The 72,089-nt window shown below is 42.6% G+C and overlaps 1 protein-coding gene across 1 annotated transcript; it reads right to left on the reverse strand.

The window, feature by feature from the left end:
• Nucleotides 1–8,190: 8,190 nt before the first annotated feature.
• LOC122571603 (zygotic gap protein knirps-like) lies at nucleotides 8,191–49,163 on the reverse strand. The gene is made up of 3 exons (XM_043735565.1): nucleotides 47,190–49,163; nucleotides 34,585–34,662; nucleotides 8,191–10,596 (listed from the first exon to the last, which is right to left on the reverse strand). Exons 2-3 carry the CDS (start codon nucleotides 34,660–34,662, stop codon nucleotides 9,349–9,351), a joined length of 1,326 nt encoding a protein of 441 aa, XP_043591500.1. The 5' UTR covers nucleotides 47,190–49,163; the 3' UTR covers nucleotides 8,191–9,348.
• Nucleotides 49,164–72,089: the final 22,926 nt, after the last annotated feature.

Raw genomic sequence — 72,089 nt, forward strand, 5'->3', positions numbered from 1 at the left:
TCTCCGCGCGAAGACGCGTTGCGTACCTAGCGATCTTTCGTGAGCGAAGCACGAGCGTGGCTGTCTTGAAACACAGGGAGGAAGACCGAGGATGAAGACGTCTAGCGAGTCATTAACGAATTCATAAGGAAACTCAATTAGGCGCGGGGAGAAAATCGAAAGTCGATCGATGAGATGAGCATTCCTTCCCTGGCGCGCCTGTCTTTCATTTCCTTCTGCTCGTCTGGCCCGATGATTCCGTCTGATTCTGCTTTTTTCTGCCTTGTATTCTTTTTTTTTTTTTGTAGAACGCAGGTTGTCTGCATTGTGCGTTCTTAATTAGGAAATCTTTTTTAATTACGAAAGAAGCCATTCTTTCGAAACGTTTTTCATTTATTAATTATTAGTCTTTATGAGTACCATTTTTGTCGTTCAATTCTACAAAAATATCTCGTACAGATTATGCATATTTTGTGTGAAAAGTAAGTGCATTTACTTGTTTGAACTGGCGAGTTAGAAATTCGTTACATATCCTGATGTCGTGTAGCTTTTCTGAAGCTTATTTCCTCTTACGATAAGCAAAGGCATCGTAGAAAAGAAATCCTTACACCGAACATCGTTCAAATCTCCAAAGACGCGCCATTGTAAGTGCAGTTTCGATGAAAATCCTCGGATCTATCGTTTCCACCACTTTAGTATCACTTTAGCTAAATTCTCCAGCCGAACCCAATAGGAAATAACCAATAAACTATGTAAAAGCAAGAAAACAAGCTTCACCTCGTGCCACATTTAACTACCAATTTCGATCCAACTTGGAGACTTTTCCACGGTTCCGTAACCTTGTTTCCATGTGAAAGATCGACGGAAAACGGCGGTACGTAGCTGGATCGTGGGTATCGATCGAGGCGCGAGAGATCGTCGAAGAAGGAAGGCCGGTGGCGCGCGGCGCAATCGCGAGATTTCCGTGAGAGCCGACGTGATCGAAAAGCCAATATCTGTTGCGCTCGATCCGCTCCGGCCGCACGGAGAAACGAGCCTGATCCGCCTAATGAACCGATCGCTGTATCGATTAGCGCCGGTTAAGAGCGATCGATTGCGTGTCTTGTCAAATTTGTCAACGGGCGCGAACCGGCCGCAGACATAACGATCCCGTCGGCCAGCCTGCCGAGCTTGCGAAACACGAACCGTGCTCGACAAGGAGAGCCAGAAGGTTCACAAGCGGAACAAGAACGATCGATACTTCTGGCACGCGTAACTCGATTGTTTGGACCAGCCGAAGATGCAACCGAATTTACAAAAATTTTCTCTTAATAATGCTTGTATATTTAGTAGATATTATGTTAATATATAAGAACGAATGGTTCTGTTTAACGTGTTAAAATTGAAAGTTTGACTTTTAGAACGTCGATGGGACGTTTGCGAAAGAGTTAATAAAAATTAATACATCATCAATATATAAAACGTTCTTAAGGAAGGCGTAGATTTGTTAAAATACGAGTAGAGCGAGTGGTATCGAGTTGTAAATTTATAAATCGGCGACGTTTTTTGAAATATAATTTAAATAAATATGTTGTAAATAAAGAAAACGATCGAAGAAACACGGGTATACATCAATATTTTTATGAACCTCGTAAATTTCCTAAAATGCTCATCCTCCGAAAAATAATTTTTGCTCGAATTTAAAATATCAACCGAATTCAAGATCCTCTACCTCGCTTCTGATCGCATGAAACTCATCCCAACCCACGAAGATCATTAAATCGAGTTCACTCGTGAACACGGCTAGTTTCTCGGTCTCGTGTTTAGCCTCAATAAACCACCAGTTGTATCTTTGTGTAGGCTACAATCTGGTAAAAAATTTGAGCAACGGGTTGCTGGTAATAAGACGTTTCGTTTTTCCACGTATAAGTGGCGGTTTGCTATCGACAGGAAGGAACCGCGCGTTCCGCCGCGTGCACGACCGACCACAGCACGCACCGCAGCATCTTCTTCCGGTTGTTCGAACGGCACGTCCGCGTGCACGTTCACGCCACTCGATCGCCAATTTACGATCATCGAGAGGCGCTAAAAGCGACCCGTCGAAGATCTCTTGATCGCGAAACCCGTCGTCTTATGTTTCACTTGCCTTCGGAGCATGCTCTTACGACGTGGCGGCAAACGACGTATCAGTCCTCGAATTTGATATTTTTGTTTAATTTTTTTATAATCACTTAAGGATATACAACGTTTGATCCATTCGGATGACGTTAACGCGATATTTGATTCGACGAATTTCAAACTTTCGGACTTTTTCAATTCTTTAATTTCGTTGCTAGGTTAATAAAATATATTTATGATCCGAATAATACGAAGTTGTTAGGAACGTGAGCTGCGCGTCACATATGCAATAATTCTGTTTAATACGCAGGGTGAAAATATATCTATCAGACGAAGAATACCGTAGATGCATTACAATAATGCATATCTTGTCGCCACTATTTCTCTCAGCTATTGCTTCATGGGTACCAAGGAGTAACCCGTTCAACCACACAGCGCCCATACAGATGCACGTTTATACTAAAAGGAAACACAGAGGGGAGAAAGAAGAGACCGCGAGGGTTACGAGATACCCCGTGAACGCGGCCCAATTACTATAAATTGAGTTATAACCGGATCAAATTGCCGATAATTGGCGATTGCATAGCTTAATCGAGTGGCATCCCCTAGCCCCACTCTCCTCCCACGTATTCTCTCGAACCACTCGATAGCTTGGCCTCGTCTCGCGTATGAAGTTATTCCAGCAAAGTGGTCTCCGCCATTGGAGAAACAGGGATTAGCTTGCGAGTCCCTCCTCGCAACGATACCATGTACGTATATCGTAATAGACGAAGGAAGAGCATGAAGAATAAGAAAGAGAAACCGATAGATATGTATAGAGAAGAACGTAGCCTTATCCCTCGACAATACAAATTGCTGATTATGCGCCCGGCTTTTACGTGCCTTCTAATTGGGCCGCCTTGCCTCTTGGGAAAGATCGAACGATCGCACGATCGGCCCTCGTTAACCCCTAACGCTCTCGGTGCACGCCACGGTTCCTTCTTTTCCGCTCCCTCTTCTTCCCCTTCGTCCCTCCGCCATGTCCTTCGTTCGTTTACTCTTCCTCCGGATCGTACGCGACTGGAGGACGCGTATATGGGCATGCAGGAAGTCGTACCACGCGTCGCTGGACCAGTTTCCAGCCTCGTCCCTTTTGACTATCGAAATCTGGATCAGGGGACGACCGACGCGTCTCCTCGTCGAGTCGATTCTTCGCTCGTCGATCGCTCCTTACGGGATGATCCCTGTGCCACGGATTGGAACTTGATCTTGCGTGGGTTTTGGACTTGTTGACGGTCAAGGGAAGATTTGCTAATGTTTGGGATGATCGCGTGTTTGGTTTTATAAGAAATTGTTGGTTGTTTGGAGAGATCGTGCGGAATGGGTAGCTTTCGAAAGAAATTGATTACGAAGATCTCAGAAGGAAAATATGATAAATAGCCTCTGGTTGATTTTCTGATTTTGACCGTCCTATTTTCGCGAGATATTTCTCACGATGTAGAAACCGACTGTGGTCTGTGACAGGTACAATGAAAGGTAGCAAGAAGATTAAAAAGTATGAGTTTCACTCAAACTAATAACAACACTGTTTTATTCACCGTACTCTACAATTCACACACTCCTACCTTCGTGCAGTGGTCTGACAACTGGTCAGTCCGCTGATAATACAAACCGGTGTACGTGATTCACATGCGGAGCAATTGACTACACCAGCGAAATATTAAGTCATTCGCGTGTTAGGCTGTCGGTAGACCGCGAATATTTGTGAAAAGTTTCAACACGCACGACATGTAAAAATATATAAAATATCTCTGCTTAGCTTCGTAAAAGTATGAATTTGCACAAACATTCGCAGCCTAGTTATCTTGAACGTATTGAGACTAGTACAACTTGGAAAATTTATTTGAGAATTCCTTGTTCTTTGATCTTCTGGTCTCAAACACTTCGATTCTAAAATACTCTCGCAAAAGAATATCTTCATATTTTTCCGTATGCAACGTATTGTCTCTGCCGACCGAACCTTATCAACCAACACACACGCGACAACGTATATTGCCTGTATAAAGCAATCCTCGCTCTAGGACACGGCTCATTACTCAGCGCCGTGGTGGCCAGTCGTTACGAGGGTATACGCATTCATCGTAATCGATTAAGGCTCATTACACTCGTCCTTTTCCTCTCCCGTTTCTCTCTTAAGACTCTCCGGTCGTTAATTCTCTTAACCGGGAAATGCTATATGGAGGAGAGAGGAGGGGGATAAAAGAAGGAAAAGGAAAAAATGAAGGAGACACGAGATAGCAGGCTGTGTATACACAAAGCGAACCACTTCTTATTCGACCCGCGTAGAAGAGTAAGTAATCGATCAATGGCTGGCTGCCCGTGTTCGTTGGACTTCCAGGTCCCTGGAGAGCTGTTGACATCGACCACTGGTGCGCTATGTTCACCGTTTTCTCGTATTTGAACCAGAGTTTCTCCTTTCGGAGAGAAGATCTTCCCTCGAAACGCAAAAGAGAAACGGCCACCGGAAAGGTATCGCGAGCGATCTCGCTCCGTCGCCTTTTGTGCATCTTAAAGGACTTCCGGTTACCGCTACCGGTTTAAGAATCCCGACTATGCGACGTTGTCTCCGCGTCTTCTGGTTTTTGTTTCGTGCAGATGAACCTATCAACGACCGCGTTCCTTCTCCTTAATCGATCCGGGTCGTTAAGATGTAACGCTGTACAGAATATCGATCTGGCTTAGAATTTCTATTCGGACAGGCAGCCGATCTTTAACATTTCGTTGTCGAAGAGTAACGTTAATCGAGCCTTAGCGAACTTCTACGCACTGGTCTCTAATTTCAGACCTATCACAGGATTCGTTACTGTCGAATCATGGTCGTAGTTGCTGTGGACTGGTTTCAATGATTACTGCGATTTGGGAAATTAATTTTTTATTTTAAAGATAATTAGATGTGACAAAATCTGAATTCGCAAATCAATTTTGTTAGTTACTGAATCTTATTTTTAATAGTAAGTAGCTTTAAATTTCCATTGATCACAATCTTCTTAAATAAGTAATTGAATTTTCCTTACGCTAAATTACAGTTAATTCTTTCGTTTCTAAATCTAAATCTATAATTATGGTACTCACCTCCAAGTTGAATCGCAAGAAGGCAAATAGAATGCAAATCTTCTTCGCCGTGAATTACGTGATCATTTCGATCGAGACTCGATCTTCGATCACAGCAGAAGGCTCGTCCTCATCTAGATCGCTCCAGTTTCTCCCGCAGCGCGAATCGAAGTGGGCAGTGTCGATCTCCTGATGGCTGACCGGTAACCGTTCGTCGATATTTCACTCGGTAAGAGGCCGCGGAATCGTCCCGCGTGCGCCAGTATTGGCCAACTCTCATGCATAGAGTCATGACGGGTCTAAGCGATTGCTTATTGCTGCTGCAACCAGTCGCCTGTGACTGACGCACTGCCTCGACTATCGGCCGTTTGTTATCCCAGATCCAGTGATCTACATGGTCCAATAGATGTTACGCTGACGTGACACATTATCCGTATGTTTGGAATGAATGTTGCTCCTCTCGATGCGCCCGATGATCTGGAGAAAGCTTGCAGAATTTTTACGAGCGAGATAGATGAATGTAGGTTGATTTAAGATAATTTAGATGTAATGGCAAGTTAGAGCGATGGGTTTTGAGTTCAATAAGATCTGATGACGAAGAAGGAAAGAGGAAGTAGTTTTAGAAACGAAGTTTGCGTTCTATTAATTTGAATCTATAGGATTTTTCGAAATCCTTACTATATAATCCTTACCAAAGTTCTTACTATAAAACGATATAACTATATCTATCTATAGATAATTATATAACTATATAATTACAAAACGACGAGGGCTTATGGCAGAGCCATAAGAAACATGCTCAAAAAGGAGCCCGAGGATTCGATTTTCGAAGTGATATATCTCGATAAAACCTTAATCATTCTCCTTCTTTTTACCAAATCTCTGGTAAATATATTTATTATACGATAAAACAAAACCGATCTCGAACACTTAGGTAATATTCCCCGGTGAGCTCACCAGAAAACAAACTAGATACCACTGCTGAATACATGTGCTGGAAGCTTACTGTTCGCTACTTGAACAAATCGACTTGGACGTAGCTACAATTTTTCAGGGTGTACCAGTTTTTTCGAACGATACCTACCGCGCGCGCGGAACGCGGCCCCTCGTGTCCCGTATACATTACAGCGTGAAACGAATGATTCCCTTCGTACGAGTCATGGCGCCGTGAATTATGGCCATTTCCGCGAAATACGATCCTAATGAATTTATTGCTAGGACCTGGGAATATAAAGACGTGAGATGTCGTCGCAGTAAGAAGTTATTATTGGTCACATACCGAGGTAAATTGTGCTGAATTTTCATCGCAATGCTATTGGAACATTAGGGGTGTTAATTAAATTTACCAGTGTCTACAGATTTAGCTATTAACACATATATACAGAGAAAGAAAGCATTGAAACGCAAGAAGCGATTCTCGCTTGAGTTGAAAATTTACTCCACTCGTCAAAGAGCATAAACCAAATGTACGCTTTATCCCTATATTTCTAAATCTACGATTCAGACGACGAAGAAACAAAAACAAAATTATTCTATCAACTTGAAGATTTTCGCATTTCACTAGAAAAATTCTACGAATTCTTGGTACGACGTATCGCGTCGTGTAGCTTTCGCGTGTTACGTAAAACGATTATCGAGCGGCTTGAACGTGTGTAAGAAGGCACGGTCGATTAGCATCGATGATCGAGGCTCGCGCGAAGACGATGTGTCACGTGGAGCGAAGCAAAGAACCGCGGAAGAGGGGCACGGACGCGAGAAGGTAGCAGCGAGGCGATCGCGTGCTATCCGGACGTGGAAGGAACATTCGACCTGGCAAGGTCAACCGCGTGGGCAGGTATCCGTAACTCGACGATTTTGCAACGCTCTCGCGCTTCCTGCTGCAATTGATTAATGGCGACTGCGGCTCACCGCGTTATATATACCCGATCGACCGTGTCCTCGCTGCTAGTCGATGCAATCGAACCACCGATGATCATCTTCAAGGTTGATACTGCTGGATTTCCAGAGTCTTTCGTGGTCCTCTCACGTTTTCGAGGATCAAATGATTCCTTATTTCTTCGGCTTTTATTTCGTACAATTATCGGAGCCGAGGGTTCTGTGAGTAGACTGCATTCTTTGAAGTATGCTTTTTTAAAATAAGTTTCAATTTTAGTCATTTTTTCATAGTGCGATACATATTCAGAACATATCGAACTTTTTATCGTTCTTCTCTTATAACGTCGAGTTCAATTTATTCAATTGTACTAACAATTAAATTTATTCTCGTTTAATCAATCGTCGAATTTTCCAATCGTCGATTGATTTCTGAAGATGTCAGGAGTATATGAAAAAGTCATTGGTGATATACGTCATTCCAAATAAGATTGACATCTTATGCGGAAGCTTTTCTTCAAATATTAAAAATTCTTTTGTTTGTCGAAGCACAGAGCAAGATCGGAAGAAAAATGTTGGGATATCGTAACAAGTTTGGCAGACACAGAGCGTATTTGCAACAAAGTTTGATTTCAGTTGTTTGAATTCAAACTTTAGTCTCCATTCTTGGAATAGGATGAGAAAGTTTTGAATAGGAATTATATATGGCGTTTCGATAATGCAGTATTACGATTGCAGATAAGTAATCTGGTAAATAAAGTCGTATGTAAGGTATCAAGAAGCCAGGAACCGGTATGTTGAACATAGATGAAAAAGAATCCGAGGTAAGTCGATTAACTTTAGGGAAACCGATCGCAAAATTGAATTTCGAAAAACATTGAGTTCTGAACGCGTTACTAGAAAGGAGAATACTAATTCCTACTTGGGTATATTGTCTCGTATATAGATCAGAATAGTGTACATGAATATAAAAACAGGAATTGATTAAATTGCATCATAATTGCTCATAATAAAAACACATCAGCTCACTGCTGTTATCTCAGAATCCTAGAATTACTTATATAACAACGTAAACGCCATATTCCTGTTGGAAACAAACACCAAAGGAAGAGAGGACACTGGAAGAGGAAAACCGCATAGTAAGACACCTTATAGGGATTAAACAAAAAAATATTTAATTTCGCGTTAAATTTAGGTACTGGCCGCTCGTGTTCACCATTTACATACTATTATGTACAAAATAAAAGAGATAAACAGATAAGGAGAATCAGGAGGAGAGAACATCAGAATATAAAAACGTTGTGGTCCGTTAAGCAAATCGAGAGGTTCGTACATCAAGCTGAAACATAGCAGAAGCGTACTCCCAATCGTAGCCGAGTCTCCCCTCTCTTAATTTAAACGCACGTGTAACTTTTTATTCCTTCCCCTACCTTCCTTTTGCTTATTTACAAGATGCTCGTTTGTCTTATGCACCGACGTGACGTCACTCCTCTCGTTTATTTTTATTAACTGGTTTTTCGTTGCGACAGGGATACGGATGCGATCGTTACCAATCGTCTTCTTCTCTGCCTCTTTCACTCTCTCTTTCTCTCCCTCTTTCTCGCACTCTTCCTCTCTCTTCCTCTTTCTCTCCGCGCCCACGTACTCTTAGCTAGGCGAACCATCCACAATCATGAAGAAGAATACAATTTACAAGGATGAATCGCGCGTAGAACGAAGATAAGATTCTAAGGCGGTCTGTTCCATGTGAACATTTACATATATAATATAGAGTATTTGAAATATAAATATATTATATTAAGGCACTTCACTACTGGCCGGTATATTCGCGATTCTCCGATCCATTTTATACAGTTAGTTATATATGTGATGCAACCTTCGCGCGTTAAAACAAAGAATTTAACAGCGATTCACAAATTAATGATAATGTTGTCGGTCATAATAAATTAATCTCTTGACGGGCCGTGATCTATGTACAAATTTGAACACATTTTCGTGGTGTGTTATCGGCATTTCGCTGCAGTTTCGCTAAAGAAACCTAGCTATCTCCTAACGATCAGTTATACAACTTCATTACCTTCTCCATTTTGTCTAATCAGAATCTTCCATTTTATCTAATTTTCTCAAATATCCATTTCTCCATTTCAAAATCCATCATCATCCTGTGACGTCGGTTTTTCTGTTTTCAGACAGACCAGCTGAGTGACTAGGCCGTTCGATTCTTCCAGCGAGAATTCAACAGAACTCAGGGCGCGTCAATAAGAAGTGAACAAGGCCAGGCGTCGTGGGTCTATCAAACCGCCAGAAGCTTCATAGCGATATAGGTAACTCTGGCCTCTTCACACCTAACGTTAGATCCAAGGGCTTGCTCTTCGTCGTGGCTTCCTCTTTCGCAGGGCTATCGGGATCGCTATTGTTATCGTTTAATCTACTAGCCTCTTCTGACGATTGACTGGGTCCCGGAGTGCTTCTGCTCGATCTGACACTAAGATCTATCGGTTCGTCTTGCTCCACAGCTAGACCACCTGGACTCGGACTGACCAGAAGCAGGTCGCCGCCTCTGGGCGAAAGTTGAGACGTTGATGGCGTGACTAAACCAGGTGGAGGATACACTAGGCCCAGACCTTGATGAGGATGGTATCCTGTCGTCAATGTGACTGTAGCATTGATCTTCCTAGGTGGAAAATCTCTCTCAGACAAGGTCGGCGATGCAGCGCTGGTTTTAAAGTAACTCAATGCTGAATTACTCCTTGATTCGGTGTCTTGACCATCGGCGCCATCCACCGAGGACGCTCCACTATCGCTTGGTGTGTCTGTCGTCCTTTTATAAGTTGGAACGTACGGTCTGAAGGCGTCCGATGGACTGCTAGGCACACAAACGCTATCTCTTTGAGCGAAGTTCATTAGGAACATCGGAGAACCTGGAAGTCGTTGCTGTTGTTGTTGCTGTTGTTGCTGTTGTTGTTGCTGCTGTTGTTGCTGTTGTTGTTGTTGGTGGTGTTGTTGTCTATAAAATGGCGGAGGTGTTGTACTAGGCGGCGTACCCGGAGGCTGTTGAGAACTTTCACCGACCCTTTCACGCTCCCTTTGCCAGGCTAATATACGAAGTTGATTTTGAAGAGCTACGTCATCCGGGTGGGGAGACTTGCTTCCCCTTTCTTGTTCCTGCTTCAGCATCGCCACTTGCAACAGATGCGATTGGAGGGCTAAATCTTCCTGACTGGGTGAAGCACGTTCCGTTCCATCTTTGAATACCCCGTTTTGAGGTCTTTGAGCCTGAGGAAGGAATCCTGGTAGAAAGCCCGGTCCAAACGGCGTAACTGCTCCTGGGGTCATATTTTGATTTCCGTTCGTTTGTTCTTGAAGGAGACAGTGGATCTTGAACCAGTTCGAACGACGGCCATACCGCGAGCCTGACTTTGACATCCCGACCACGAGACACTTTCGTAGGCGACACGCTTTGCACGATGTGCGATTCTTCTTGTTGATCACGCACACGCCCCCGTTCTTGCACTCGGAGATGCTGCCCAGGTTGTTATAGGTGCGCCCGAAGAACGACTGTGGACAGAAGGAAGGAAACAATGGTGAGATGTGGAAATGAAGAGCTTGAAGAACGGTGTCGAGCTCGCTCTTGGTTTCATTTTCATATCGTGAAAGATGAAATACTACGGCATATTGGCAAAATTTTTTTAGCAATATCAACTTTCTAATTGTCCGATTGTCTCACGTACTCTAGAAGCCAAGAATTTCGACTCACTTTTTCAATTGTATTTATATCGGAGATTTTACTCATTTTATTATTATAGAATCGATATTACTATTTACGATAATATCTTTCACCAATCACAAGATCTGTCTTCTTTTTAGTGATACCAATCCTTAATCCGATACATTCAGCAAATTGGCGCCACATAGCTTTTCCCTATACCCAAATTCTCCGTATTGGACTCACCTATTAACACGTTTGCCACACCGTGCGTCATATACGTGACGCATCAGTTTCGCGCTAGGTATCGTAAGTATGTGTGAACGAGACTTGGATTCAATGTTTGGTAAAATAAAAAAATGCAGTTTTGTCTGCATTCGACAAAGATATTTCTCTATGCGAAATATAAGCGGTGACGTATTACATATTTGGCTTGGTGCTACACCAAGCGTGTTACGTTGCAAAAATTACTAAATTAATTAACAAGCACAATATATTGAGTTCAAATTTCTCTGTAAATAATATAGCCAACGCGTTAAGAAATCATATGCTCTATGCTTTGTATCGAAAGCGAAATACAAGCATATCTCGAGCAAGTGATAAAAATTGAAATAAATATTTGCAATCGGGGACAATCGCACGATCTCTGATCAAATGCAACCGATAGAGTGTCCCAATTTAAAAGCATCCTATATTCGCCAGGTAATTCTGCAAAACTTCGTTTCAAAAAACTGCTCTACCAAACTATGTATTAGCTTTGTTTGATAGCACTTGAAAAAGTATAAAAATCTTTTAAACGAATTTTCTCTGACTTTCTCATAAGAGATAAATTGTCCAGACTTTAACGCGGAAATCACGATTTAAGCAGTTATATATCAAAAGAGATCGTTCGCCGTATAAAGGTCCATTTGGACTCGTTCAGGCCACGCGCAGATACTCTGGCGGATTACACGTCAGGCCTTAATGTTCCGCGTGTCACAGGAATTAGCATGCCTCTGTCTAGGAGTAGAAGGTCGAGCAACGGAGGCAGGACCCGCGAAAGGGTGGACAGGGTGGCGCGTTGAAGATGGAGCGTTGTATGCGGCACGGCTGGTCGTAAAGTTAAACGCCTGTCGGCCGACGATAAAACCGACTGGAAAGCGGCGCATCGTGAACTAATTTACGACGCGACGACCCTTCTAGCTCGGTGCTCGCTTCGGGGTCTCGACTAGTCGCTAATCGAGTATCTCTCGTGCGCCAAGTACAACTTTTCTTTTCTTTGTGTTTTGAATTATTCCACTTTTATTTTTACTGTTATCTCTATTCTAGGTATTTTTAAACCGTTCTATAAGGCATTTATGGTAGATATAAATATCCGTTGGAATCGTTAGAACATATAATGGATGGATATAAAGTTTCATAGAAGTAAAGCTTCTAATAACAAGCCAGAGTGATTAACTCCACTTGTTATGAATTTTGTATTTCATTATGTAAGTACACGATGAATATACAGTTGTTAAAAAAAAGCGAATGACATGAATTCGTCAGTCGCAAGAATAAAAACAGTAATTCAGTAGATTTAAAAACCAAGTTGTGTAACAGATTGCTGATTAACATAAAATACAATGAACGCTGACGTACACGCGAGGCTCGAGTCTTCAAGAATCTTAAGATTATAAATACGTATTTAACGTCAGAGTTAGAATTTAATCAGAAAGAAACACAGCGAGCCGAGTGTCGTCGAAAGCCGGAAAGGCTCTAACCGTGTTTCTCACCTGACGCAGCCACGTGGGCGATCTGGTAACCGTTCGAAGCCGAAAAGCTCTCATAGCGGTACCTGTTCCAAATCGGATCGACGAATCATCCACAAAAAGTGTCCACCGTATCGATCCATGACCTAAAATCTATAATACCTCGATAATGCGTCCAGATTACTCGAACGTGCGTCATCAGTGAATCACTCTGACTACCGGTAATCTCACGTATATTTTCAACCAACCAGGACTTTCTCGTCTGTCTTCGTGCGACTGCAACAGACTCGACGAGTAAACGGGAAGCAAAGTTACACGTGTCCAACAGAAGGTCCATGCGCGATGATCGAGGAGAAACGCGGAATCGAAGGATTCCAGTGTCAAGGAGGCAGATCCGATGGCGATGATTAATCGCCGAGGTTCAGGAACAACGGCGTACACTCGATAAAGTGGTAATGATCACGAGATGAAAACGGACCAGCGGTACCTCGGGCTGTAATCTCTCGATCTTAGATGAACAGGCGCGAGCTCGAAAAGCCTCCCGTATGCCAGATGATCCCTGGCTGTCACCGCAACTGCGTGAAAGAGGTCACGATGCCACCGTGTGCACGCGAGAGATAGTATGGTTCAAACCGATCGCTTCCGCCTACGAAATTCTCCTTGCTCGGAAATATTTACGATCGAGAGTACGCAGGATGTCAAGTATTGTTTTTTTTTTTTTTTATGTAGTAAATGTGTCGTGGAATTTAGGATACCGAATGTTAGAAATGATAACGAATATCTATTTGAAAGTATCGGGGTTCTGAAGTATCGAGATTAGTCTGGTTCTTGTATAAAAATGAAGTTCCAAAATATATATCCTTAAAGAAATTAATCTACAATATATATTCCAATCTATATAACATATCTTTATTATACATCTCGTTATTATAAGAGATTGAAAAACATTTATTCCGGACACTTCCCTCTAACTTTGGCAGTAAAATAGTACTACCATAAGAATTTTTACCAAATTAGGAACAACTTCATAACCAACTTCATAACCTGCCTCAACCTACATCCCCAAATCGATCGATGGTTCTTTCGAAGAAAACGCGAGGGTTGGAGAGCGCGTTTCACGCGGTGATTGCGTGTCGCTGCGACTCACAATCAGAGTCAGCTGCTGGGCTTGTGTATCTTGACCGTAGAGAGCAAACGAGATGGACAACGGGATTCGCGAGGAAGGATTACGTAACAGGCGCGTGTGATTCGTGGCGTTTCCAAGCGTTCTTTCTTTTACTTTTTTCCCCTTTGACTGGTCCTGGTCCGGTCGCGAATCACGTACTCCAGAAAATCAGAATCGGCGTAGAAAACGTTCCTCGACTGTCGTGGCGAGCCATTTAGGGTCGATCGCGACAAATCCGTCATGAACAGGCCACGAGATTAGCGCAAATCAACAGGCACGCCCGGAATCTCGGACCGATTTGTAACGCCTTATAGAAACGCCGCCGGGGAAAACGTTTGTCCGTGATCGTGAACGGCCGCCGAGCGCGGGAAAGCTTAACAAATTGTCGATGAAAAATGCAACAGATCGTTTCTCGCATAGACTCGGCCAATCCTGCGTACAGTTGCTCACGAAGGGATTCCAACACTTATAGACACGTTTTATAAACATGCTATGTCATTTTACTAACACCGTAATGAGACGCGATTAAGCTTAACATATTTGCACTATATATAACATAAAGAAATTCGGTATTTGGAGCCATCTTTAAAATATGTTTACGATGGTTTACGTTAATACCGTATACTAATTCATTTCTAAATATATGTTTGCAACTTCTACCTTCCATATACATTTCCAGATTAGTTTCTTTTACCGATAAAAGCTGAACATCAAATTTCAAAATATTTTATATAAAAAATAGTATGTATATTCTTCGAATTAAACTCGTATTAAACTTCACTCGTCCATGCTACTTATCTCACTCCACTTATTAAATTCTATTTGCAGGAATGTCCATCCATTACAAAATAACCGCTCGATAAACTATGCTTCGATAAAAACAGACCAACAAAAAGTCTAAACTACCGACAACTGCATAAAAGTCAACCAGTTCCAAAAGCGTATTCAAAAAGGTACAATCATCCTCGCACTCCGTTTCTACAGGGAGCGAGAACGAGTGCAGAGCCTCGTTATTAACTCGAAATCGTCGTTCGGCCATATACCGAACGCATCCATATTCGTATTAATCGCCGGTCGTCCAGTTCCAAGTATCGGCCGCAAATTTTCCGAACTGCCATTTCAGTCTCGTTCGAAAATTGCTGCTAGCGAACCACGTCTCGGTAGCGGGGCGATTTACAGCGTCGATCAATTTCGTCGTGTGCCGAACACGGGCAACGTTTCCTCGAGTCGGCGTCGGGAATGCGATTGGCACGGCGTGTTCGCCGCGGGAACAATTTCCTCGAGCAGATCGATGAAAAAAACGCGAGCATGCCGATAGTTTCCCGCACGTGACGGGAATCGAACGTCGACCGGCAGTCGGCGCCCGTTTCGAGTCACCGATTGTAAACACGCTCCTCTGGCGAGTTTAGCGGGCTTCGTTGCGGAGAGAAGGAAAGAGAATCGACGTTTCTGGGAACTCAATTTTCGATGGACATGTTGGTCAATTTAACCGAAGTACTCTCGTTTTCGAGCGAGCTCCGTGAATTTTCCCGATCTTCGCTCGCTTAACGTCTCGATCGTCTCGAGCGAGCATCTTTAATGACTTAGAAATTTATAAAAGCGAACCAAAAATTGGGCGACAGAAAATGATCGAACTTGTGACTTCTTTCCGGTCAGACGCTGTCAGCCGTTTTCAAACATTGTACGACGTCGCGCGATCCAGCTAAGTGAGCTTGCAAACATCTGCTTTCGTGAGCCGACAGACGGATGACGTCACGAGTTAACGCGATTAGAGGGGAGTATCCGCCTCGAGGTTGAAGTAATTTTCACCAGATACACGAGTGTCGATTTTTAAACGCGTCTCTGGATGAACAATAAGATGGAGACTGGCATTATGTAAACGTTGAATCGGAGGTGATTAAAGGAAATGGCTTAATCGGTACGCTCGTTGTATAATACGAGACTAATACTTATTAACGGTGGAAATTTGTCACGAGCTTTGATCGATGTTCAGCATTCGAATCTCTATGTATCTACACGGAGAGGAGAATTGGGGTATTTGTATCGAAAAATGTTGTAATCCCGTGACGAATTACTTGCGTCTGAAACGTCATGAATCGTTTTCTTCGTGTTTGTACTTTCGCTGATAAATGTATGAATATAGACATCACTGTATCTTGCGCGTTATTCAAATTTCCGATCCTCTTTGCAGTAATAGTAGTAAATTGCTAGAACCCTATTCCGCTGGATCAACCGAAAAATAAACAATTCAGTAACCAGAGATCACGTCTTAGTCACTTAATAAAACCTAATCCAAATTCAAAATTTGATCAGCATCGGCAAGAAAAATGCCGTTTCATCGTCATGAAGTGCATATTTTTTCTAATTTTCATTGGAGAAACGCGAAATCTCGTCGGAATCTTGAATGAGAACGATCCCAGCCACGCAACCATCCACAAAACGGATGCAAACGTACGAAACCACAATCGAATGCGTGAAACCACGAGACGAGTATTTCCCCACCTCGCAATTCGAAGCGCGTGACTGGAGCGAAGCGTCGTGACCCTGATACGCGCGCGATTCAAGCGGCGGCGATTCGCGGAACACGCGTCATCCTCGTCCCAACGAATCTGTTCGCGTCCACGTTTCCTTCCTCCATGACTTTCCCAGTGAGGATGACTCGTCGTTGCATCGCCTCGCTCGCTCTGAATTCCGTGGCCTGGCACCTAGTGGTACCACCTGTTTATGACCACGGATCGATCACCCAAGCCCTCGTCACGCCGGGAAATCGCGTTTTCCTCTGGCTGTCTAGCAAACGATAAAGGCCGTTCCACGTAACGATTTATCTAGATCTGCGATGCTATTTCTAGCTGTCCCGATGACGATCGCCACGCGAGAATAACACGTACTCGCTCTTTTATCCAAGCGCCTCGATTCGCTCGATGCATGATTGACCTCGCGGCACGATCGATATTCCAACGATTGATCCCTCCTCGTTAAGATTTTAGTTTGTTTAACGTTCAGCAGCCTTTGACCGATCTTCGTTTATATCGGGTAGATCGGAAGTGAAAGTGAAAATTCAATTTTGAAATGTGAGGTTGTAAAAAGTATCAAAGTTATGAAACAGCTGCTTATTTTCTGAGTTTACATATCTATATGATATTACCGAAGTACCGCAGTATCGTAAGTGTAACTTTCCTTAATTTCCTTAATATTAAAATCATTAACGAAAGACGAAGATAACCAGTCCACATTCTTTAAAAAATAGTACTTTCCATCTCATCGATGTATATCTCCTTCCAATTTGTTGTTTTCAGAAGACAGCAAAGAATTTGGGAGGAAGACGGTTAAGCGCGGTTTCGTTGGAAGATCGAGAGGATTTTTTGGCCAACAGCCAGGGAAACCCAACTGAAACGGGATCGCTGAAAACCGACGGACTGTTTCTGACGTCATGCCGCCACGGAGACCTTGGCTGACGTGCGTCCTGCATGCTGAACACCGGTGCCACTCTCGTTTTCGTTTCGAGTTCGAGCATTGCGTCGCGTTGTAGATCGGACATCGTGATTGCGGCATCGTTCGAGTTCGATGGAACGCGATAGAGAAATTGAATTAGAGACGAAGGCTATTTAAATGTAGAACAATTTTCTATCTACGCTTCGATATTTGTTTCTCTATTTGGATTTGCTTAGGACGGTGTTTTGAGAAACTATTCTATCGTGGACAGTAGAAAATTCCTTTTAGAACATAGCCGCTAAAATGTATGTAACAATATTAAGTATAAATGCGACATGTGGATCAAGGCACATGGAAGAGTGTTTAAATGTAGGTTTCTAAAAATTGTATTTTTCAAATGAACATCTCAACCTGTGCTACATACATATAATTAGTAGCAAAAGAATAATAAAAAAAAAAAAGATAGAAAGAAAACAGTGACACAAGAAACATGAGAATCGTTGAAAATTTGAAAAAATTTTCCTTATAAAATTGGATCTTGACGAGAATAGTTTGAACGAGAAGATTAAGACCTACTAGGCTGATTGTTTCGAAGCTTTAAACGTGCATCGTCTTATTTATTGCATAGTCCGTGGCAGAATGAATCGAATCTCTTGTATTTCTTTGATAAAGAAATAAATCTTTGTTACACACGATTCATGAATAAGAAATGACGAGACATAAGAAAAAAAAAAAAAAACGGAGAATCTTTGAAGTTGTTCGACATACATAAACATGATTACATATTTTCTAATCTGAGGTATATCTGATCTACACGGAAGACAAACTCCATTAAGATTGATTGTTTAATTCCTAAAAAATTGAAAAGAACGTTAAATGAAGAAATGTTAAAGAAATAAAATCAATTGATTAATTTGATTATTTCGATCTAGATACTTTTTCTATCGCGCGATCAATTAAAATTCTCTCGTGGAGTAGTATTTTATTGGAAAAAACCTTGCCGATCATAGGAAGGCGTCAAGTGTTACAGGGATTTTAATGCCTCGTCATTGCAGTTCACGCGGTTTCGCGCGCTTTTATGACACTGAATGCTTCCATGCCGGTGTAGCAGATTGAATTGCAGATCGCGCGTCGACAGTTCCTAACTGCAGGAACAATGAACGACCGTCATTGTATGCTGATGCTTCATCGCGATTTTGTGCGTTCGTTTAGCTGGCGCTACGCACGACGGAAACGTACTTCAACGGAACGACACCTGAACATGGAACTAGTCTGTTTTCTAAGAAATATCTAGGTTTCACAGTAAAATCATTAATAATTTGATCGATGGTGGAAATTCATGACACGTGTTGATTTAACAGCTCGAAAAACTCCTCAAGATTGATCGCATCGCGGAGAATGTGACGCTGTGCTGTACGTTTTCCTTAATATAGCTCAGGAACTGGAACTTTTTATCATATAACTCGTTCTTGGAGTTTTTATATATTTTCTTCTTACGAACGATTGTCAGAATATTTGAAACGAGTTTTTATCGAATTTTAAAGTTTAATCGTTTTATCGATTCACTTGCTAATCCGATTACTAATTTACAGTACAAATAATATCGACGTTCGATAGTAATTTAGAATTTTGACGAATCTGTTATTTAGCACTTGGATTGGATGACATAACGTCCGATCTAGACGCTCAAAGATCGAGAATCTGTAGCATGAAGTTGAGCAAAAAGTTATTGAATAAACAGGCTATTAAAAGCGTGTTTTCCGATTCACGGTATGTTAAAGAACAATACGCGCCAACGTATTTCCTGGTCTGAGCACACGTGCACGGCAACATCATAATTTATACTTCTTTGCGTACCAAGCATAACATTAGGCGGTCCGCAAATTGATTATCACCAGTCTATTACTTCTATCTGAAGCGATAAAATGGCAAAAGGTTGCGTTCATTTATGCTAACACGACGAACATGCATCTAATTTATGACACATCGAATACATTCTTCGATTCGATCCAATTCTAAGAATAGTAACTGAATACCGTGTATTCCCAGAATTCTTCTATTCGTTTTTATTGTTCTTCCACTGAAACTGGATTATTTTTACCTATTCATATTTCCACTTCTATCGCTATATGTAAATACGTATAGAAAAATTAAAGAAAAATATTGAATGCAGTATCTGTGCACGATATAAGCTTGATAAAATTCATGTAGCAAGTTACGCACACGTTTGTGATATCGCCTTCTTTTATTTCCTCTTTCTAATAAGTGTAATACATTGTGTTACTAGCAATAACTCGTGTCGATTTTCGTTAAAATTTGTGGTATAACGAGACATTCCTTTTATAGCTTACTGCTGTACTTATGAAACTGACAATTGCCAAAGTACAGAAGAGATTTGGAAATACAAATAATATCCTTTATTTAACATACAACAGTTATACATATATCTTATACTCTGAAGATCTGGGAAACCTACTTTCACGCACGCTTGTTGTCAACCGACTCTTCCAGATGCTTCTAACAATTTGCAATCGTCTTTTGCCTCAACTGAGACCTGAACGCCCTCTCTGACGCTTACACACACATGCGCACGTACAGTGTAATCAGTAAATGTATCATCTTCCTAACAACAATAATATAGAAATAGCATTAGGATGATTTTAAACGTTGCGATAGTTGGTCCGGTAGAAAGTAAAAATATTAAAGGCAAAATAACCAAATGAATCGTCCAATTAAAACAGAGACGAGAAAAAAGAAAAATCTTCTAGAGAATACGCTTCTTACAAACATGCCACTTTCTAAACCGATTAATCTCCAGTTCCACAAAATTACACAGTTAAAGAGAAAAAGGAAAAATCGATATAATCGATATTCCGCATCCCCGATTCTTCCATTCACCGTTAAATCTTCTGCATCTTCCGATAGAAATCAGCCTAGTCCATCCCACGAGAGTCTTCTGTGCGACATTCGAAGCTTCTTGGAGCTCGGTGCGCGAAGCGTTCCGCTTCAGGAAGTCATCGATCTTGCAGCGGCGAGACGAGCCAGTGTTTCAATGCTCGTCGCCATCGTCTCGATCGTCGTAGCTGTCTGGAAAGCTCCTCTTGCACCGGGGGCGCTTTATGGCTCCGTGCACGCTCGTACGTCAGCGATTTTTCCTGGGGCCCGATATGGCCGCGGGGAATTTGTCTGCGCGCGAGCTATTTGCTTACATTAGCCGTCGGAGTCGAACGGTGTTCCGCGGATCCGAGCCTCGGATAGCCCAGCATGCGTGTGGATTGATGCATGGCGAATCGCGGCGCTCCAATAGCCAAGAAAGATACGAGCGCGATCGAACGAGCCGCGCGTCGTGTCGAGCGTACAGCACGCGAATTGTGTGTATTCTGTTGGAAACGAAGGAACACAGAAGAAGAAAGAAAGAAAGAGAGATGTCGAGAGCTGGAGACTAGTATACGTGAGAAAAAGTGAAGAGAAGAAACCGTGCGGTGGATCGATGCTCGATAAAAGGAAGAATTATTTCCCCGAGCTGTTGATCGAACCGCGAGAAAACGTTGCTTCCAACGATGGAAAAGTCATGCTCTGGCGTGGCATCGCACGCTCCCGAGTTATTCTTTTTCCTTCGAATCGCTCAGCATCTCGCTATATACGAGAAATAATATAACAAGATAGCCAATGATTCTGGTTTAATCGTATCCGATCTAGGATCGTGATATTCAAATTCGATCGGTTTACGAGACGACGACGACGACGACAGAGTGGTTTGGAGAAAGAATATGGATATACTGAATTGAAAGGGGACGCGAGAGATCTGTGGAGGAAAAGTCCGCGCTACCCGAAAAGGATAAAGTCAGAAGACATCGGAGAGAGTTCTCTGGGAGGTTCTCTAGGAGCGTGATCGATAGCGTACACTTAGGTGATTTATTCGTTGCGTGCGCGCGGAAAATGTCTTGCCGCAGATGTCGCGGCGCAAAGGCCGCGCGCATGCCATTATTCGCGAGATGGATTTAATTGCTTTGATCATATTCAATGGCGGGGAATGAGAAAAGTGCATGGAAAATGTCGAACGATCGACAGAGCCGAGTTGTTTCGTAACGCGCGCGATAAATCGTTAGGCTTCGGGGACTTGCCACCGATTGTTTATCGAACCGCTACCGGACCGTTGCTTAATCCGAGCGTAATCTGCGATCGTTCTCTACCTACGTTCCCTATTATGTCTCCGAGGGAAAGAATGCTCGGATCAAATTTCACCTGGCGTGCCGGAAAGGGTGGATAATGAATATCCCCGTCCACGAGATCGAGTGTCGCGATGGCGTAACACTCGCGTTATCTATCATCGATTGGGGTTGAAACGTGGAATTGGGACACGAGATATTTTTAATGCTCGTATAGAAAGCAGTTAAGTTAGATGCCATTGTTACGATTTATGATTCGTTTTAAGATCACGATTTACCTTATTGTATCGCGTTACTTGCTTCTTCTACGTTTTACGCTATGACAAGAATCGTATACTTTCTCCAGAGACAAATTTATAATAGCCAATAAAAATTTATTTACCATTCACTCGCAATTTAATTCACCAAATAATTTCAAATTTACTTATTTCTATGAAATATTAACAAGGAGATTGCCATCCATAAACTTACAGTCTTCAACTTTCCTAAGGAAACGTTTAGTATCTTCGAGTCTTTCTATCCCAGAATCTTCAGCCAACGCTAAATCTAAATCCATTGCTACCTGCTTTCACTTTTCGTAGATTTTCAACGGTTCACCAAGGTAGAATCATTCGACAGTAACGTGCCACGATATAGCTGATCTCGAGAAAACAATACCAGCGAGTTTCCTCGTTACATGGTTCTACCTGGTTCATGAAAGACCAAGCTCGAGCCGAAAGATCATCCACGATGATGTACACCCAGGCATCGTGAATCGTCCACGGGAATCCGGAAATTGCTCGCGTGAATCTCGATCTCCGCGTGATAATCGTTCGACGAACGCTTTCCACGAGAGCCTTGCGTTCGATATTTCATCCTAAGCTCGCGTGACTACGAGAACCACCGGTGGTCGCGAGCACCGGCGACACGACGATTGTCTCGCGGACAGACAGACAGATTTAGCAGACAACGGGTCGCCGCCAACGTAGACGACGCAACCCCGAGACCAGCGTTTATTTACGAGGTTGCGAGGCAGACAGCCGCGTGTCTGCACTGCGTATTTCCGGTGAAAGCAGAAACAACGTGGCAGAAGGTTATCGATTCCTCGAATTGGGCACTTTCAGATTTTAAATGCAGTTTAGGGTATTTTACAAGATACTGTGTATTTTGGGGATAGACCTTTTCGGTCAATAATTTGGACACAAGAGAAGAGAAAAATAGGAAAAATGTTGTGAATCGTAAATGAAGATTATTACAATTTTTATCTAATTCCGACGAAAAGAATTTAGGCTATTTTGATAGACATACACGATTGTAGAGGCAAAACGTTTGTTTAGTAATCGTGATACTCCGTTGATCTCGATAAATCGGATTCAAGACGATTTAAGTATTTTAAAACGTCTTATATTTTAGGAGTTGATTTTCTGTCGAGCATCCGCGACAAAAAAAGAGTCCGATATTTAAAAACTGCGAATTTAGAAACACCTGAACTTTCTAAACTCGTATCAACCTTCACCTAATTTTCTTAATTCCTAAAATTATCATAAAATCACGGAGAAGAGACTATTACGAGGAACCATCCAGGTCACTAACTGCTTCGGTCATGTCGCATGCAAATGGAACTACGAAGCACGCAATCGTTGTACCGAAGGTATTCAAGCAGCGGACAAGAAGTTGAGAAGATTTCACGCTTAACTCATCACGCGTCGTTTCCGTTCCAGCAAATGTCGCCGATTTTCGTCAGTTAGCCTTTGAAACGCCAAAAAGAAGCGTCGCGTTCAGAAGCCGGTTTCTTTTTTCCCGCGAATTGGATTCGGTCTAGGGACTTCCAAGAGCGGTAAGTTTGGAAGGAATTCGCAGGTTGCGTCAATCGGTGGTTTCGCGTTTGCGCAAGCCCGATCGTTCTGAAAAGATCGGGACGTGAGCGTCGCAGGGCGTCGCTCTGAATGCCAAATGAACATCCTCAAGGGCGCGTGGTCTGTGGCAACAACGTATGGGCGTGAACTGGGCCATCTCGATACCTTCGCCGAGACCTCAAGCACCAAAAATCGTCGATCGAAGATCCAAAAAGCTGCACTCTATCGATAATTTTGTTTCGTTGCGATACGCTATAATCTATCTCGTTTGGCTGTGAAGCAATGTCTGGATCGTTAATGAGGATAAAATTAGAATTCCGAGTAGATCATCTCGATCTTGAGTTTAATCGATTCGGGATTGGCGATGTGTCGTGTGCGTCGTGTAAAGAATTTCACGATATAGTTAGGATTCCTTGAATTTGATTTCTTTGAAGATTTGTGTAGGAAAATCGTTGCAGAGAATATTGCGCGTAATTGGAAACTAGTATTAGTTTCAAGATTAAGTATCATCTTTTATTCAGAAATTGATATCAAATGGATTAATATATGGAATATAGAGGGAAAATATCGTAGACGATAGAAGATAACGCGTAATCAACGAAATATATGTAATATGCAATAAATCAACGATACTTAATATCTAGTAGTCAAATACGTATAACATTTAACATCTTTCAATACCTGATAGTTTAATAATCTCTACTCAAACAGATTGCCTATATTTAAAGCCTTTACTCGAACCTTGAAATACATTTGCCCTAATTCTCTATCAAAAAACTGAAACTTCTCCTTCCATCGTCTAGCAAAAACTATACGTAATAAAAGAGGAAATTATGTACAGATACCAGAACTCTCACGATGATCGCGCATCTTCCAGCATTTACATCGAACTAACAAGAGACTGAATATAATCGACACTTCACCATAATCATCCTTAAAGTTCACAGCTCTCATTATCTCTAAATAAAGGCGGGCAAAAACGAAAAGTGCTCCCTGTGAAGCTACCGAAAACTATCGGTTTCGAGGTTCCGTTACAAAATCCGAATGCTTCGATGCGTGGAGAACTAACTAACGAACTAACAATCGCAATTTGTAAAACGACCGTAAATTACGACAGGTGTTAAATTATGTCACGGATATTACGCTTTCGAAAGAGGCAAAGAGGGAGCAGGCTCGCAGCGTCGGATCGATAGATCGCGATTTATTGGCTCGTAAAAGAAGCGCACAGAGCGAACGTCGCCGCGATTTGGACCACATAGAAGCAAGGTGGCGGCTCGCGGTAAGTTTAACGCGACCGAGCTACGCTAGCCACCCTGTCCGCTCGTAAATCGCCATCTTATACGAGGGACGCGCCGTGGTTCGCGGTTTCCTCCCCGTTATACGTTTTATGCCAATCCTATGTATCTACCGTCGAGGTTTCCTGTCGCTCGCGATCATATTCGCGGTTGTCATTTTCAAGATGTTGCGAGAGACGAATTTCCGTTGCTTAAAGTAGATGCAAGATTTGTTCTACATTTTGAACGTCCAGTAACTTACGTGGATCACGATTTATGGAAAGTTTTTCTATCGATACGTCGTTGATCGAACGTGCTTCGTCATTTGGATCATTATCGATCCGACTGCGTTTCCCTATCATTGAAACACTCTTCAAGTTGTGGCGAACAGCCGGATTAATTTACCTACTTTATTTTATTCGTCGATTATTTTGTTTCTATCATCTTCGTATCTCAATATCAGATATTTATGTCTAACATTTTGCAATGTCCATTTAAATAAATGCAACTGAGTTTTCAGTATCTTGAAGAAACTCAACGAACCTGGTTTCCCGCGTAATCTTAAATTAGATTAGTAAAAAATGATCGATCGCTCGAACGATATACGATTTCGTTAAAACGATAAACGGTGTCGCAAACAAACAGATACATCAGCTTGAAACATTTTCTCTTAGAAACAGTTTACGACTGATTTAAGACGCTCGAATTACTCGACTCGCTTAATATCGTAAATGCTACCATAGATTATCACACAATAAACAAGCTTCGTTCGTAACCAAAAGAGATACCGATTCTACTAAACGTCCTACGAATAACGAACAAGAAGACACGCGATTCACAACAACATGAAATTGGCGAAATTGAATGCAACCGACCATTCCAGTTTCTCTGCGTGCCCCTCGACAACGCCGTAAACTCGATTACCGAGCCAATCTGGCCGCTATATCTCCGCCGGTACAATTAACTCCCTCATAAAACGACGCTTGGTCAGCTGTAAGGTGGCGCGTGTTAACACACGCGGGGAATCCGAGTTCTTCCGCCTCCACCGTCGCAACTTTTCCGCCGTTTCCTTCTCCTCGAATCCACCGCGGCGAAGGTGATTCGGTTCGCAACTACGTTCGCGCATCGTGCCTCTTAACTGCCGCTATTACGTCGCCTAATTGCCGACCATCTAAATACCGCTGCTGCAAATAGATCCTCTTGATAAACAGGCACTGCGATTCTCCATAATGGAACGAACGAACCGCAGCGACCTTTATGAATCTGTCCAGGTGTACGAGGAGCTGAAGGAACGTGAAACCGATGTGCAAGATAATTTCGATGGTTTTGCTTCTTATTTATGTAGACTTTTGCACAGTTTCTTGTATTTTTTTATATGGCGGCGATACGTACGGTTTTAAACAGTGTAAGTTAACGGAGAAACATTTTATGAAAGAGAGAGATTTCTACTGCGACTTTAACGCATCTTTTAAACTGAACGAATCACAGCGATCTTTCTGAAGAAACATCACGCCGATGTGTTGCTGTTGCTTGTGTATATTCGTTGCGAAGTTACAATTATGATATACGTACAAGCAAATAGAAGATAAAGAGAAACAGAGAAAAGAAAAGATTTTTACTATAATTTTAGCAAACCTTTCAAGACATTTGTCGCAATACTTTTGCGTACCAATTTTCGACTGTAAATTAACAGTTAATATAGTTCGGTATTTCTTATTACAGCGAATTCATTCACAAATCTCATACAAAATCATCACTGAACCGGAATAATAATGTTTTAAATTGTCAAAGCGGGACATTGGCAAAAGCTTTCAACTAAAAATAATCGCACGTCGGTAGATTGTGGTTGGTTACGATATCGCCGCTGCGCAAAGCTAGGATGCTATTTCGATACTGTTTCTGGTTGAAGTTCTTGCTAGCCTCGTTCATCTGGTTTTTCTCACTTTGATTAAAATCGGTTACAGAAAACACATACTGTTAGCGTTGTGGCACAAAAAGTGGCACTGTTAAGACAACATGCACACGCCATAAATCAACCATAGCGTAATTGAATATATTCATAAATTCAGTGTTCCCTACCAAGTTGCCTTTGTATTTTCAATAACCGAAAGATTTATCACCATCAAGCGAACGTTCTTAGATCAAATTTCCCATTCATAAGCGCCGCCAGAAACGATCGAGGCTCTCCCATTATACGCAATCTTATGCAACAATGCGGCGCAGGCTTCTTTCGCAAAACGGAAAAAAAGGAAAGGAAGAAAAAGAAAAATCCATAGTACATGGAATCGGATCCAAGTAGTACTTCGCGTACGTTACCCGTACGTATGTTACATCACGAAGAAGTAGATTACCAGAACGCTTTATGCAACACGTGGGGAGCACGTTCGCGCAAAAGAGAACGCTTCTTCGTTCGTTCGAGTGGCAATAATGGCAAGGGACCAGAAAACATCGGGTGAAATGTTCAATTTCCATTTTTATTTCCATTCGAACATCCTAAGGATAAATCTATTTCTGCTGGTTTCCAGAGTTTGATTCTACTTGCTGGTTAAAAAGACGTATTTTATTGTGAAACGGTTGAAAAGGAGATAATTAAGTCAATATATGTATAGAAATTTCAAAAATATCGATTTCAATAATAATATAATATAGTATTGTACATATTTTACTTTAGACTGTGAACCTTTATGCAAATCTATATGTTTTTGAACACACTCGAGGAAATGGGATACAAGTAGAGATTTGCTTCGCCCTCTAAATACCATACAATAACGACTACTGTAGCTTGAATATTTTTGAATAATCAGATTCCCATAAATTCATAAATATCCGCGACGTATGTAAGCATCTCCGAGGTATTGAAAAGACTGGCAGAAACACGCGATTGAATCTAAAAATAAATAAAACGATACATTTCTAACAGCTTGCTAACGTAATAAAATTGTACTTTAAAAATCTCTCTCTTGTGAAGAGTGGACATGTGACGTATCATAATTTTCTCTACGACCTGCGATCTTCATTGCCACAGAATTACACGTAGATTTTGCGACTCGAGCACGATTAGCGTTTCTCGTCACGTCACGATCGATAGATTAGTCGACCGGTTCGTTCGATTTTTTCTTCGTCTTTTTTCCCCGTTTCTTTTTCCTGTTAGCCATTTGTTGCCTTATTGCTCGGACTGGGAGTGTCTAGTCGAGTAGAGACAGAATATATCGACTCGGTAGTCCCTCGAACAGAACTGTCACGTGCCGTATTTTATCCGAGCCACCGGTGAGAATCGGCCTCTCCTTTCGTTCCGTACACGCTCGTCGCAAATCGTAACGATTCCGCGACCAAGCCGACCGGTTACGCAAAGAGCTGGAACGCCGCGACTTTCGACGTTACCTGTGCGCCTTTGCAATTGTATCGTCGACGTTGGTTTACGAAACTCCGCACCACGGCCTCGCCACTTACGACGTAGATGAATTGTCCACGACGCGATTCCCTTTTTTCCACGGGTCATAACGGGTATAAGCCGAATTTAAAAAATTATGGCACGAGCGTTGGTATCTTAATTCGAACGAGTTAGGTCAGGAATAACGATTGCGAATGGTCAACGTGTTTTCGGTTATCGATAGACATCATGGATAGCAGATATTATCTTTGGTTATTGGTAATCAGTGTTAGAGACGAGTTACAATTAGATTTTCAACTTTAAGAATTGAAGGGATGTGCTGCGATAAGAAGCTTTACTTTACGGTAATTTGAGTAAATCGACGAAACTCAACTCACTATGCTACGAATTCACAATCAATTAACATTTGTGGTACTCTTGCTCTTTCCACACGGTTGGATTTAAATTAATAGATTAAAAATTATTGCCGCGAATCCTCCGATCGTTACGAGGGAAAGATTTTCATGATTGAAAGAAGAAAGGTAGTTGGTCGTAATGCTATAGATATTTGAATTTCTTCAAACTTTATAGAAGCGTAGAATTCCGATGCAAGAAGAAATAGTGGAAAGGAAGATATTTAACATTTTCTTGGTTCTCTCTTATCCTAACAATATTCTAAAAAATAGATATCAGTTACTTAAATTGACTGAAAAATATTGCGAATGAAACGCGTTAACGCAACGTCGGCCTTTAATGGGTTGACACCTTGAGGCACTGTTGCAAGCATTTCAACCTACCTAATCGTGCACTCTGTGCAATAAACGCATAAAACGCACTGCTTGCTTCTCACGTCCGGAAAACTCGACACTTCCAGGCGCTAAGTGCTTTCTCGAGTACTTCCAGCGGAAGTGGCTGGAATTCCAGGCTATGCGAGCCACGGACCGCAACTGGATCCGCCTCGAAAAAAGAAAGGATCGATGAGCTCGGCGTGAAGAGCGATTTCGCCACGAAATCGGCTCCGCGTCCTCGATCCGTCGCGGCTCCATTGTCGCGCGATGAATAACGAGCGTCGAGGCCCGAAACGTGAATCACGCGTACGCGTTTCGACGGGGCCACGGAACGAAAAATTTGTCGCGATGTCGGTCGCGCATAATCGCCTCCGCGGAAAACAATGGTCTCCGAAGACGATTTGCATGAGAACGCGCGGCGAATCCCCGAATTCTCCTCCCCTTCCGGCCGAGACCGTACGCTAACGAGCGTGTCGAGCCTTGCAGATTGGTGCAGCGCAGGAGGATGGAAGCCGGGTCACGAGCGTTAATATTCACGCGCGCGTTCTGCACTCCTCTTCGTTCGAAACCGACCGAATGGCCTTCCACTGACCAACCCGATGGCTGCCGTTTTTCATCGACACCGAATCGTCGTGGAATTTGGATGCGAATACGGCACACGACGAAATGAAGAATCGACAAGTGGGTTTGAGAGATATAAGTCACTGTGTGACGACAGTTTAGAGCAGTTTGAGGTCGATCGGACAAAGTTTCTTGGAGTATGACAGATATCGCGTAATATAGGATTTAGGTAACAAATATTTACATGTATAGTGGATAAGAATAGCGGAGAAATAATTGCGCTTGCGTGTCCTTATTCTTCGAGCGAAGCGTTTCTTCATCGGGTTCTACATTTTACTTTTATAATATCAAATTCTCGCAGCTGTACGAAAGTATTTCCAAACGATACGAAATTTATCAACTAATCTCGAGCTAAGACCAGGACTTAATTGGTATATACAAAAAGTTCTGTAGCAGATAGAATGGTGTGCAAATACTTTTTGTATCTTGTATAGCAAGCGATGGAATAAACCTAACGTACAAATATCGAGATAACTGCAATCTTTCATCTATGGTGCCCTACTCGCAAAAAAGCACGAGATGAATAATATTCATTGAAAATATTGGACTTTGGACTGAGGCGACCGATCAGTCAGACGAGGCCGAAGACTGGATCATACGTCGTCTCTCGCACACATCCGGAGAACATGATGTCACCAAAAATGGAAGAAGTCCAAGCGGAAAAGGTGGCAAGAGGTGTAGAAGGAACGAGGGGAGCCTCGTTCTTCGATGTAGCGCCAAGAATTCGAGGCAGTCGTTAGTATGCTAATGAGAGTTCTCCGTTTCTTGGTTCGCTCCCGTAATGCGCGTTTCGGTAAATTATTTCAAATATTTCCCGAACTTCGTCCCCCCCCCCTCTCTCTCACACACACACATACACACACGCACGCACGCACGCACGTACGCACGCACGCACGCACACTGTTTTGGATAGACGTCTGTGGGCTTCGTGAGAATGGAGAATCTCTCTCTCACTCGCGGAGTTTCTAAGGAGACGCACGACGTTCTGTGTTGAAACGAAATAGAAGTAAAAAGTGGAGATAGATCGTGTGCGATTTGTCGACGCTCGTACCGACAATGTCAAAGTTGACCCTCATTTTTTCTCCTTTCACTGGACTATAAATGGAAAAGCGGAATTCTTTATGAACGCGCGAAGTCGTACCTGGTTCTATGTTCCCACTTGAGACTTTTTTTTGTCGTTTGCTGGAGAGTGTTATTGGACACTGGAGAATATCGTGTGTAATCGTCACGCGTAACGGTTAAAGGTTACTTTGCTTGGGACTTAAAAAATTATTATACGCCGACTGCTATACTCATTTCGTCGATTGGGGGATTTATCCGAGTAACATGAAAGTTTGCTTATTCGTAAATCTGATAAACTAAGATGTAAAACGAAAGATTATCTCTTATACACGTAGAAATATTGTATTGCCATTAATTACTATAAGCTTCATCTGGAGGAAAAATAGTTTCATTCCGATGATCCTACTAAACCTGAAAATCTTTATCGTATATATTTAACGGGCAAGATAAAAATCTCAGGCTTCGCTGTATGTAATTTATTCAAGCCCTCTAAACCAGCTAAACGACAACGTCGTGACAAACTTCCCTTCGAGCGTTCAGAAGCGCTCAAACACATTGAACACACATACCGACGAAAGCGACTTAGAGGTCGTCGCGTCGATGTGGATGAAAGATGGGTCGTCAGGACCTTTATTTCTTTGCCTTTGATTCTCACCTCTGGACTCTCGCGTCTCGATATCAGGCCCCGATGGCGCCGTTATATATCCCGGCGATAACATCGAAAACGCCGTGAGAGCAAACGTTCCAGAGCTCGGTATTTCTCTCGGGTTCGTGGCTGCCGTGTATACTTACACGGCCACGATGATAATATTAATTCCCCGGGCTGGTATATCGTTTTTCATACGATCTCACGCCGGTGATCCACCATCATTAATTAAACATTCAATTCGTATGAGAAATTTTCACGATCGAGAGCGCCGGCCTCTCATCTCGCTCCGGGGAACGTTGACATGATCGATGCTGGATCAGGGGCGGGAAAAAGGTCCCGGGAACTCGGCGAACGGCGATTTGTCCTGCTAACGGGAACCTGGGTCGAAAAAATTCGCCTGCGATGATGTTCGCCAAAGAACGAGGTCGTAATATGTGGTTCGAGGTTTTTGTATCGCGAGAAACATTAAGAAAGTAGTACATAAATGCATTGTGATAGGAAGGATAAGTAGTTTGTACAGTTAACTTCCCTCCCCCCCCTCCCCCTATAGGTAAATGTATTTTCTCAAATTTCATAGATCAGTCGAGTTAGCTATGGTTCGGTCTAATTTTTATTTATCGTTCTGCACTTTCAAAAGAATCTGACAAATTTGTGGGATTCGTTAATTACATTATACGGCAGAATATGCAACGCATTAACGAAATGCTCGATTGTCGGATCGCGGAATAACAGAAAATTTGGATTTGGCGCTTTGCAAGAAAGATGGGAGCAGGCTGATATTGTAAGCAAGGTTCTACTGCACATACGACCGTTCGTTAAGTCGAGTGCTCAAAATCTATTTGAATAAAAATGAAGATTCTCCAGTGAGATTTCTCACTGGATCGTCAACGGCCTAGTTAACCCACGAAGGATTAATTACCAGAGGTCCAAGACCATACTGGAGAACGATTTATATCGATGAAGCTTATCCCACGCAATATGTTGAAAAATGTAGAAATTTCCTTTAAATCGTTAAAAACGAATCGCTTAAAGCAATCTCGAAATATATATACACTAACGCAATAGCAAAGCGAAGACGCTGTAGGATGACCAAATCACAATTGCTCAAGAGTACCCATAAACCGAACCTGTCCCAAAAACCACACCCAGAACTTCGAACACCTCTCCGCTAGAAAACCACTAATAAACATGTAAGCGTCGCCGTCTTATCTCGGAGGTATCCAGCGTAGAACCCGGGCGAGAAAACCGTAAGAGGAAGGATGGATCGGAGCGCGTAACAGGTCGAGCGAGGAGGAAAGGCCGATCGCGGACAAGGAGGCTTTCAAAGACCACCGATAGGTATCCACACATAAATCCGTATCACGTGTGTAGGTCGTATTTTCCCTGGGTTCGTTCGATCCTAGAGAGATCCCACGAGTATAGAGAGAGAGAGAGAGAAAGAGAGAGAGAGAAAGTCTAATTTACCTAAAACGCGTTATCTGGTGGCTCGGTCTGCGGGAAAGTAAACGCACGCGGCAGAAAACAGAGACAGCCCGTGGCCCGTGGTTGCCTTAATGAGGTCCAATTACTATCGGATGGGTCACTTAGTATGCGGTACCGATATTCCACGGTGCACCACATTAGTGGGACGGTGGACGAGGAAGGGGAGGGGGGAGGAAACGGAGTTGAGAGGAAAGAGAGACGAGAAGAGCAAGGGTCAACACCCTTCGGAGGGAGAGAACCGCGGTCTAACGAGAGAGACTCCACTGGCTTCGTCCTGTCGTTCGATTCGACTCGTACGAGTTCCCGCGAGCGCACGTGCGCCGAGGAATCCACCGATTGAATATTATTCGCGGTCCTTATCGATCGTTGCCGCCGCGGGAACATCGAAGGACATCGCGATGAAAGCGCAGTCCCCGCTTTGCTCTAACCATTCTCCGCTATTCTTGCCTGACGGCTCAACCTGGCCGCTTGTCGTCTCCGCGAGGTCACCATTTTTCACCCTTTCGCAACGAGGAAATAATAGATGCTCGAAGAATAAGAAGGAAAAGAAAATCGTTCAAACGTATGGTACAAAGAAGTATGCTCTTGATTATATCAACGTGGATTTCTAGACTTGCCCATTTGCATCGAGTGATACGTTGGAGGCCGTATTTCATAATGATCGCGACACCTGTATCAATATGTATCACTTTCGTCGAGATAAAGATTTTTCCTATTGATCGTTATGCCGTTATTACGAATTGTATTAGGTGCGCATGAAATGTCGTTTTTCTGACAAAGGGTTGAGACATACTGCGAGAATTCTAAAGAAAGTAAATTCGAGGCTGAAGAAAAATAATACGAAATTCGTTCTGGAATGATGGCGAAATAAATCGAAGGGAATAAACGTTTAGCTCGGTGTTAACTGTCGCACTTGTGTAACGCGCAGTCGTCACTAGCAACTTTTTTACGAATTACGTGAAATCTGTGCAAAGATTCACTGACTTTTCCTTACATTACGGCACCGTTCTTACGGCTCGATTTACGAGCCTTTCCCTGGAAAATTATTTATTGAAAATAAAACGCCTATTGGTTACGCGGCTATTTGCATACTGAGCGAAACCTGAGACATTTATGTTTCCACGGAATCGCGAAATGCGTCGAAATTCGCGGATAAATTTTCCATCGTTCATTTGTCTCCGGCTTTCGAAATTTTTCTCGAATTTACGCTTCATCGTAGATCTTCTTACTTCCGAAACTTTCTTCCATAAACAAATTTGGGAATAAAAAGTACTAATTTCTCACAGAGAGATGGAAAGATTTAAAAAAGGAATTATTAAACCATCGATCAGTTACTAATTTCTATCTCGAAGCTTGTTTCAGATATCAACACTTAAAGTTTGTCAAAAGTCGATCAAAAATAGAGTCGATAGGAAAGAGAGTGAAACGTTTCGATTGTCAGCCGTATGGCACACGAGAAAAAGTTTCCGCCATGTGTCACGTTTTCGAAGACAATCGCGTTATGCCCACGAAACCGTCCTCGAAGGAGGACGATCTGAGATAATCGATTAGTCGCGCTCGATTCTCTCGTCCACTTATGGATTCGAGCCGGGCGAGCGTTTTTCGCATCCATCGGAATGGGACTTTCTCACCTACCTCGCTGATAGTCCGACGTGTACGTGCCTGTTGTTCCCTGTCGCGATTCGACACGGCTTATTAAACTTCCCGCCTTTTTAAATCGGAGTGAACGCGATGAGGCGCGACTTCGAGCCGATACCAGAGACCATAGATTGCTGTTACTTCGATCTTTCGCCGGCGATTTCAACGAGTAGGTGAAGCGCCAACTTATCGTCGAATTAAATTTTCTTATTTTCTGGATTAATATTCACAGTGCTATTTTAAAATCTTGATTCCTATCGAATAATATTTTTAACGGTACAAAGACAGTTCACGCGACGGTGAACACGAATTTTGTAAGTTGAATCTCCTTGTTTCAACACGATTTAACTTTCTTCTTTTTATATGTTGTTTCCCCTAATACCTCTTACGCTGTCGATCGAAAGTTAAATAGGTAGAAAGATAGAGGAAATTTCTACCAGCTTTCGTATCGCTATTTACGAAATAATAACGATATTAGCAAAAAACAGTTGCGATATTTATCTAGTTAATTGTTCTGTTTAAGAATAAAATAATTGGATTGGCCATGTATAAGATGCTGAGGCCCTTCAGTAGCATAAGCCATCTTACGATCGAGGTTCAAACGATGATTAAACAGACGTCTTACCTTGCATCCCTCGCAGGTGAACGCTCCGAAATGAAAACCCGCGGCCGGCTCGCCACAGACCTTGCACGCTTGATTCATCTGCAATTATAGAAATTATGTTATTCGAAGGATAGCGGTGCGTCAGTCAGTTAGCACGGCTCATCCTTGGTGAGATAAAGAGACCAAGAGGCCGACTCGTATAGCTAGCGGGGAGGAGGAGGTTAGTTGTGGAACAGAGAACGGATGAGAGGGAAGAACAGGGCGAGGAAGGGAGAGGGAGGGGTGACGAACCGGTTCTCCGCGTTCGCTTCGATTTTTATTCCTCCCACAATATCTTACGGATGTTCGAATGCTATTTGGATTACCGGGAAGAGGAGAGCTTGAAAAATTATTCTCCCTCCTTCGCGAGCCGCTTTCTTTACGACCATTATCGCCCCTGACACGGTTCAACGTTGCGCTAATGCTTCAGGCATCCTCCACTCACGACGATCGATTTCGTTCGCGTTCTCATCGCGCCTGTCTTTATTCCCGCATTGTTTCGTTCGACGTGATCTTTGACTTCGGTTCGAGCACAGTTTGTATTTCCCCTAACAGCCTGCGCTACGAACCATCGTTTCCATCGCGCCCATTCATCGTCGCTTCTATTTAATAAACGCCCCTTCTGCGCGCGATTCGTCGCGAGATTGACGGAGGACCATTAACAGTTTTTCCGTCAACTCGACTCGACTGGAACTTTTTCTTTTTTTTTTTTTTTTTTTCTTTTCTTTTTCACAGACAGATCCGCTGCCAGTAACAACCGTGAATCGAATCAGAGGACTGTGGCGTTCATAAATCAGCGCTATCTCGGTAAAAGCCATCGCCATCCGCCGGTGCGCGCGACTCGGTGTCAGGGCGATGGTCGCGTTTCTCGGGTAAAACTGGAATAAAATTAGACCATCGATGATCCGATAAGGGAACCTTACCTATGAGGGGCCTCGAACGCACCTGGCTTCCTCTAATGTCGTTATACCACGTTTATCTCGGCCAAAGATGGCTGGCTCAAATCATTCGACCGACACGCGAGGCCTTGCGAAACACACCGAACCGAGCGTTTTCTAATATACCGACTGAAAAAGGTTTAATTACATAATTGTGACTAGCTTTTTGAAATTCAACGGGGATGTCGAAGTTTCCAATTCGAGAGAATTATTCAGGCCTCTCCCGGAGAACCGTGTGTCGTTCCTCAAAAAATGACTATATTCGGAAGAACCATGGAAAACACGATTGCCTTTAAACCGTCGATCCTTTTTTAAACGTTTCTGTAGCACGATTGATTCACGACGAATGTCAGTGGAGGATTACACTGGCAGCATTCGATAACAAGAAACCTGGTATCGCGGTGAAGAGCATTGTATCGCAATAACGAAGGGTAGTTAATCTCTGCAAAGACGCGTTTTTGCGGCCAGCTCGTCTTAACGAGAATTCAAAGTGAGCGTAATTAGAGTCTAGCCGCGACACGAGCCGCTTCTAATCGTCTCCTCGTGATTGTTCTTCTAAAGGAAAGTAGCTGGCGCCCGCGAACGGTAGGCTGTCGGTATTAAACGACGAACAGAGAAACGGAGAAACGCTGTGAAGCTTCAAAGGGTGGGAGATGGTCGAGCAGAGAGGGAGAGATAGAGAAAAAGAAGAGTCGACTCGCAGGTTCGTTAAGGTTTCCAAGTTTTTTCTCCACGCAGTTGTTTGACGCCCGCTCTTTCTTTCATTCCGCTTACTGATGAGCCGAGACCATCCTCTTTTCCTCTCCTTTGCCGTGGAGAAACGGACAGAGCTATAGGTGTCTCTCCTTTTTTTCCTTTTCCCCCTTTTCTTCAACGCGACCATCTCGTGCCACGACAATGACCTACTCGTTCGTCCAGACATTTTCGAATCATTATGCCGGAAGTCGTTGCCTTCGAACACGCTGTTTGAAACGGTTAGAGGAGTTTCTTGCGTCTTTGGAATCGTTTCTTGCGGCGTTCGAGCGATAAAGCTAGAGCGATTTCAGGAAAACGATGAATCGCTCGAGATGCCGAGGGTAGTAAGTCGCAACTGTATTGTACGGACAGTAAGTAAAATCGCCTAAATCCTCGATGAAAGCATCCTTTTAGCATCGATTTGTTAATTTATAATTTTTCATAGAAACTTCACGTTTCGGAATTTTCATCACTTTTTTGTAAAGTTGATGCGCGAATAAGGATACCTTCTCTCCTTGTATTGCTTACTTCTTCATATAGCTTGCATCTCGATTCCTTTGGCACGAGTTTTATACGTTAGTGGTCGATAGCTTTAACGTTAATTGCTTCACGAAAAACCTACAAGATTCACGCTGCGGATTAGCCTCGATCAAATCGCAATCTTTCGAAAGTAAAAAATTATCGCTAGTTTATTACCAGAGGACATTTCACTGGCGAATGATGCATCAAAAGTGAGACGCGGGCAGTAAAAGGACGGTTATGTAATGGATTATTTATATTACATTTGATGATATAAAATACGATGCATTTGACGAGCAACGTGCTAAAAGCTGCAATATATTATACCATCTAAAGGTTGTACGCATCAACGAGACTTATCTTCCTTCACCACAGCCTAACGATATTACGTAGATTTCATTAAGTCACATAGGATTTTTCTTCGTTAATCTTTCTCGCTATTACCTAGAAAAAAGAACTTGAATACCCTATCCATAGATATACAATATTATTCCGCTAAACGTAACACTGGATTGCTCGAAAGAAAGTAAACCTTCGCTTATTTCTCACACAAGTATTCGAATATTTATAGAAATCCTTTATACGTATACTATGTGTGTCATACTAAACACTTTGAGATTTCATTAGTACCGTGCATGGTTATAAACTGGTAGAGCTGATAGAGCTGATAGAGCTAAACAAACCAGGAAATGTACATGGAAGCTGCGAAAGTACCTATATGTTTCTCAGAGATCACAAAAGTGTTTAAACGTTCGATTACCCATCGTATCAATAAACCTCGATATTCAGTGGCATCATCTTGCGCGCTTATTGTGTATTTCACACGGCTATTCGCGCTCTACAATATTCTTTTACCAAATCACCGTAAACTCGTCTCGTAACTTGTAAGAAATAAATATTTGCAAATTGATTTCAAATTTTACCGATATAATCGTGTCTCAGGCCAATCAAATTTCGATACGTTTTGTATAAGATAATCAACATTTACGTAAAAGTCCTCCGTAGTAAACGTTCAAATAGCTTCACGAACCACTGCGTACACACGTAAATAATTGAAATCCAAAAATATTTCGAACTCTGACATTTGATAGCCTCGTGGAATGCTCGAAGCAACAAAATCGAAACACAATCCTGCGCCGGTCATAATTCCATTTCAAGGCGGCCAGAAACAGCGAGCGGAACGCGTGAGAATGCTCGCGGAGCTTTCGGGCTCGTAAGCGAGCGGATCTTTCTCTTTCCTTCTTTCGCTCGTAAATAGAGGAGAGAGACAAGGAGGATGAAAGGTTAAGCGGCGCAAAAACGGGGCGCGGAGCTAATATCGGGACGTGTTGTTTCCATCGATGCGCAACCGCGTGAGGAATATTCGAGCCGTGGCGTGCACGCAGCCAGACGTTGATTAACAGTGGTCTCGCGATTAACAGTAAATCACAGAGCGCATCGATTCAGCCTTCTCGTAACCGTATCCGTGGCCCGTAACCGACCGGTGACTATAACCAGCGAACGGTACCATTTAAGTAGCCGAGCCTATTGATTTTACAAAGGATCTGGACGCGCGTGCACGGACCGATATCGATTCTATCCCACGAGCTGGCCCCGATTCGGGCCAAGGCTGTTCTCTACTTTGCCAAGAATCGATCTTTTTGCCCTAAAGTGTCTCGCGAAATCTGCCATGTTTACGGTTAACCCTTTCACGGTACGAAGACGTAAGGAGGAATTCAGAAATTCAATTATTTCTTCGTCGTCGTCCCGTCTCGAACGATCGAACTAATTTGCAATTTACAAGTCGCAGATCGCGAGCTACAAATTGCTAGTACCAGTGAATTTTCTTAGATGATGCTAATGAATAAGCTCTGGCGGAATTTTACTAATCGTAACGCAGTTGCTTATCCAATGTTTAAGTCGTAATTGTCGATTCATTGATTTTCGAGCTCCTAGTATTTTGTCTACAATGATGTGTATACTACCGTCTAATGAAATATTTAATCTTTGTACGAAGGAAGATTTTTATATCGTTTCTAATATCGAGTAGAGAATCGCGATACTGGATATTCACGACAATAGTAGGAATCCCCTGGTGTGCCAACGAAACAATAGGAATTTCCTAAAGCATAGTCATCGACGTGCGACCTCCGGCATTAATATTCGTATAGACCGAGCGAGGGGATTTACGGAAACGATCGCTCCACCTTCCGTGAAATTTCTTCCCATGGTAAAGGATTCCGGTTACCAATGCTCGGAGCGGTCTCGAGCTCCACATCGGCGAGGAGACGCTTATCACGGGCACGAAGCATCAGATAACGCGCGAACTACCAGCCAAGGAGCGTTCCCGCGCATTTATATGCAAAAATACTCGAAGCCAGTGCGCCGCATCGAGAGAAGCAACAAGACCGACTCCATAATCTGCCCATCGACGTCTCATTGGTCCCGGCGGATGTTGCACAAAGGCAAAACGCTTCGAGGAGAAGCGGCTGGCTCGTGTATGTACACACGCGCACACCTCGTACCCTAGTTTCCACGAGTAGAGTCAATATTTGCTTGGCACTCGTTTGTTAATGAAGTCGATCGACCTGCTCCAGATATCGGTTTACCGTGCCAAGAGGTAGCTTTCCAACTCCTGCAACGAGAACGCCGACGATCGACGAAAAAAGGTACAACGAATGGGTCAGAAACGGGAGAACCCCTCCTGTCATCGTTCCACTCGTCCTGCGAAGCACCACGCGCGTCTAGGGGCACGTCGAACGTTTACGCGCCATTAAACTCGAGTCCCGTATGACGTTTATCCCTTTATGAGAGTTTTTTATCTCGACGATCCCTTGACTGACTTCCTGCCATTGTCCTTTCACCCCGAATAGTAACCCTTTACTTAACCGAGTTCTTGTATTTTTTCTTTGGGGAGCAGCGGAGAAAGGAGAAAATGGTGGCGAAAGGATGGAAGGGAGTGGCAGAATATCGTAAGAATATCTCGGTAGATAGAACTAAATAGTTGACGAAATTTTACAAGTTGAAAGATACAAGCGAGCAGCACCGATAATATCAAGAAGTTTAGCGACGCGACAATTGAAATTTTACAAGTTCCTACAGCTATTGCATATTTGATGAAAAATTTGTAAATCCTGAACGAGACGAAATAATCGATCGACTATCCTATACTTGACGGAAAATTATAATTCTGGAAAAGAAATTTACTGTAACTAGGAAATTGTTACGCGAAAAGAGAGTCTCGATGGTGAATGTTGAAATTTTGTACGATTATAGCTACTTGTTATTGAAATATTATACTTCGAATTACATATATGGATTATATATGGATTATATGTATAGCGTTGTCTATTTATTACCAAGTAAAAGTGTTCCCATTAAGCTTTTCGAAGAGTCAGCTTCTGTTCGTAGCAGCGTTCACTCAGTCAATTCCAACGAGGAAACAGGTTTAAAATTATCTAATACACGAATAATAAATTCTCACTACCGTTATACGTATTTGCAATCCAGAATCACCGATATCTCATTACTCCAAAATTCAAGAAGTCGATGATATTTCAAAATTCTAGAGAGAAAGAACGATAAACGAGAATACCGAACGATCGACACCTTCGTTCGCGTGGTCGTTCCAAGAACTGAAATCAACGTCCATAAAGTGGCTAGGCGCGTGTCGTTTCCATAGCTGTTTCGTTCCATTTCCTCGGAATTAATTTTACTGGACTGTAATAGAGGTGGGACACGGCCTGGGCAGGCGACAAAAAGCAAAGAACGAAAAGCGTGCGAGAGGATAATCGTCCAATTAAACGGTCTCGAATAATCTTTCGTCGATTGCGTTTTCCACGAGCGAGCGAGCCGAAGGAAACTAGTTCTTCGGTCGCGTGAACTGTAATTACTCGGTTGACAGGGGACCGTGATTGTTACAATTCTACCGGTCAAGCCTTTGCTAGAGAAAGCGTGGCGCGATTTAATTAATTGGCGGGTATATTAATTCGCGAATTTATGGCCGCGTTAAGAATGACCGCTTGATTACCGGGCTGCCGTTTGATATACGGCTGGCCATTTTTCTCGCTAAGTTAATGAGTTAATGAGTCCGCTCGAAAGAACGGGTCGATATATCACCGGCTCGTACTGTGCCGTGTATAAGCAACTGCGTCAAGGGAATTTCTCGCACGAAAGTCACCGCTCGGAGAGACGGTTGCTCGCGATCTTATCGTTCTGGCGCAGTTACGCGCGCGCGGCCACGAGCGCGTGGATCATGCGGCCTGGTTAAAATATACCGACGATTATGTCCGTTTATCGCCAATTAGGAGGAACAAACGGGACGATTCGGTCGCTTTTACCCGAGGCGCGACAGCTAACGCCAGCTTCCAACAAGGTCGTTTACTACTGCTTCTAGATTACCTTTATCGTAGGAAGATGGGTGTTCCTCTGCTCAGGGGAAATTCCTATGCATCTCGTTTCGCATTTGCCAATTATATGTAACGTACCGTTTCATTATAGAGGCTTCCACGAGTATTTTCAATGGAAAATGAAACACTTAGACACAAGTTTTAATCTTCGAACAAACATGTTTTTATCGCTAATTACGCAATTTGCTGAAAATAAGATCCTCGCGAAGCAAAGAATTCCAAATGATAAATCGAGGACTTCTACGAACGTTTCTGAAACACGTCGACTGCTATGACTACATTACCGGTAAACAAGAAACGTTTGGACTCAATTGAATACAATTTTCTAAAAATAAAACTCCTAGGAGGACAAATGCAAATGTATTGCCGAATGATCGAAAAAAGAGTTTCTAGGCACTCGAAATTCCTTCGCTGACGAGACTCGCGAGAAGATAAACTCTAAGCTGGCCACGATCACCAGTTAGTTGTTGCCAGACCAACGAAGAAATACGAAAAGTCCCCTTCGTCACCGCAGGTTGCCCAACATCTACGATCTTATGAATTGTAAAGGGATGGAGATCTAGGAAAACGGACTCGAAAGGGAAACTGCAGTGTGTTGAAAATACGGCCGGGCACAGGTCGCGCAATTTGTATCGGCCTGGATGCGTTTTTAACGATCGGTTTGATGGATGATGGCCGCGCCTCGCTGGCACGTCGATCGAGTCCTTGAAAAATGATGCTCCAGATCGTTGTATACGCGTTCAGACACTCGAATCCACGACGTGTCACGCACACTCGCATGCGTGCTACGTGTATACGTCGGTTCCGAGCATATGGCAAGGGAGGACGGCAGCTTCTTTTCGGTTAATATGTTTTCGCGATCCATAAAGCGCCCGGTTGGGAGTCAAAGACAATTAATAACCTTCCGTAGGATCATTTATCGCGACAGTTTAGCCCCACGAGGCCGATCCTGGCTTCTTCTCTCTTTCTCTCGACGTGGATACGTATACGTGAAGAAGAGATTCGCTGACGGACCGACCAGAGTATTGTTCATCTCCTTGGCCCGTGACCGATCCAATTTTTAACACCGTCTATACATATACCTTCGTTGCTCTTCGAACGATTTTCCTCAGCCACTCGAAGTTAATCGACGGAAACCAACCCTTGCCGCGTGTGGGAATTCTCTTCCAGGATATCGTGTACGGAATTCGTTATGCCGAGACACGACGAGACGAGGGGAGGATTTCGAACGATATTCATCGATGGAAATGGATTAAAAAGTGGCCTTTCTGGTTACATTTGCACACTGAGGAAGGTTTAGGGTAGTTTCATTTGGAAAGTATCTCCACGTGTTTTGTCGAAACCAATGATTTTAAGAGGAAATCAGTTTGGAAGTATTTGCTCTATCGTTTTGGAAAATATTTCCCATTTTTTTTTTTTTTTTTTTTTTGGCAATAAGAAACATTACCCTTGACTTTTGTAACATCAATTTCGAATCAGTAAGAAAACTAGACGGTATAATCGCAAATACTTTGCGAGATATTTGTCACGATCCAAAGTGAAACTCTTGCTCGCCTAAGAAGACAGTTAATGACGTGTTGCTAAGAAAAAGAGTGCAGACGAAACAAGAGCAGAGGAGGGAACGTCGAACACGCGAGTTCACCTATTAACTAGCGCATACATTAGATCATGTGCGTGACAACGATCAAATACGGAGCTAAACAGTATTATCATTGACTAAAAACTCAAATCATCCTTCGTATTTAATTCAGTTTGCAACACGAAAATATTTATAGACAGATTTCACATCTCTTTCGAAGAATATACGTAGTAAGAACAAATCATCGCGTGATTCCTCGTTTTAATCACGTGCCACGTGATTTTCCTCAAACATAAGAAAACGAAATCGACGCGTAAAAAAAGTTCCTAGACCGCAGCGAGGTTTGATAGAGTTTATTAAAAAAATCTCTGTCAATTTGCTTGACATACGGACAAATCGTCGTAAACCTCGATTTAATCGTTCGCCTCCGTTGATTTATTCTCGCCGATTTCGAGCAGGGATTTTATGCGCGCGCTTTTCTCGCCGCCGGAACGGTCCATAGGTTTGCGTCGCGAGTCCCTGCAATTTAATCTCCCTTTATTCGACGATTAAGCGCATCGTCGTTGATTTACGATATCGTAAACGCGCGACGCTAAAGGCCTCGGGGATATCGCGTTGAAATTGTCTCGGAAGCTCGAGCGTGCTCCGCTCGTTCACAAAGCAAATCGAAAATTACAAAACTACCAAACCTGTCGAATGCTCTATGCTCTTCGTAGAGTCTCGCTACTCGATCGTTGATCGACAAGAACTCGACCGAAATCTGCTCACCTACGAAATCAATTCATCTTCGTTATACTACCGTAATTATAATCTCGTTTATGTATGGCATGTTTCAACTGTTAAAAGTATCATTCGTCTAGCTTCGTAGTTAATTAAGTTGTAACTTTATTCTCTACCGCGGTGAGTTTGCATGACTTGGAAGGATATAAATTTTTTATAACAATTTTACGTAAAATAGCAACGATAAAATAACAATAAAGTCGTAATTACGCGTTACGAGTTAATTATCCTGACGTTAACTATTACGCGTTTCCGTTACAGGTTGCTTGTGATAAAAAATGATCGTTAAATTTCTTTCCCGCGAAAACTGCACTATTTTCCCGTACACACACAGAGTGACCAACTATTTTCTTTGACGTCCAAGAAGAGAGAAAATAAAAAGGTCGGAACACATTCTCGGTTACTTTCTAAGCAATTGACTAACTGCGACGAACATGCGCGATAAAAGCGAGTATTACCAGTGTTTCCACATCTGGAAATGCAAATGGGAGGAAGCTACGAAGAGTGTAGTTCCCTGTAATTCGCGGATTATCGCGAATCGGACGGAGTGCATCGGTTCAGATTAGAAAAGTAACGGGTCGGCCGAATCGAGCCACTCTCTGTACCGTTAAACGCATGTTCCTGGGGACGTACTGTCGAGATAAGGAGTAACTGGAAAACCCGCCATATTCTTAACTTCTATTTTCCACCATATGCTCAAATATTTCGATACAAGTTCGACGAATAAAGAAATTAACGAACAAATAAAACTGGGAAAAGACGTGACCGGGATCGAAGAATTTAGATTTAGAGGATCGCTGGACGTGTGCGTTTCCCGCCAGAGAATACGGCAAAAAGGGAACGTGTAATACGAATTCGTGCGAAGTTTTACGGTTTTAAACGTAGAAGGGTGCACGAACGGAGGCGAAAAGGCGTTAAGTCAGATCACAACCCCAGTCACCAAGGGTTGACATGCAAATGAGGATCGACGAATTCTGAGGCGGCTTACGAGATCGTGACCAAGGGAAGCGGACCGTTAATTGTCCTTAAAAAAAAAAAAAAAAAAAAAACAAAAGAAGAGAAGAAAAAGCGGAATATCCCATCGTAGGAATTAAAGTTGCTTGCAGATTCTCTGGCGTCGATGAAATCCTAAAGCTATTATTTATATTCACGCTTTCTCCCGATGAGACGGTCGTTTTCAAAGTTCACTAGCTAATATACCGCGAGCAATGTGCAGTTTTTTACGGACTTTCTCCTAAAAAACCAGCTCCAAGGCTGCGTAATCCGCGAGATTGTAGCCTCGTGAACACCGTGCGTCGATACGGAGCGAATTACTTCTCTCTACGAATTACCGTTCTTTCCTTTAAAACGCACAAAAGCAAACGTTAAAGGAGGCGACACGCGGTGTTACTTTCAAAGGCCGTCGAGAGCTTCTCCCGGTGTACAAGTGGGTAATAACCGTATGAAAGGGTAACAATGATGGCTGACACGCCGCAACCAGGCTAAAAAAAGAGAGAGGGCAAAGGCAAAGGATGGAGGGGGGCAATAAATATATTTTGACATGGGAGAACCTGGCCCGGCCACCTATGCATAATAATTGTAACGCTCCGCGCTCGTTTCGTCTCTCTTTCTCTCTTCTTCGTCCTCTGTCGTCGTACACGTGCGTGTGTGTACGCTTCCGCCACGTCTCCTGCTCGCCTTTATTCCACGACGAACGTGTCGGCCTTTGTGCAACTCGAATTACTTCACTGTCTACCAGTAGGCAAATATTATAGCAACAGGCAGCCACGAGGGGTGATGATAATGTTTTCATTTACGACTAACCCCAGCCGACCGCATCGTTTCTATCGTTGGCGAGGGTTTCGAAAGTGCGAAGAAAGGACACTCGAAGAGAGGATACAAAAGGAGTTTGCGGCTGATGACCTTATCGCGACAGGATAGGAATAGAAATGGGACGTTCCGTTTGTTTCGAGAAGCGTTAGGTTGCTTAAATTCTATTGCCAATGCTAGCTATACTTCCCGCTCATTTGGTAACTCAGGAATCATTTCAGGATTTCAGCAAACAAATAAAAATGTATTTGGACTTTGTACATCTTTGTAAGTTGATAATCTTTCGATAATAAACGAACACCTTTGTATTAAATCGTGCAAAATAATACGAAATGCAAACATCTATAATTGCTTCCAACGTTAAAGCGAAAGAATAGATTTAAAATAATAATTGGGCAATAACTATAAATCGATTTTGTGTAATATATGCTTTGTAACTGAAAGTCCCTCGTTCCACTGAATCTTCCGTAATTAGGATCGTAAGAAGTAGTAGAAAATAAAGTAGGGTAATTATAGGCCAGATGCCGCATTGTCGGTACAGTCGATATCATAAAAGAAAAATGTACGGAACAAAAGCCAGACTAGTTACCTTTAAGGATTTTTCAATTTCGAGATAATACGTTTCGTTTCGCTTTGTATTCGCCAATTTACGAACGAAAAGTGTCAAAGAAAAAAGAAAACGATTGCAATTCTTACAGACATTCCTAGACAAGCTTTTAAAGAGGTCACAATTAGTAATTAGTTTTAGAGATTAATTATAATTGGATTAACGTTAACGAAGAAAAATGTATTGAAAAGAAAGTTTCGGAAAAAAATTCACCGTTCATCTAACAGGACCTCCCTATCGCACCTAAAAATTCTAAATTAGATCGGATCTTCTAGAATCTAGAATTAGGTGAATGGTAACGAAGAAGAATGTGTCGTGATATTTTGTTCGAATAAGAATTCATAACCCATCCGATAGACTTTATCCGCTTTATAACTGAAAATTTCAAGTCTAATTGGATCTTTTACAGTTCGTATCGTAGAGAGAAAAATGTCGTAATTAGAGAAGAGTCTATAATTAAAGATCACCGAGAGTCTATTTAGAGGAAATACGAATAAACGTCACGGGTTGAAAGCTCGGAGCGTGAGGAACAAAGCCGTCAATATCTTCGATCACCGATAACACCGGTGAAGCGTAGAGCACGCGGTCTCACGGTTTCGAAATTATATTCCAATCAAAATTTACTAGTCGAAGGGGTATTTTTAACGGTCCAGGCGTACTTAGGCCGCTATTAGGTTGCATTATCAATTTCACGCCATGGTATAATCGCGAGCAACGCAGCCACTTTGGATGTAGACTTTAATTTACGAGGGATAAATGGAGCGGTGAATGGACTGTAAGATTGACGAAACGCCGGTGATTACTGGCTGAACGCGAGTGATTTATTTTCTAGTTTTTACAACTATCATTAGTCGAACCATTTTTTCATCCCCTCTCGCCGTATCTGTGTACCTACAGTTTCTCAGCACGAAACATAAACCTCTAGTTCTCGTTTTAGGACGTTAAATTTTCCTTGCAGGATGTCAAAAATTCCTTATGAACGTGAACGAGCGGCAGATCGTACGTGCGTATCGAACAAATTTTCTGCGAAACGAACTATCGTACGCATTAATGTGTAAGAGAAAAAGCGACAACTATTTAAACGCTAAATTTCTACAGTCACGAATCACAAACATAGATAAACTACCATGGGAAGCGTGGGAGATTTCAACGCCGGTGGATCGCGCCGAACGACGTCGATGCCCGCATAGGAAACGCGATCACGGAACGCACAGTAGAATCGATTGACTTACCTTCGTAATCAGATGATATCCACACGAACGGGTTAACCGATGCCTCAGTACACCACAAACTTAAACCTTGTTCCTCGATTGTCCTCGAGTCCTCTTTCACACGTTACACACCATAACCTTCGTTCATCGATGTTCGACGAGCAAATAACCGAACAAGTTTCTCGCGAGACCGTCCGATCTTGTTCGACACACACTGCCCGAAAAATGTTGTTGTTCAACGGCGATCGGTCACGTGGCGTGGTGCACCGGACACCGTGCGCGCGTTTGTTCGCTTTTGTCGAAGCGCGGTAACCACGAAACGCAATCGTTCATACACGTTGCTGGGACTATGTCACGCGATCGACTTCACCCCCTCGGAAGGACACGCGTCAGATTATTTCTGTACCGTTCCCTCGATGCAAATCCTTCGACTGCCCCCGAGTGCTCTGCTCTCGATGATCCAAGCGAATCCGAGTGTAGTTTCCAGCTCTCCGCACCGTCTCTTCTTCGTCTTTCTCTGTCCTCCTCCCTCTTTTTCCTCGGCCGTCCCCGATCTAAATTTTTTTTCTCTACGTGTTATCGTCTGTCTCTGTCTCTCTCGAACATCCACGAGTCACGGTGCGGCCACGTCGATGGACGGGAGAGGACTGGCGCTTAGCGATCGCTGCGACCTGTTCGACTGCGTCGAACGCGCCTAAGGAGAACCACGGAGTCCCGTCGGTAACTCGATTTTCCCCCGTTAACAGAGGACAGTCGTACCTGCCCACAGGTATACGCCTGTTCTCTGACCCACCAATGGGCCCCAACCTGGCCCGATCTTTTAACCAATCCTGAACTGCTAGCTTCCTCGAAACCAACTATCCAGATACCTCCCATCGGTTCCCCACTTTGCGGGACACTACACTCCTCCACTCTCTGCTCCCCAAAGTAACACCGTTCCGCGTGCTCCGTGCCGATGATACCGCCGCAGAGGACTGATTACCGGCTGCGTAAAGAGGACTGGCTGCGTTAGCTGGCTTGAGAAAAGTCCCAGCCAGAGATTCTTTCTCTTTAGCATCGCGTTACCGATGATCTTCTAGCAATTTTTAGAAAGGAATTCGTGGAATTTGTTGGATCGCTTCGTACTAGTCGATCCGCGCTCCGAATTCAATCGAGATATTTGACGCAACAGAGGTACGTAGAAGCTTAACCGGGTTTGAACCATTTAATCGTGTCTTCGCATCGATGTCACCCTTTTTGTACGGGATTATAGTAAAATAAGACTTCTTAAATTGATCGTATACACAATCGACACGAGTTTTTAGAAAAATAAATTCTTGTTTATGACCCGATAGCGATCTTCATTGTCTTTCAAGATGTAGAGTAAAGAGTCGATCAAAATCGTAAATTTAGTAGTAATTTAAAGTCGTCCGAGATCGAGTTTAACGTTGTTGTTTGAAATCTTGTTATGACTTGAAGTAGAGTGAAAAGTAAATCGAAATCAGTCGCTCGATACGAAGTGACAAGATGAAGCTAAAAACTGCTGTTTGACGTCTGGTTGACGATTTTCAGCATCTCTCAACATGTAACGCGTAGAGAGCGGATCAAAATCACCGGTTATAGTTTTGAAAGTAAAACGCGCTGAAAGATCTCATTGTGATGTAATGCACGTGTAACGTAATTCCTTTCTTCTTCTTCTTCGTGCCAGTACCGAGAAAATCTACCATCGAACAAACTAATGTTTCGTTCCTGTGATTTTTACTTTCTAGTTCGTAAACATCCGCGATACGCGATCACAATGAACGATTCTTATCGCAGAGTGTAATATCCTTTCTAAAGTTTCAACCGTAAACCGTCCCTAAACCTATCTCTTCCCGAGAGATCTAAAGTCTCGCTCCAATAGCGCGGCACACCGCTCGCGCGCGCGTCTTCAATCTATACACAGAGCGCGCCAGACTCACCCATATAATTTAGTCTCCGGCCAGCAAGACGTAAGCGGCCGTAATCATAGCTATTACCCGCTCGCTGCTTCAATTAACGTACAGATCCGATAAACACAGCGAGAGCGGCGAGAGCGTTGCGGCGCGGACGGAGGCGCGGAATCGTTGATCTTGTCGCTTCCACCGGTGGCTGGGAACGAATCGACCTTGCGAAATCAGTCGGAGCAATTGGACGCATCGTCTAATCGCAATCGTTGGAAAAAGGATGAAAATCGAATGATTGTACAAAGTTTGAATGTTCGATGCTTCGAAGCACGATCTCGTGGATCGTATTTTTACGATTAATATCGCGTGAAACTCTTTCAGAGCTTGGTCGTCGAGGCTGTCGAGGTCTGAGAAAGGAATTGTCAACGTTGGGAAAGGAACTGTAGCGGCACACGAGCTAGAGGACAATTCTAATCATGTTGTTTTGCCTCGAAGTAGCGATATCGTTAAGATACATATAATGCGATAATAAATAAACTCCGAACAGAGACGAACTTGAATTTTCCGACTCTCTCCCGAACAGTTAAATACACGGACGCAACCGTATCTATCAGTTAACAATCAGTTATCAATCAGTTATCAGTTGGTCGCGCGAATCAGTATCTACCGAGTATCTACGAGTTATCAGCGATCTTATGAACGAATTATACGCTGTTTTTAACGAGACCGTTAGTACCAGCATCTTAGCGAATATTGTCTGTATATTAATTTATTTAATCATTTTTAAATATATTCGACGGTTTCAACGACGAGCAATCTCGTCTTATAAACCTCACGATCAAACACCATCTGCACAAGTCCTCTACAGAACGAACCTTTAACTTTTAGGACTCAGCTTTTAAAGCTCGAGTAAGGAAATTAACCGTAATCCTGCGTTATATATAAACCTTACGTCCGTTGATTATAAGCTTTCAATTTCGTTACTACTAAGATTTCTTCTCGCGATCGAAATATCACTATCACCGTTCAAATTTTTCGGAGAAGGTGTAGAGTGGAATCTATACGAGTTACAGAAACTGGTCGACCCAATAAAATGTCGAAAGGCGTTCAAAGGGGAGAGTAGGAGGGCAGGAAGGCCGGGGTTGGACGGCGCCATAAATTAAAGAAGATGTCCACCCGTAGAAATTAAACCATAGAAACTGGTTTCGAACGTAAAACGATTCTCCTCTTGCTCTCGATCCTTCGTCCACTCTCTTTCTCTCTGTCCCCTCGCTTCATCCTCGCCTCTCTGTCGTTCCCTTCGACCCCTCTACCCGCGTCTTGACCCTATGAATCCTTCAGAGGCCGCTGTTTTTTGTGGTCGTGTCTCTTCCCTCGAACAGCGAACCTATCTCGCTTCCTCGTTTAACGACCGATTTCATTTTATCGAGATAATGCTCGAAGGAAGAAACGAAGAACGGCTACGAATCTGGGAAAGTCCGCTACGTTCGATCTGGTCGCTTTTTTTTTTATCATCCTGATAGCCGATGATGTCGATGTCGGGTCCAATGTGGTACCGAGAACGATATCGTGAAACGCGTCTTCCAATCACACCAATTGCGTCACAAGACTACATCTGACGAACATCCTCCTTTCGTCATCGATCGAAAGTCGTGTTTTATCTTCGTTGAGTTTTAATTCTAACACTACGTACGATTGGGCTAAGCGGAACGATATTTAAATCGCGTTACATTAGCTTGTAATCGAACGAAGATCGAAGCTTGGTCTTCAAGGCGGACGGAATTTAAGTTATCTTGGATTTAGGCTGTATCGATTCCTTGATCGAGTCGTTTCTTCATTACAAGTATCATTGTATCATCACGGAACGAAAAGTTGATAAAAGCGAGTAACTTTCGACTCGGTGGGCTTTAATCTTACGTGCGTATGTATGATTTCATTCTTCGCGGAAATTTTGCAAATTTCGCAACTATACGTTCTTGACAATTTAAATAATGATTCGTAAAGCTTTTCCTCCGACAAATTGTACCTTTCGTTTTTATTTCTATAAAGGTACGTATCACAAAGATAGTTTTACGATGTTTTTCAAACAAACGATACCCGTATCTCGATGAAGCCCAGATCGAAATTCAGGCAGAATCATCGCGAATAAAATAGTTTCTATAAAACGTTTCTACGCTTCCAACACTGCGAAACAGAAAAGGCTGTAGATCTCGTAGAATAGAATGTGTTTCGTCGTCATAAATAATATCTTCGAATGTTGGCAGCGAACAGAAGCGATGTGAAAGAGCTCCACGGTATGTCCGACGCTGTGTAGCAAACACGAGAGGCGCGGCAACCTACGTCAGATTCGTGATCAATTGGCCGAAAATAATGCGGATGTATTTACGCGTTCGTTCGTCGATCCTCGTCGTTTTGTCCGTGGTTGTCTCATCCCTGTGTGTCTGCTCGTTCACGCAGAAGCCCTTCTCGAGGAGGCAGATGGAGCTAATATGAACTCGATTCTGCCTCCGAAGATATGAACTCATTCTTTCGAGAACGTGTCTGCCCATTGGCACGGAAGGAAACGAGATTTATCGTCCTATCCGAACGTGGAAGGCGGTCACATCCTGTCGGGTGAAACGGTTCGTCGCGATACTCTCGAGAACCAGGTTGTTCTAGTCATTCTCGTGTCAACGCTACGACCTCTCTCTGACACGGGGAATTTTTCCGATTGTTTCCTTGTGACAAATGACCTGGACTACCGTGGTCATTAGCCGAACGTCTACCGTTTTAAATTACATTTAGCAGATGCAAGTGGGTTGAAGTGAAAATCAACTTTATATATATATAGATAAATGGAAAAAATATTGAAAAAAAACAAGAAATTTAAATTAACGATGCTTGTATGCTAACACAACGTCGGTTTCTATGTAGTAATCATATTAGGTTTGTACTATTTTCTAGCGAGTGTAAATTATATCAATTATATATCAAGATTAGAATAACAGGCGAGTTATACCTTGGCTTGTTAAAAATATAAGTAGTACAGTTATCTATACAGCTTCGTACGCGTTATAAGAAAGTCATTTTTGTTTAAATAAAGCATTTGTAACTTCGTATAATAACATACCTATTTCTCAACTCATAAATCAGTAATAAAATACCTCTTAATCATCTTGGCATGGAACGCACTTTCACTCGTAGTAAAATTTTGTAACATTTTATTATAGTAGAAATAGCTTTCCTGTAGGATACACGAAAATTATCGTGCCTCCGGTAAGCCAAACAAATACATATTTTATAAAAAGAAATGCATAATTAATATTTCGCAGAAGCAAATTCTTTAATTTCGCAAATTCATTTTCGATAAACAGATGACGCAAACGATAGTAAACTCCAAACTAAACCCGAGAAATTAATGTTCGTAATATCATCGTCCCACTCTACTTTCCAATTTACGAATTTGATCAATGCGTCTTGCCAACGATTCGCATAAATATATCTTAATAAAATGTCATAGAGTCGCGAATAAAGACGTAATAAAACACCTAAATCTTTGTAACAAATATCGTTGCACGTATCGTTTAAGGATGCACGATTCGCGAATCCCTGGACGCGAATCTCCGATCACGGCGCGATCAATCTCGCTGCGGCACGATCGAGCCGCGTGATTACAATCCGTTGAAATTCAGGCTATCCGTGCGACTGAATTATGACGTTCAGGCATGGTGGAACGGCGCGCGGAGTGGGATTGCCTACGGTATTCCCGAGATTTCAAGAACGCGGCGACGATTAATTGAATTCCGCGCACTGGCTCATGCGCGCACGCACGCCGCTGGAACCTGGCACTCAATCTCGTTAATCGAACGCACGGCGGAATGTCGTAAGACAGCTCGTGCCGATGTTTCACAGCCGTCGCGACGACGTCCCGACACGACGACGTCTCGACACGACGACGCACCGCGCGAATCGTCGTCGCGGTCGTACGTGAAACGCCGCTGCCGCAATCGCGCGACGTTCGTTCGTCGTCGCGGTAATCGATTACCAGCGGCGGATTATTAAGAGTCTTCCCGGGTTCCCTGCGAGCCAAGAAAACGCGCGAGGAGGTCAAAGGGACACGTACGGGACGCGACTTCTCGCCCCGCGCGTAAACCGCGACGATCTCACGGCCTGTGCGCGTATCGCTTGCGCTGGCGTTTAAGTCTCCGATAGAACGAGCGCGCGTTTCGCGTTATTAATTGCGAGCGCCTCCAGCGTTGCTAGCAAACTCGTGTGGGTCAGACGACGTGCATTCCATTCGTGTGGGTGGAACGCCGATCGATGGAATATCGGTGATTTTGCTGCTCCGTAGCAAAATTTCTTTTAAATCTGTTAATAGAAACTGAGATCTAATATTTTCTCCGTATAATCGTGCCAATCGTATCGGACGTATATTAAATCTTTCAATGCTCTTTCGTGTCTTCACGGTAGAAATTTTGATCAAGGAAGCGACTCCAATCGGTTTTGTATAGCGCTTTCATTCCGCTGTTAATGTTCATTTTTCTTTATTTTTATGAGAATTGACGATTGCTTTGCAGTTGGTATTCCAACTTAGAATAAGAACTTTACTACCAAGTATTATAATCGTAGAAGTAGAATAATCGATGTCCCGTGAATTCTTATAAATGAATACATCTGAAGACACTTGATTATGCGAGCCATCCTTCATACCAGTTAAAGCAGTTGTTTGAAACATTTTCATCGACGTGGACGGAAGGTTCTGCTCGCCGAGTTGATGGAACCTCCTCTACGTTCCTGGCTCGTTATGAATTATCAGAAATGAATATTGAATACAGGGGTTTTCTGATATTCGTCGGGTCCTATCTGATTCGATAATAAATTACATTCTTCGTGCAGTTCGTATATAATTAACAACAAACGTTCGTTTGTGCCGTTAGAGAATTATCAACGCGATCAGAATACGCTTTCTAATTAATCCATAAATCTCTTACAACTTTATTAGAAAGCACTTAACAAACGCACTCGAACCTCTCGGCAAATAGAAATCTAATCACACGTTTCATTAGTATTTCCTCTATAAAACTTCTCACCGTGTATGATAAAAGTACATTAAGTGAAATATAAAGTGAAAAGAAAAATTACTCGCTAATGAATATAAATTTTCTAATAAATGGAAACATCGTCTCCTATTTAACGGACCTCCCTAAAATGGAGGTGCTGTTAACAATAACGTTGTCGGTAAATATCGATAACATTGCCAAGATAACGACGAGTTAAATTTAATTAAATACAATACGCAAATTGTACATCGTGTCTAGATTGACTTTAAACGACACGCGTGTTCGTTGAAAACTCGTTTTGCCGAAATAACGATCTCTATCGATCTTCGAGACTTATAAAATTCGATGCGGTGAAATCGTTAGTAACGTCTCTCCACCGAAACAGAAACTAAGGGAGAGCGGATGAAATATGAGCGAGAGAGGTGGCTCGTTTATCCGCAAAGACGATGCTTTGAACATCTTTGTGAAATTTATTGATGGTATTGTGGGCAAACATCGTTCAGTCAGCGAAGAATCCCCTTTTCCAGTGACCATTCACTCCTAGGACACCCACCGTAACGATGATCCTGTTTCAAAGGATCATTATGGGTCACGAGAGTCCAGTTGGAAAAATGGCTCATGCTGTTTCGACGATCTCGAACGACTAACAACGTTTTGACCGGAATCCCTCTCAAGTTCCCAAAGAAATTCATGCTACTGCCAATCCTATTAGGATTCGTTAAAGCGGATTTCTCGTCGATCTGCCAAACAGCAAGCTGTTTCTGGATGAAACGTTCCTTACAAATCACCACGTAACGGATATCTTGCCTTACCGACTATGACTGTAAAACGACAAACTTTCTAGATTTTTCGTATTTTCTTCGCTTTAAATTTCTGAGCTTTCTCAGAACCAAATATTGCGTTTTAAACCTGATTTGTCAGTTGGTAGTCGAGTATCGTTTCTGTGAAAAAGTATCTTGGAGTAAAATGGGATTAAGAATATAATAACGTATCACGGCAGTCATTTTATATAACCTTCTTATATCTCAACTCGAAATTTGTCTATCTAGCCAGCGATTAAGTGATAACACGAAAGAGATATATTTTTGTGCGATCAATACCAAAGGTATTAATAATATCCTCCCGATGTAACTTGCACGATTCTGGATTCACCATAAAAAAATTCAAGCAATATCATTCACTATGGGATTTAGAAAATCCCACGACCGCGATATTTCAAAAGAATGAAAATTTCTAGCCGATAAATTACAACAATTCGATAACACCGAGCTCTGGTTTCCAGAGAAACGTTTCCACGATTTCGTATCGTGGAAATACGTATACGAAAAAGATCATCAAGGTCGCGATACCGATGTCCGATCGCGGGGGCGCACAGTCACGATCTTCAGCTCCTTCTTCCAGCAGCACGAGTCACTGCTCAACGCTGTCAAGCAACGACGGCTGTGATCGTCTCAGACTTATCGGTCACTGGTTGCAATCACCCCAAGAATAATTCCTCGTCCGAAGTTCCAACCCGTTTCGTCGACGTCGTACATCGGCGTATCGATTTCAGGCTGGTCGACGAATTATTTCGAATGATCGGCGGGAAACAGGATCTCGAACGTGCTCGTGCGTCCTTCGACGGGAGAGGATCCTTCCGCGGGAATGGGCGTAGGCGAATCTTCGATCTCGAAACCGTGCAACTGGAAGTCAAGCGGCGGCCATATGCGACCGGCGCGACCCCACGGGAACTGGGAGTGCACCGTCTTCGTGGTATCTCGAATCTACTTTGTGTCCTTCCAACCGGGCCGTGAGCGGTGCAGGTACAGCCCGCGATCCCCGGGATATACGTTTCAATGATCTACGACTCGGCTGGGTCGAATCCTCCGCTGAAAAAGCGCGGGATTCCGCCGACTTGCTGAATCCTTTTACCGATATCCCGCAGACGCCCAGCTTTTTCGAGAAGTTGCGAGATTCGTTCGGTCGGTGCACGTGGATGCTGCATCCTTATTCGTGTCTCTCGTTCTTGGCGATGTCGAAGTTTTAGGTAAAGTTCGAGACAATGCTGCGTGGAAAACGCGTGTCCGGTACAGACTTTCGTATTATCGCGATTGAGATAAAGCTGTGATCTATCAGATTGCTTGGTAATTTTATTTATTAAATCATCGTGTTATAGAGATTAACTTGATATAGATAGTTTTTTATGGCAGCATATCATACACTTATATACCAGAGTGTTGAAAATTCTCCACGAAATTGTGCTAACGAGATAACGATTCAGAGACGTAAGATCTGTATTTGATATATTATGGACGAACGAGATATCTCGCAAGTTCTATCTGTTTGGTAATTGTCAAACTCGTAGCCAACAACCGATTAGCAACAACATGTCTGGTACGTAGTACGTTAAGATGCTTGAATATCGTATAATAGAGGATCAGTCGCAAATTTAAATATACAATACAATCTGATCTTTCATATTTCATTCCAAAATCAACTTCTCCATTTTTCTATATCAGCCCTCGATGTACGAAACTTTTACAAAATCATCCCCTAATAAAAAAGACTCCATAGAACCTTTAATGCAGCAAAGGAAGGAACTACACTCTAGGAGCAGGGCTCTAAATGACGAATCAGCAACGACCAATCTATGATTAACATCGATCGTGACGTTCGAGCGTCGGTGACAAAGTGGCTTGGTCCTAACTAGACCTCGAGACATCTGTTCGATTTGTCACGGGTCGCTTTTCCACCTAAAACGAATACGCGCAGCCGTTTGCGACTCTACCATCCTGTGAATAATTGTTGAATACCGCTAATGAGAGTCTAGTGGTTGAACGACGTGTGCCACGCTCTCGAACCGTGTCGAATCGTACGCGTTTTGCACCCGCCGGAAGAGGATTCTATCGGCCGTGAGAACAGCGTTTAGGCGACGATAGACCCGATGCCTCCTTTCGATACGCGTAACGAGCCTTCGCTCTCCGGCGCACTTTGTATCGCACCCTTAATCAGTAGAAATTTATGACGACCGATCAGTGTGAAGATGGAGAATCCACGAGCGCGGGCGGTGCTCGTTCCTCCCGGTTTTCAACGCCCGCGAAATCGTCGGCTTCTGATTAATCGTTCGGCAGATTCCGCTTTGAAGGTGGCCGATGTGCGCTAAGTTCATGGCTACCGCCTTTCAGCTTGGGATATAGTAGCGGTTGATTAGAGCTACGCTGGTTGTGTGGTTTGTGAATTGATAGACACGTACAATGGGTAATACAGGTGAGGGATGATATGGTATGTCGCTTGTGAGGTGGCAGGATAACAAAAAAAAAATTATATATATTCGCTTGATAAAATAAATTCCAAGGGAATAACAAGTCTAGAATGACATATTAATATACTATTACATACATGCAATTATTTGTGTCGCAAGTTGGCAGAAAAATTTCGCACGGTTCGTAATCGTCATATATGTATATTTCACAAACGTTACACTTACACGTCTGAATTGCTCGGCAGTCGAGGTAACAATAAGAAAGTTGTAAAGCGGCAACACTCAGTAGGGCGGCAGTTACAGCACAACACACGACAATGACAACGATGTTTGTTTACTTCAATCGCTTGTAAAAGAGATAGAACCATATGATTCGTTATCTATTTTGTTTCGTGTCGTAGGATAAAAAAAAAAAAAGAACTACAATTCTATACTTCTAAATAGTATTAAAACTATCAAAGTATCAAGTTTCTTCTACTACGCGATACTTGCTTTGTAACTAACGAAATTCTTAGGCCAGCGAGGAGATTAAGATCTCAGGGTGGATTTCAAGAAATCGAATCGAACGTACGAAATCGATTAATGGTTTAGGAGGTAAAACTGTTGCTGGATTGGAAACAAAAGCATGGATACGAGACCGTGGAAGGCGGCACGAGACCTGAAACGTAATCCGACGATGCGCAGGGACTACCAGGCCCTATCTGAAATTTAATATCGCGTCCTCGCGGTTTTCGCGATAAATCGACTGCCCACCGCCTACCGCCCACTCGCGAAGCCCGGCATATTTAATTACAGAAAATCGCTCGACCTTCGCGCGGACCTCCCCCACGTGTCTATACGGTTTACGCAGGCAGCGAGGCATCTTTCAGAATCGGACGCGCTGTCCGTGAACCCCACGCGAACAAAGAGTCTTAATGAATTCCCGTAAAGGACGACCGAACGCGAACGAATCGATAATTACCGCTTTCGATCCGAGCTGCCCTCCTGCTACGGTACTCGATCCAGGCTCCACTCTCGAGACTCCGATCTTATCGAAAGGATCTCGTTCGAAAAGTTAACTTTTTCACCTCCTTCGTTCAAGTTTTCCATATACACTGACTCGCCAAAGTGTTTGAACATTTACCGTAGAGAAATTTCTGTACATATGTATTGCACGTGTTGTGTGATATTATGTTGACATCTCATTTACATTGTAACGAAACGCGACTGGTATTGTCGGACAAACTTGAAACCAATCTGGAAACGTATATAGAGATTATGAGAACACCATCTAACCCATTTTATTTAAATGTCCTCTCGTCTCTATCGAATTATTTAAGTAAATTCGCATTGTGAAGATCCACGATTCTCATTAACTTTCTCTATTAAACGCTTGAAACACCGATGCTGAAGCGAGTCATTCTGAATATTTTTTTGTTTCAAGTTCATTTCGGAGGCAATAAAACCCTATATGTTTCTGTAAAAAACTGAAAATATTGAAAAAGGACAAAATTCTCTTCGTCTTAAACGCAGACAATTTCAATTTTACCTCTCCGAGTTGTACAAAACAATTTATATCTCTACGAATCTTTATACCGTATGTACCAAGTATTTTTATAACAAACAGAAGGTAATAAGCATTGCAATCGTATCGAAACCGAAGATAACGTTGCTTGCTTGTTCAGAAGAACCTACTTTCCCGGTCGAATCGACGACAGGACGCAATGACCCGTTCTGTCGGTAACTAGAAACCCCTCCGTCTAAATACGCTTAATGGATGACAACTATAAACTACCGCGCCAGTACATAACACGGAACCACACGGTGAATATCGTTCCGCACGATCGAGCGCTCCTTCGAGTACGAGGGTTCCCGTAGCAGCCTCGCTTTCAGGCCGATCAATTTCTCCGCTATCATTTCGGTCCCCCATTGTTTCTCCAGGCTACAAAATGCACCCTGTCGCGGCATCCTAGCGACCCTCCGGTGTCACAAATATTTCCCTCGCGTTAACGAATCGTACAAACTGGCAAACAAAACATATCGACGCTGAGAAAACTTGGAATTCCGTTGACGAGTTAATATCTTGATACAGAATTTCTATTTGATTTCCTCGCATAAAATTGTAAAATTATACGATCAACGTTTAATATTCCGCGTAAAGTTAAATCGTCTATTAATCGCGCTTCCCCCGAAGAGAAATTCCAATGAATTCTTCTAAAAGCCAACTGCTCGACGCTTCGTTCCCGATAGTAGTCCGAATATAGACGACGAAGGATAAAAAAGAACAGGGGAGAAAGTGGAGGAATAATGGACGCAGCTCCTCTGGATGCAACTCCTCCAATATTTTGACTACCGTGTCAACGAGCCAGCATGGAGCATTCAGCATGCTCGTCGGCCCGTAACGCCATTCATTCGGCCGCGTTAGCGCTCCCAAGAGCAGATTTATCGAACGACGTTGTCGCCGCGTTGAACGCTGCGCGTCCGTGCGGTTAGATTTGTGGCCGTTGCGGTTTTGTCCCGCGGGATGAAAAGGGACGTCTCTCGACGTGCCAAAAGGAGCGCAGGCAATTACCACGGCGGACGCAGGCCACCGTGCTCGAGACGCCCGATCATTTCCCCCCAGGATTACCATTGCGCAGGGAATATCTGTTCGCGCGACCATCCGCTGCCTCTTTAGCGGATTTTATACGACGCCACGCGGAAACAAGTCTGGCGACCAGTTTCTCAACGCCTCGCTGCACCTCGCTATTGTCACGATCGACGAACTGGCCTTTCCTCTGCGATATTTCTTTTACCGTAAAGACAGGTAGATAGACAGTGGTTGATCTCTGAGATTTACTCGGCACTGACTTGTTGCTTTGTTCCTGACGGAGTGGACGAATTTATTTGGAAGCGAATTTTGTGACATTTAACTTTAGAAATTAGAATATTTCACCAAGTTTGATCTTTTTTGTTTCATTTGCAAACTTTAATGCCAGCTACAGATTTGATCTGATATCAGGTGCAATTAGAAGCCTTCGAGTTTCGTCCTTTCAAGTACAGTGTTTTCTTCGATTTTTCCAGCTTCTAATCGCGATGTAAACGCGCGATAGATTCCAATTCAAAACTTGCGGCTGTTACTGTGCCTGGACGAAACATTTGACGACGATTGTTGTGGCAAAGTTACGATGCAACTAACCGAAGGGGACGTATTTTAAGAGGGTGTGTTTTAAAGAGGGTCAGAAAGGTTGCGAATATGGAATGTGTGGAGTGATTGGCGGGATATTGGGTGTGAATGGAAGTTTTGTTTGGTGTGGTCTGAAACGTATCGTATATTGGAAAATAGGGAGTATACATCGTGCTAGACATTGAGTTAGAAAATCGTAAATCTTGCGCACATACGTATATTTCTTTAGAAAACTTCCAATAGAAGCAAACCGGGTTTAGGAATCGCTGTTAATTGCTTCCTCAAATTTTGAATTTCAATTCGATCGATAACGAGAACACGACGGAATTTAAATAATTGCCCGATTCTGAAAGGCAGCATTTAACTGTCGCATAAATCTTCGAAGCATCGTAATAAATCCGACACCTAGTTATCAATTAAAAGACACGTTGAAACATCGCGAGTCGTTAACACGAACGAAATACGACCAACAAGGAAAAAGCTAACGAAACTCGAGAAAAAAGAAACGTCTCACACGATAATACGATTATTTCGAATGGTCGCGTCGTCCAATAACGGAACGTTTCGGATAATTAAAATATCCAGATTTGCTTTTACGAGTGGAATCGTCTGAAAATCGGAACACGCGCTCGTTAAATAAGCGATTTCCGTTCGGAACGAGGTCGAGAGCAGTGCCATTCTTCGACGTTTAATAGTGACAACCCGTTGTTCCAGCTCTTTTATAGGAACACGATGGAAATCATAAAAAACACCGCCAACGTGTTCGCGACAGGCTTTCGAGCAGTTTTAACGACGTACGCTTGGAACTTCACGGTGCAGCGCGTATCGCTCGAATTCGGAACTCCATTCGACCGTGGTCGAAAAGAGTCTGAAAAGGAAGACGGGATAAAAGGCGAGGAAAGGAAAGACGAAGAAGAAAAGGAACGCTCGTTACCAAGAGGACTCGTCCAGGCGCTTTATGCGAAGCTCGTAAAAAAGCCGAGACGATTTATAAGGCGAGCCAGCATAGAAATTGGGCCAGCTTACGACAGACGCTCGAGGAAGACACCGGTCAGGATGTATCGCTTCGTGGTACATAATCGAGGCAGGGTAGAGGGGAATCGCGTTAACGAGAGACACGTGTGTGCGTGAATTGCCTAAGCATCGATAGTTTGCTCTTTCGGTTCTATTTTTTTAACGAATTTTTGGTAAAGCTGAGATAGCCAGAGTTGATATGCAAATCTACCATTTCTCTAATAACACCGAAACTATCAATTCCCTGTGATACTTTTTGCTGAAATTACCGAATGGATATGCGGATTTATCGTTTCTCTATTAATATTCGAATTACTAAATTTATCAGAATGACGGATAAGTTACTAAGAACGTACAAGAAATTCTACTAAAATTGGATACACCTACAAATTGCACTGTTTGACGAAATCGATTGAAAGCCGAGTCTTCAACACATCGTTAAAATTAAACGTATCCCAACACTACCTCTGTTTCCTACTTCTTTACTCCAATCTGCACAGAGTAGCATTACGCGACTAGAAAAACGAATGGAACATATCAAAACTGAATCTTCACCACTTACCTATTAACTCTGGCCATTTCGGCTATAGCACTCGAACAAACTCTCTAGGGTCTGACTCTCGATTAATCTGAAGATCGTATCTTCTGGGTGGGAAGTGGAGTGGCGACCATTGGATGTCGCAACGCGTGGTCGAGGATCCACGCGTGTCTCTGCGTTCAGAGAGAAGATTCTCTTCTCACGCGATAAATTCCACGCCAAAGATGGCTAAGTATAAAAAAGTAGAGGAACTAAGAACAAGACGGACAATGCGAATACGTTCTTTGTATTTCCGGTACGTGGTGTAATATGTCGCTGTCTAGTTCGTTTTAAATAATTGGAAGACAGTTTCAAACCGAGCGGTACACGTGTTGAGTTTTATTTTGGAATCTGTGTGTAGTTAATAACGTCTTTTTCAGTCGCGTTGAATAGTATATTTGTATACGGTTCGAGAAGATCGTGTTGGATTAACTATGCGGGTTGAATAAGATTAGGCGTAGGAATGTTGTCAAGCACGAGTATTAGCTGATCCTTTGTAACATTGATCCTTTGTTTCGAATCTCAACATAGGGACAGGCTACGCAGAATAGTCGCGTGAGAACTCATTCAGGTCGTCTCTCCTTAAACCTGTATTCACCAGGCCTGGTAATTTTTGTAATACGCAAGAAGGATTTTTTTATCCTAAAAGTTAAGTTCGGTAACTTTAGAGGTACTCTGATTTCAGTTTGGCCGAGCCACCTGTCACCGATGAGTCATACGCGAACGAAAATATGTGTCACATACGCTCTAATCTACGACTGGAGATGATACTTTCATCGTTCAAGGTCCGTCCGACTCGTTTATTCAGGTTTGACAACGATCGCATTCAAAGTAACATCATTATAAACTTCTTTAGATTTTTACAAACTTCGTTCTTCGGTAAATATCCGGACTGAGCAACTGTTTATTATTTATCCAACTTAATTAATTCAACGTGTACGTCAACAACGAGATTGTCGCGGTTGGACGAAAAGCATTAAATTCGCATTAATGAATCATACGTTTGACACAAAGTATTCTAATTAAAAAGAATAGATAATTTAAACTCGTAGCGTATCGATAGTATAAAAGGACGACGTTCTATTTAGAAGGCGTAAACACTTACGACCAGTAATTTTCATGTTATAAAATAATTTTTACTTGGAAATTTTATGTCTCATAATCTAACCCGAATCTACGCTACCTTTCGCACACGATTCTATCCTCTCCAATTTCCGCTCACCAAATTTAGAGATTTCTGGGAGGGAGGGACAAGTATCGGGCGTGTCTTGTGTCACATCACGATTGTTGGCAAACACGTTGATCCAACACGGAGACTCTCGCGTTAATCGGCTTAAATCTATGCAAAGTCAGGTGTCCTTTTGGTACGACAAGGCGGTGATTTAATCGATCCAGTAAATATCAAAATATCGCTGCTAAGCTCGTACGAGTCTCGCAGGCGGTTTACCGTGCCATAGGATCGGAAAATCCAGTTACTTGTGATTTTCCTTTCGTGCTAAGCCGAACCGGTAACCGACCTTCCTTGTAGTAATGTAAGTAACCATCCTTCTTGCATGAAACTCGATCGGTTCACGGTCGCATCGCCGATCGGAAAACGCGGTCGTCGTATCTTGAACGCGTGCATCCGGCTGCCGATTAATAAATCATCGTTACATCGCAAAAGACGCGTCGTCATCGCGGTTTACATTCAAATCTGTTGGCGGTTTCTTTCGCGATCGAACGACCGGTCGCGCGTGATTGCGTCATCCTCTACTCGCGATTCATCTCTAAAATTATAACGTTCGCGGTCGGTGCAACGCGTTCGATTCTCGTTAACGCGTTGCGTTCGATGATTTTGCAATTTTTCACCCGACACCGTTCAAAAGGATCGAGTTTGTACGACGCTTCGCGAGGTTACAGATGCGAGGTGAATTAAGATCGAAGAGTGAAACAGTTTCTTTTCTATCGAGAAAAAGATTTCTCGCCAGGCTGTTTGGTAGACGAGCGACGTTTAATGATCTCGGCTTTTGAGCAACGATGTCCGTTGCAAGGTTGTGTTTAACAAATCGAAAACTCGAGTCACTTCGTGAAATGGTGCCGGAACGAACTTTGTAATATGGTGGTGATCTGCGCAATTTGTATTTCTAATGCATTTTCGTTTGAATTTTAATCTTTGTTTCAAACCGACTTAGTCTTTAACCGGAGATAGCTAAATACAATAGGCACGTAATTTTTCAATACTTTAGTGTTGATATACTGTTATAAATTAAAATAACGAATCTTTACTTAAATTAGATTTAGAATAAATAACAGAGAAGTTGAAAAGAAAGGCTTATATTCGGAACAAAGACTGTAAGTGTAAGGACCAGTTATCCAAAGCCATTAAATCTAAAGCTGATCCCTTCCAAAAGCCGTTTTTAACGATCAATTTTGTAAATTCAATTCCACTTTTGGAAACTATTTCCTGTGAAGACACTTTTTATATAATATAAAAATATGAACGGTACGATCTCAATTCTTTTTAACAAACCATGAAATTCTTTCTTACCTTACTGATCAATATAACGCTTCGTATAAATTATCCTGTAGATAAATATAATAATATAAAATATAATATATATATATATAATATAATAATATGAATATTCAAACTTTATGCTATTATCTCGAAAGAAACCTTCGCACTCTGAATTCCATTGGAAATTATGGTACGATAAAGATTTATGAACGGTTGTTATTAGATTTTTGCATTCCTAGCAGAACGCGGTCACCCACAATGCAGTCCAAGTTCTATGTGGTGTCATAAATTAACGAATTACGAGCCGAGGTCGAAGGATCTACCTTTTAAGGATTAAGAAAGGGTTGAAAAATTTTCCGTTGAGAATCAGTATATGGGCACCGTTTTAAATTGCTGGCTATTTACCATTCTTATTACGGTAGTCATACTTTACTTACTTAACAGCCGGATTAGACTGTTATAAAAATTGTTGGCACCATTTAACCGACCGGAAATGTAAAATTGATGGTTTGACCTTATTTGAATAACTGTCCTATTCCATTATATTTAAATATTTATTAGCCTAACCGAGTTAATCTTCAGTAACTTGAAAGTCCAGTTGTCTTGGAAACTTATTTCGTTGACTTCTCAACTCCGTCGATCGAGTCGCTTCTTTTTAAACAACAATCAACGCATATTTGTTGTTTCACCTGATCTTTCAAGTTTGAAACAAAGTTGGCATTATCCCGCGTCATTATCTTCTAGAGATCATTCTCCGATAAATGCCTATCATATCCAAATCAGATTATCAGAAGTCAAATAATTTGACTAATGCGAGGCTTTAGGAAGGATCGAGTCGGCGGCATAACTTCTCAGCTTCTCGAAGGTTTCTCTATCGAAGGCGACGCATAAAAGTCTGCAGGGATTCGAGTGATTGATACCACATTCCGAAACGTTGCGCGCGACGTTAACGAGAATACGTGGAAAGTCTCAGCGAATCGTCGAGAGATTCGAGCCGAGTGCGATTAGCCAAGTGACGGGTTTCCAACGCTGTTCGTAGCGGAAACGCTTTAAGACGGACACCGTGGCTAGAATCGAGCGGTCGTAATTGCTGGATCGCGGCGCGTACTAGATCCAACGAGGGAGCGAAGTGGAGAATCGTGTCGGCGTCGATATCGTAATCGCGTGGTCGAGGAACTCGGCGAAATCGCCGTCTCGACGCTTCCAGGAACGAGTTGACGATCGCGTTGACCCGTACGATCGTCGTCGAATTTACCGTCGAATCGCGTCCCGAATACTATCGTGTTTCGCAGAAATCACGAATGACGGAGCAAAGGTACCGCTGCGAAATTTCCCGCTTTTACGCGGCTAACCTCCGACTTTCGTCGAAACGATACTCTCGCGCACCTTTCTCCGCGCTACGGATCACGCATACCGATTTTCCGCTCATGATAAAAATCTCGTCACCATGACATTTCTAATTTAGACGAGGAAAATCCTAAATTCAACATCTTTGCTTCGTAAAGAAGAAGAAAACAATGAAAAGACGAGAGGATCGTTTCACGCCGTGAAATTAAAGCACAGAAAGCAAGATCTTTGTATTCTAGATACAGAGTGTCGGAAAATATGTGACAGATATTTATAGTATCTGTGTATGGTCATGTAGGTAAATGTCGCCTGAGGCTTATTTCTCAAGTTATAAACAGTATAATATTGCGTTAGACATACAGCGATATCATCTCGTAGGAATATATTTCAATAATTTCACGTCGTAGAAACCACATTCGTAATTGCGAACAACATTTTGGCAAGTTCTCTTTGCGTTCCTGCTACTTCAAAATCTCAGTTATGTACTTCTGCAAGAAGAAATTTTAAATATTCAAAAGCTTTGGTATTGCCAAATCTTCGCCATAATGAAACACAATGCATCGTGACCAAGCACCCGAAGCACCAAAGTTCCTCGAACCTCTACGGTCAATGGGAGGTACCGAAACAAAACGAACGTTCTTCGCTCATCTACGAACCCGTTCACGAAGAGGTTCGTCCAGAGTTCTGGCTTCTGTGTTGACAATTTCACGGTGGCCCAGCGTAAGAATCTTTCTTTCCCGGATTTTCCTACTAATCCACCCTGTACCGCCCACTTTCTTCCTTCCTATTAGATCCTTTGTCCACGTGGACAGATCCCATTTAAATTGGGATTAACGCGGCTGTTTCACGGAGCACCACCACTACCATGATTTTGCCAATATTTCGTTTCGGTAGGAAAATCTCATGGTGAGTTTGTGGATTACTCGGTCTCCGCACACGGTCAATCCACGGATTAGAGACGAACCTGTACCGGTTAACCAGATTGCTGGTCAAAGTCCTACAGATAAGATTCCAACAGCGATACCGCACGCGTACAATTCCCATAAATGGATAACATCGGTCGTGCCGGATTAACAGAGGCCAGAGTCGGCAGGCAGTCTTAGATGCGCAGCTTCGTTTAAGCGAATCAATGACGAGAATTCGTCCGGATCGTCGCCTTTGCTCGCCATTCCAAAATTCCATCTCCTTTGGAAAAGTTTCTTGCGAATTGCAAGACCCATTGGTTCGTCTGTTTCGTTACTTCCATATTTTTGGACATTTCTCGAAGCGCAGCTTATCGACGACAAGTCGAATTGGACGAAGATAAATTGTAGTGGACGGGCGAAGCATCCTCTTGGGAGCGGGTTTGGCTTTAAATTTTTCGGCATTAGGGCAGCTTGCCCTCCACAGGAAGAACGAGCTGTCGTCCTGCTTTCTCCAAGGCATCTGTAACGGTACCTGATTTAAGGCGGAGGATTGGCTTTTTCGTTCGACCCTTTTGCGTTTTCTCTGTTAGTGCTTCTGTACATCATGTTGCAAGAACAAACGCGCTTTTAAGTATCATGTCCCTCGGGAGGCACCGAGAGTACCGGCTGGATATGTTTGTCACCCTTCTTGCTCACAGATTTCCGCTTTCCGAATCGTGAACAGGAGGTGTGCCATCGATGTACTACTACCATTTCCACGACTGGGATTATTCTAATACTAGTAAATATACCGAGAATTTGCCGTTGCTTGGTGCCTATCGGTACAGCAAAAAGCAGCCCGTCGACGATTACCATTTCTTTAGCATGGTTTTTGCGTGGTTACTTTACCGACGAGTTCTTCTTTCCGTTTTCATTTTTCTTGTTCAGTTTCTTGTTTCTTATTCGTGAATTTCTATTTTCCAATTTCATAGCACAATTTTTATTATCCTCGACGCATATTTTGCATCGATGCGATTATTTAACTAGCGCCGCTGACACAATTGTTTTTACATTCGTGCGGCTTGACAAAAAGATTTCAACAGTCAAAGAGAGCTTCAAAGGATACGCGAAAGAAACTTATAATAAAATGTATAAAAAATTTTTGTAACGCTCGTTTGATATCGATGAACCGATAGGATTCATCTTGAAGGATGTAACATTAGAAAGGAGTTTGAGAGAGACGTTGGAAATCACGCAAGTTTTTCTTGTAACAGAGCATTGTGGTTTGAGAATTGTTCGATCTTTGGATTTCTATTTCCGCGGACAAGTACAGGTTTTCAGTAAAAATTGCGGAGAGATTGTCTTCATTGTTGGATAGTTCTCTAGAGAATCTTTCACCGTGGCTTCTGGCCGTTTCTGAAATTCTACCTGAACTCTCAGCCACGTAGCTATCTTCTTCATCTTTCGAACACACGTTACTTATCTATCCCATGTTATGCGAAAATCGAAGATAAAACACCGAGAACACTGCGGTTCGGCTATCCGAAAGTACTCTTGTAAATACGATATTTTAAATTTCCTATCGAAATCGTCATTTGCCGGTTGATGATCGAATTCGACGACACAACACGTTATTACGATATATATAACACAATTTCGAAAGTTGGTATAAATCACATTTAGGCATATCGTCGATCAACTGCTAGGAATGATTACTAAATTGTTTAAATAGCGTCGTCCGAGCCAAGTTTAAAATGGCTAAGTGTTCAATAGAATTCAAAGAATTTCGAAATAAAAACCAATTTAGAATTCTGTTAGCTTAGATAATTGTTTCAACAATTGTATTGCAATGGTAAACTCATGACAATATAGAATAATGGATTATTAATTGCTACGGTAACTTTCAACAATAGCGATAAGCAAACTACAAGAAGAAGAAAAATCTCGATATCTTATTCTACAGACCAATCTCTATTTTTGATAATTTTTATCTATGCATTTGCAGGGAAAAGTCTATTTCATTCGGCAGGTTATTTTCGTCGACGTATACATATATCTACTGCATTGCCTAGTATAATTAAGTTACAACCCTTTTGTACCGAATCATAAATTAGTTGGCACCACACTCTACCTAATTATGTCAGTGCGTGTCGTTCAAATCTTATTTAGGGTTATCCCTAAAAGAATGAAGCATGAGTAATGAGAACAAAAGGAGGCACACCGTTTAAGGAAAAGGGCAAGAACCTGAAAGAGAGAGAAAGAGAGAGAGAGAACAGCAAAGAAAAGGTCTTTGTCGGAATGGAAGACAGAAGGATGCGTTCGGAGACTGGACCGTAATTCTCGCGGTTTCATCTCCTTAATTTCTGCAGCAAAATTTATTTATGACATTTAGTGGACCACGTCTTCGGTTACTACGAGACAGTTCCTGAAAATCGTAAAGTTCCGATGCAGATTTCCCGAGTAGCTTTTATATGGTTTTCTTGGAAGTTATAGCTTCTTATTATGGCTCTCTAATTCGACAATTTGAGGACTTTCGTATTTTTGTATTGCTAATAATTATTTAATTGGCATATATATCATAAATGAAATGTGACGCGTAAATTATGTTTCGACCAGGCAACGGCCGAACTGTGTTTCTTTGAAACAATATCCAAATCGCTTCAATATGGTTTAGGATCGGCGTTGTTTGTAGACAATGTACACTGTGCCAAAGAAACGGTAGACGAGAAACGTATCTCGAGATACAATGCATAGTTATTTAGGTAACATGTACTATACGAAAAGTAACATAATGTATTTATTAAAAATCTGACCCAGTAATTTGCTCATTGAGTAAATGAGGTAGTGCCGATGTTAGCGCATCGCGTCAACTTTGCAAATTCACATGCCGAAATTGGAGCTGCGTAAAATACATGTACATATAAGTAATGTTTAAAGTAAAATTTCATACCATCTGCGACTATATGCGATAAAGTGTTATTTTACATATGCATTAAAATTGTAGGATTTCTAAAGATCAAAATACTATATTGACGAAGAAGATGGAATTTACAAGAAGCAGTAAAACGCATTGAATATTGAAAGCAGATATTTACGAAATTATATATCTACGCTTAAATAACAGAAAAACTAATCATCCGATGTGCAACAAATCTGTCCAAAGCTATTTTTCAACCGAAGAAACCGAATTAGTATAATCTCCGCTTTATCGATACGTACTCTTTGATCTGCCGAAGCGTTAATTACGCCAGAGATAGGAAAATCGTTGCCCGTAATTTCTCCGATCCAAAACTCGACACGGTTTTCGAGCTGTCAGCTCGAAATCATCCGCGCCGAGACAAATTAACGAGCGGCTAATAAAAAAGAAACGAATCCACGTCGGAATTCAATCTCTCTTATTAGTGGCACGTCGATAGCGTTCATGACGTTGAATTATAAAGACCGAATCGAAACCTGTAAAGTGGCAAAAAACCGAGGCAACGGTGTATGATAGAGTGTCCCGATATTTCATCGCCGAAACGCGTATTAACCAACGGCGGCGATTCGCTGGATTCCGGCCGGCAGGTGAAACACAACGCTATCATCATTAGAATGGTAATATTCACTTAGGAAAGCGAAATCAATTTGTCTGGAGCAACGAAACGCGGAGCAATGCGGCTAATGGGGCCGCGGGCAACACTCCTCCCGACTCCATCGATTATTATTCATTAGAGTGAAATTTCTAGCGGTCATCTAATTGTTTTCAACCCAAGCGAAAGTCACGATGCATAGCCGCAAGAAAAAGACAGCCCCCAGACTCGTGGATTTCCGCTTACGACGATCCTGACCGCAGAACATTGTAAATTCAAACTGTTCGCCGGTCGTTTCGCGAAATATCGCGGCACGATGTGCTGGTTAAATAATGAGATTGCATCTCTTACCTCGAACGAGAGAAATTTGACGATCTTATCGTACAAGATACGTTGATGCACGAGGAAAACGATTTTCTCAGAATTCACATTGATTCTAATGTGAAAGAATTTTTGTTGTAAAATGCCGCTCTACCGTTCTTGATACGTCTGAATGTTGAATCACACTGTGTTATTCACACGTCATTCTTACTTGGATTGATATGAATGATCCGAGGATTTATATCGATACTTTACAAATTTTTACTGACATCGGCAATGGTATTCCTTTCAACGGTTCTTCGGGGGGGCTTTCATCCGAAAATTACCGCTAGAAAAAAAACTGGCACACGTTGATTCTTTTAGATCGACCTCGTCCATGATGGATTATGGATAATGAGCTATCGATTAAGATCGATATCTGATTCAACGTCGCTATGTTTACCCCGTGTATACGTGTCGGCCTTTAATAATCGATTACGTGAAAATTGAATCTAGAGAGCGACGAATCTGAAGAACGAATACTAGAACTATCAGGGCGATCAAAATGATTAATTCTGAATTTTTTGTAGAAATTTTATAGATTTATAACGGTGCGTTTTTCGGGCTACTACCGATTCGCAACTTCCCTGGTATACAAATTATGTGTTTTGTGGAACCTACGACACAAAAATTTAGATAGAAAATTCCAAGAAAAAGCTTGGAAAAATCGAAAAGACGAAATCAAAGACTAAAATCTAACTGTCCTTTCTGAATTTTTTCCAATATCAAAATTTCTATGATCTTTATTCGCAAATGTTCCCTCTCGTATTATTTCCTCGAAAAGCTTTTCATTTTCACAGTTATTTCGCAAATCGCGTTGTAACACGGACTCTCGCTGTTTACTCTCCGGCCAATTCATCCGCAAAATCAGATCGACCACTTTGATCTCCAAATCCTCGAACCATCCGCAACCCCTAAACCGATCCCTAACCATCGCCACGGCCGCAAGAACGGCGTGCTTCGCACCCAATCGGGCGATCACGGTTCCCCGCGGCCCCCATAACCGCAAATCGTCTCGCGCGGGAAGGACGTGACCTCGAGGAAGCGGAGTACGCTCGGCAAGAGGGGAGAAAAAGGAGCAATACGGTACGCGACAGGGATGCGCGCAGCTTGTTTCGTGGCGAGGAGACCAAAGAGGAAGACGCAGGGTTACAACTTGACGTAACTTGACCTTTGCTCGCATCCTCGCGATAGGAGTTCTACGGGGGGCCACAGTAGCACCGGCCAATCCCATCTCTTCGCACCTTCGGTCTGCTTCGACCGCTCTGTGCACTCTCTCCGAGAGCCGTTCCCCTATCGTTCCTCGATCTCTCTTTCTCCAGCAGCTACGTTTTTCGCGATACC

The sequence above is a fragment of the Bombus pyrosoma genome, linkage group LG10 (genome assembly GCF_014825855.1).
Source record: "Bombus pyrosoma isolate SC7728 linkage group LG10, ASM1482585v1, whole genome shotgun sequence".
NCBI lineage: Eukaryota > Metazoa > Arthropoda > Insecta > Hymenoptera > Apidae > Bombus > Bombus pyrosoma.

Bases quoted from the DNA above. Each gene is read 5' to 3' on its own strand.
- LOC122571603 (XM_043735565.1), bottom strand. From the start codon at position 34,662: ATGAATCAAGCGTGCAAGGTCTGTGGCGAGCCGGCCGCGGGTTTTCAT. The intron at 10,597-34,584 runs GTAAGACGTCTG...TTCTGTCCACAG, and splicing joins TCACCTGCGAGGGATGCAAG to TCGTTCTTCGGGCGCACCTA.